Source organism: Dermacentor silvarum, chromosome 1 (assembly GCF_013339745.2).
Source record: "Dermacentor silvarum isolate Dsil-2018 chromosome 1, BIME_Dsil_1.4, whole genome shotgun sequence".
Taxonomy (NCBI): Eukaryota; Metazoa; Arthropoda; class Arachnida; order Ixodida; family Ixodidae; genus Dermacentor; species Dermacentor silvarum.
The window spans coordinates 2,751,177-2,823,265 of record NC_051154.1 but is presented as its reverse complement, the minus strand read 5'-3'; the positions used below and the strand labels follow the sequence as shown (position 1 = coordinate 2,823,265).

Below are 72,089 nucleotides of genomic sequence, written 5' to 3'. Positions count from 1 at the left end.
TTTCGACAGTTCCGCGAATTCTATCGGACCTCTCGAGTTTGACATTTTTATGTTTTGCCGTTTCCTTATTAGGACCTTTGTTCCTTGGGAGAGCTTACCTACTGGTTGCCTTGGTGCCTTACCTCCCACTTCAATTGCTGTTTCCGAGATCAACCTAGATACTGTTTTATTCATTACCTCTATGTTGTCTTCATTTTATTCATTACCTCTATGTTGCCTCTATCTTCCTGTTCTAAAGCTCCATATTTGCTTGCGAACCCCAGCCTGAATTGGTCTGCTTTTATCCTAACTGCGTCTAGGTTGGCCTGTTTCTTCATTACTAACTTTATTATTTCTCTTTTCAAACTGAGACATTGAGAGAAATCCTAGACCTCACTAACCTATAATCACTGCACTTTACCCTACCTAACACTTCTACATCCTGCACTATGCTGGTATCGACAGATAGTACGAAATCTATTTCATTCCTTGTTTTTCCATTAGCGCTTTTGCAGGTCCACTTCCTGTTTCTGCGCTTCCTGAAGAAGGTATTCATTATTCGGAGCCTATTCCTTTCCGCGAATTCTACCAACATCTCTCTTCTAGTGTTCCTAGAATCAATGCCGTAATTGCCAATTGCTTTCTCGCCAGCCTGCTTTTTTCCACTTTTGCATTGAAGTCGCCCATGACTACAGTATACTGAGTTTGCAGCTTTCTCATTGCTAATTCAACATCTTCATAAAACTGTTCTATTTATTCATCATCGTGACTGTAGGTTGGGGCGTAGGCTTGTACAACCTTCATTCTATACCTCCATTTCAGCTTTATTACGACGACTGCTACCCTCTCATTAATGCTGTAGAATTCATCAATGTTGCCCGCTATGTCCTTATGGGCTAGAAATCCTACTCCGAATTCTCTCCTATCTGGAAGACCTCTGTAGCAGGGTACGTGGCCGTTAGTCAGCACTGTATCAGCCTCTGCAGTTCTTTTAACCTCACTAAGGCCAATAATATCCGAGGCAATACCTGATAATTCTTCAAATAGCCCTGATAAACTAGCCTCGCTCGATAGGGTGCGCGTGTTCAACGTTGCCAGGTTCAGTTTCCATTGGCGGCCTGTCCGGACCCAGAGATTCTTAGCATCCTCTGCCGCGTAGCAGGTCTGACCGCCGCCTTGGCCAGGTGCTCCGCTGCCGCTGGTGACTGAGGGCCATGGGTAGATTGTAGGAGCCATGAGGGAGGTAGTGGCCGAATACTGCAACAGGGAGGCCAATTCCTGTTCTGGTGAGGGAATGACTTTGTTGAAGCTTAGTGGGCCTTCCTAATTTTGTTGCATCTTGACTAGTATAGCCCCACTAGCTCTCGGTGTTTTTTTTTTGTTTTTTTTTTGCGGGTCTCAGGCGCCACTCCATGCCTGAAAATGTAATGGACTGGAGGAGGATTCGAACTTACGACCTTCAGCTTACAATACTTTAAAAAATCTAACAGAACATTACATGTCTAGGTATACAACACCATTATCCTCTAACCTAACAGCAGGATGACCCTAAATAAATGGTCATTGAAATATCATATGCGGCACAAACGCCATGAACAGTCTGTTCGTACTCTACATCCGTTATTAACGCACGTAATAGTGCCACTGAGAGCCTCGTTGACTTCACGGATGTACTATCAGACTCGCTTTCGTTTTGCGGTCAAAACTCTTGCGTGCGACTCACGCATTCAAAAAAAAAAAACTAATCGAACAGAACACTACACGTCTATGCATACAACACCAAAATCCTCCAACTTAACTGCAGAATGACCCTAAATAATTGATAATTGAAATGTCGTATGGTCGTGCTCTACATCCGTTATTAACGCACGTAACAGTGCCACTGAGAGCCTCGTTGGCTTCACGGGTGTACTATCAACTCGCTTTCACTCGCTCTCACTTTGCGGTCAAAACTCTTGCGTGCGACTCACGCATTAAAAAAAAAACTTGCGCAAATTACTAAATGAAACTCAAAAGCTGCGGCCTTATAAATACACGTGCGAGACGCGCACAGCCTTAGACATATCCTTACGTCGAAGAGAAAAGACGTCTGTAGAGTATACCATTACTAAAAGCGGCCCGCGCAGCCCGTTTCTAAGGCGCGGTACTCTTTAGGTGCATGCGGGAAGAACAATCCGGCGATTTCTAAAATCAGCTGAAATAGACTGCAGAATAACCAACATCTAATCTGATATAGCGTTATTTTCATAACTCGCGAAATTCGAAAAGAAAGTCTTAGTTTAACGGAAACTCACGCGAACTATCTACATATCTCTGAAAAAAAAAAAGCCACTGACGCTATCCTTTCTCGAGCGTTCAGCTGTTACATTTTCCTAAAAGCCAGCATCAAATTAACTCGAAAATTTATCTGCCTCTACCACGATCAGAAGCGACCAACACTGCCCTCTGCCTAACAGAACATTCGTAAAACTCAAAGTTGTTCCAAAGTATCCTCAGAGAAATGAATAATTATGAATGCAACTTACCAAACGTGCCTGAAAAAAAAAACACTACTGTCAAACAAAACACGACTTGTCACGAAGTCACGCCGAAGCGTCGCTCATCAACTGGCGCAACTTGCGCGTGACCTTCCAAACTAAATGATACGGCACCCATTCATCGGCGTGTCGCTGTCTGGAAACTATCCCGTACCGTGAGACCACGACGTTTTTGACGCCCATTAATCGGTATGTCGCTATCTCGAAACTATGGCTGCTTTTATTTCTGTATATAAAACATACAGAAATAAAATTTAGTACTAAGGTGTGGCTATCTTAGTTGCACTTTAGAAGTGAAAAACATCAGCTACAGTGTATCATTCAATAGAGAAGAGTTCGGTTCACAAATGCACTACTGGTGCAGTCTTACTTGAACACTGCAATAGCAGAACTTGGGGCACTGTTTTGGAGGATCTGCAACATGTGCGCGGCATCAGTCACTGGAATTTGTGGAGGAGGGACAGGCAGCTTCACATGGTAATATTTTCGGATGGGTGCAGGTGCATACATATTTTGCACAAGTTTCTTTTTTGTGTCCCATGCACACGCCACGTCTGTGCAGCTAAGTGGCGGCAGGGACCCAAGGCCTGATCCGGAAGAGGTTTTTGTTGCACAAAACATAACTGAGGTACACAAGTCGTAGTCAAGTTCATCAGCGTAACATTCTAAGTCAGTAGAAAACCTGCAGTGCAGTGATGATGTGTGCGTGTTTTTCCTTGTGTATGTCCCATCTAGTGCCCAAAAACCACATTTAGAAAGATTGCCCTCAAATGTATCAATGACCATATATTGCATGTGTTAATAACCCCTTCAATTGCACCATACACTTTTACGTATGGCTTGCTTTTGCTTTCTATAGACTGTGATAACAAAAACACAACATAGCTCAGAACAAGAACTCTGCAACAGATCACTGATGCAATATGTATTACTTGGTGCATCAGTTATGTGTTACTTGGTGCATCAAGGCACCAAGTAATGCATAGCTCTGAGAGACCGTACAGTACACGATGAAAAGTTGAACAAGTTGCTCTTCACGAAGTATGTGAACACTCGTCTTTCCAAATGTAACCATGCTCCTAGCTCATCAGTGATTTCCACTCCTGTTTTCAACCATGAGTGCAGCTCTGTTCAATCACACAAACGGAATAAGCTGGGTCCAAATGTTCGTTTACCAGGCTAGAATTGTTTCGCTGGGAAGTAAGTGCCACATTCGTTTGAAAATGTGTAGGCAATGAAGAAATGATCTGATATTAGCGTCTGAAGGAAATGAGCCGTTGGGAGGCGAACATAGCCTCAAAATTCAGGATACAACAAAAGAGGAACATGCAAAATCAGTTCAGGTCAGCACTGGTTTACACAGAAACAGATTTTCCCCTTTCATTAGTTTACATAGCAGCCAATGGTGGTGGCACAAGCGTCAGGCAGTTACGATCAGGTCATGCGCCACAAGTCAAATCTGCACCTGGCTTGCATAGGTTTGTTCTTATTGAAAGCAGGTCGTTCGATTTCCTTTTCGCGCTTCTTTCCACGACAGAAACAGTGAGCAACCAACTGCTGCAACTACGCCTAAGCGAAGCAGCAGTCATCGTGCGCTTATCTTAAATTTAAGATAGAAAACACAAGTTTCCCGAACGAAAAACTAGGAAGAGAGCTTAGCCACACCCTCGCAAAGCATGTCAAACTAGGATGCATGACAAAGTGCAAAGCTCGCGTTTAGATTCCTTGCTACACCCTTAGTATGCAAGGATATCCATTTTTTTCCTGACTTTTATGTTTGAAAAAATGTGAGCTGTGTTGGTGTAATGTAACCAACTCTCTTCCTCGATTCTATTCCTAGCCCCGACAACTATTTGGAAAGAGCACCTTTGGCGTCGGTCGCGGCGAAGGAGTAGAACAGGTTGGGAATAGGAGCAGAGTCAGTTACATTATCCCGGCCCTGCTTCAAAAGCTGTGGAAGCAGCGGGCTTTCTTTTCGCTCCCATGCGCGCCGATGTAGTGACTGAGTCACGGGAGACTTACCTGTAACAGTGAATCAAAACAGCTGAGATGTGCTTGCACTTTTGCGACAATCCAGCAGTGCACGCGTACTTTGCCTCCACGATCGATGGGTCCCGGAATGCATCGGTGATTCTCACCACAATCTCGTGTGGTCCGCTGTCACGCTGGAGGTTTGCACACACAGCGCGACCACTACTACCTCACCACTCACTGTACCACTAAAATAAGGTGCTGGACGTCCACTACCCGTTCTCCCTCCACAAAAGAGCGCGAATTAACGTCGCACTGCAAGAAACTTTATATGTTCAGCGCATGCGTGGACCTCTGCAAAGCCGCCATGCTGCACAGTCTAGCCAGCCTGGGCCAGGCTTCGCAGCACCCCCTAATGTTGATTTGAGTTGCGAATAGTGCGGCTGGATATTTCTCGCGAACGGCAGCTTGCACACCATTCGTTTTACTAGCCATCGAGCTGGCACCATCATAACCTTGGCCACGAAGATTATGCATGTTAATTCCAAAATGTAGCAGAAATTTATAATGGTGTCGGCGAGAGCCGTGCCACTTTGGTCCTGAATTGGCACAATACCTAAAAACACTTGATCGATGTCGTTGGCATCCTTGTTTAGGCACCTTGCACAAACGGTAAGCTGTTACACTCCAGCAATATCTGTCGTTTCGTCAGCAACTACGGAGAAGCAGCCTGCAGCGTTTACTTTTGCAACTAGGCTTTATTCGATAATTTCACGACAAATTTCTATAATTTGTTTTTGTAAATCTGGGCTTAAATACGAGGCATTACTGCAGGGGCAACCTTCCAAATGATTATTCGTCCACAGAGAACCATACGCATACTGCTCGGCATTCGACACCGGCGAGACAAAACACTTTCCGGGGAAATTGGGATCAAAGTGAAGGTGATGCCATCAAGCGAGCGTATTGCAATCCGTCGAGTCTTCACAGTGATGGCGGCGAGCGACCATTGTTTCTTTTTCTCGTCTGCTAGCCAGAAAGCGTCCAAAACGCTGACAGGCCAAAGTCCATTCGGCCAGAGAAAAACGTACGCGCCGCAATGTCTATTCGAGCGTGAAAAAGACATTGTCGACAAAATCCAGAATGAATTCCGGCGCCCGTGGTGTCACGAAAAATGTCGGGGGGGCTATGCCCGTCGCCGTCACCTCTGCAGTTCCATCGCGACAGTGGTTGTTTTCTTCCATGTGTAAGCGGAAAATTTGCTTAGATATTGACAAGTTTTCTTTTACCTAAATACCACATAAATCCCTTAGATCTAGGCTATTTTCCCTAGGCATGGCTGCACTGGCGCTCGCCTTTGTTGCAACGAGGAAAGTGCGCACAAAATCTGAGAAGCCAGCGCCGCCGGCGCAATGTGGAAGCCCGCGAGAGCTCCAATAGAGACGGAAAGCCGACAGATCGCGAAAGAAGCCGCGACAGCTTCCATGCCCAAATTTGGAGCTTTTCCCTACGCTTTCCCTCCCAATAGGGAGCTTTAGTATAGCGGAAAACGCTTACGTTAGCGTTAGTGTGCGACGCAACGCAAACGCAAAGAAAGGCTGCATTGCGTGGCAAAAGGTAGTGTTTTAGAATAGCGGAACGTAGCAACACGCTAACGCTAACGCAAATACACTTGGGCGCCATCTCGAGGCGGACACAGCAAACATGAGCAAACCCTCTCGTTAAGCCTACTCCGCCGCTAATCGAGAACGTATATCAAAAACAACGCCCATTTGTCACCTGTACGCCGCTGTCGAAGCATCATCACACAAATCTAAAGCAAACAGGAGCATTAGTGGGGAACGAATGAGCCGAACAGTGCAGGCCGATGACTCGATAGATCCGAAGTGGACGGCTCTCGCTTCAACAGGCGCCGCCATTTTGCCCTACGTACGGAATATAGCGTTGAGCGCTATATTCCAGAAATAGCGTACGTACGTAAGAGTTCTGGCTACGTTTACGTTCTGCGCATGCGCAGTTTGCAGCACGCAACGCTAACGCTAAATCCTTGCGTTTGCTGTTTTCCGCTATACTAAAACTCCCTAATGTCACCTACACATGCGCTCACACTATATCCGAACGTGTAAAGATTTGTAACAATCAAGATTTGTAAACCCCACCCCTTATGTAATACCTCCAGTGAGGGAAATAAAAGGAAATAAAACCTTTAATAAAACCTTTAAGGAAATAAACATTTAAGGAAATAAAAGTGAAAGTGAAGTGAGCGAGTGAACGGTGGCGGCGTCGGCAGACGTCTTCTGCTCCGGGATTACTACTAGTAGCTCGTTTCAAGCGCAGTACGACATGCACTTAGGACAATGTTCATTAATAGCTGCTGCTAAAATGTCCGCCACTTCTATTTATTGACGTTACAGAATAAAATCTCAAAAAAGTTACAATCTATGAGACGATATTGCGATTTTTGTGCGTCGCGTCGATAGAACATGCAAACGATCGCAACGCGCCCGACGCGTCATCTGTCGTGCTGCGGCGAAAACTGCATTTCCTTCTCGAACGACCGTGACTTTATCGCGCCGCCCTCGCGCCCTGCCGCGCCCTAGGAGCTTCCTCTCCGTGAACCACGTAAACGCGGCCTCCCCATTACGACGACTGAAGTTCTACGCTGGAATGATGAGCGGCAACGCCTGTGGAAGAAGACGACGAACGCGTAAGAAGTGGCACAAGCGCGTTCGCGCGGTTGCGCCGAGGGGTGCCAACCCTTGGTCACCTTATCAGGCGCACACTACGTCACGCACTACGTCATACATTCACGGAGGCACATCGTTTTAGACACAGGTGGCCGTTAAACCGATCTCCGACGCGAGCGGTGATATGCGTTTGCTTTTGTTGTTGGCTCTTTCACTCTCACTTTTTCGGGGAGAGTTTTTCCGTGCGCACACCATGAATTTTCCGTGCGGTTCCATGGATTTTACAGCGAAGCTTTAAAATCTATGGAACCGCACCTTAGCCATGAAACCCTAGCCATGGAACCCTAAACATAAACAGCTTCGCTGTAAAACTTTGAACACACAAACACATCGTATTGCCACGTGTAACTTGACGGTGTGGATGGCGGTGTGGCGAGCAGCCACAGCCGTTGACCTGCGCAGGAATGACCCCCGCAAGGTAAATAAACCTGGAAGCGAAGCTTCCATAGAGCCCATGCATTCAAAACATGGCTGTTCATAGGCGGTTCATGGGCCTTAGCGCTATCTGTGTGACGAAGAACACTTCCGGTGGAAAAAAAAATAATGTGATGCCATATCTGTTAAAAACAGAAGTGACATCATTTTGCTCCCAAAGGCGCGAAATTTTTGTTTTGGTGGCCTGCCATTAGAGCTGTATTTCCAAATGCCCGGCACTTGGACTTGATGGGCGTTTCGAGCTTTAAGCGCGGGAAGCAATGCAGCAAAAGGTCAGGCGCACGGGTGTCGCACCCCAGCACAGAACATACTTTGGAGGCCGACGAAACCTTTGGGTGCAGAGTGCTGGTCCCATTGTCGGACGCGAAGCCCGTTGGTATGCGCAGCCCCACGAAAACAGCTAAAGTAAACAATTATCTGGCGCTCGTAACTCACTGCTTTTGACTGAACAGGTTAAGAATGGATGAAACGAGCCGCGCCACGAAATTCAGACAAAATTTGACAAGCAATTCATACAACGTGTGAGGAGGGCATATTGTAAGAGGTGAACTTTACGAGCGCAAATTTCTGCACACTTCAAGAGCTGCATTGCATTGCGTTTGATAGCGGTGTCAACGCCCCGTTTTATAGTGGGCGCTGAAAAAGAGGTATTTATTTATAATGATAAAGTAAAATATAGTTGTATTTTCTTTCCTCACCACGCGGATATAAAATTTGTTAGGAATTTTATTTTCATTGAATTAAAACAAAATCACCGACGATCACAGATATGTACGTGTTGTCATTTCGCGATATATTGATTGGCGCGGACAATTTGCAAACGTTGCACAGCACGTTGCAAACGGCGCGAAGTGTGGTGCGACTGCCTCGCTAATCGGGAGATCGCGAGAGGCAGCGCGTGGATGACGCGCGGGCGCGATTCACAGCTGCCGCCATAAACAGACCTCCGCTCATGCAGCGCTTTGTTTCCATATGTATATGACGCTCGCTACTCCGGCACCATCTCGTAGCCATTGTCGGCGCAGCTTGCGCGGCACTACGCTTTTCTTCTCACGCGCCCCCGGTGTTTATCACTGGGTTAATCCCGAAGGTACATTAGAGTCTTTCTCAATTATTTTTTATACGTCTTTGTGTTATTTAATGAGGTTACACACACGTTCGCCTGCGACGGAGAAAACGACGTCACTGACGGTATGCCGTTGTCGCATTGCCGCTTGCGATTGCTCAAAATGAAATTGCTTCAATATTAAAACTGTAAGACAATGAATGGCTCATACCCCCGTAAACGCGGCCTCCACATTACGACGACAGAAGAGCAGTGAAACGCTGGAATGATGAGCGGCTACGGTAGACGACGACGGCGAACGCGGGAGCAGTGGCACGAGCGCGTTCGCGCGGTTGCGCCGCAAACGAGCCAGCTGTGGAAGAAGACAACGACGTTCAAGCCATTGCTGATGATGATAGTTTCTGCATAAAGGCGACATACGGACGAATCGGCCAGCCTTTAATAGCTTCGCTTTAAAACGCAATCATGATAGCTAGGGCACCGTGTATACACTTGGTACTTATATTGCTTGATTATGGGTATGACATCATGGTGACTTAGTCTGGATCGCCAGTGCCTATGTAAGCCGCTGCATCTTCCCCTGAGGTGGCATGAAGACGGAAGTTCCGTACCCGTGATCTCATCAACCAACTTTCTGCATGGGAGTCCCCGTTGTCAGTAGAAGATTGCAACAAAGTATTCCAGGGTGTAAATGAAGTGTTTGCGGTTGACAGAAATAGTGGGCCTCCTAATGAAACATGGCTCCAGGGACCACAACGAGCTCTTTGTGGTAGGCCCGCCACAGTTCAGTTGTAATTCTAATTGGTAACTTTTGCGAGTACAACAAATCAGTTCTTTTTGTCTGTGTGTTGTGACAATGGTACAGTTTTTGCAGCAATGATTCAGGTAAAATAAGTCTTTTAAAACATTGGTTACGGGAAAGATTTATTCAACAGAACATTGTGAATCCACTTTTGCTGCCTTTCAAGCTTACTATTTAGTCTTAGCCTGTTCTCTCTCTGTGCTGTTTGCTTTATTTAAAAATCAAGTGTACTACATTTACTGATGCTCTCAAGAAAAGCGAATTGATCCATGAACCCGTTTTATAAACAATTTAATTACCATTCTAACTAAGAAACTTTTATTTTTTGTTGCGTTGATATTAATATTTCTACGTTCTTTGTAAAGAAGTTGCATTTACTAAGGACCCACTGTATTAGTCATAAGCCTGGCAACCATACTGAGTCACATTTGTATTTATAAAATAAACAGCATATTTGCTGATCCCTTAAGCATCTATGAGCCATTATGGAAGGTTGTGTCTGTGTAGAGACAGGAAACAACCTTTCTACATGCTGTTTTATCTTGCTTAATATGCAGTCTCCACACACTTCCACTCAGTTCTGCTGCCATTGGTACTGCATGCGACCGTTTAGAGTGCAGTTTACTTGAGGCGATACTGGTATTTATTGGTTGAATAGGTCGTGGAGATGGGATGTGTGGCTTTTGCAAACGAATCAAATGAACCAGTGCAACTCTACTGGCTAATAAGACGCACATGCAGTGCAATCTGCTCATGGCCTGTGGAACAAGGGAAATAGAATCGCACAGTTCTTGCAATATTTCAGACAGACATGCTTACCAAGTGCACTACTACAGTCGGCACGCATGGTATAGTATGCTAATACTGATCCACTAGTGTCACAAAACAATTACCTTTTTCGGACTCTGAAAATGTATAAGAATTTACAGGAATGGTGCTTGAACGTTGCGAATGGCTGAACAAAATGAGTGGACTGCAATGTATTATGTGCACTCAGTGTTTGCTTAGGCTGGACTGCAACACTAGCTTAAGCTCTATTTGACATTCTTAAAAATAAAGCCGCATTATGAAATGCGTAGCCGCAGACATTGTATGAAAACCGACAATGATGTTTCGTTGCCAACTTTGGTACAGATTCAAGTTGGTGAGTGCTGACGCCATTTGATCACTAGAAATGCTTATTATACTAGCACAAGCTTAGGCAGAAACTGTTGTCCTGCAGTTTAAATTGACGGTATGAGAGAAGAATATATAGAACACAAATACATTTCTGTATGAACGTCGGGATTACTATTTCGGTACTGGTGCTATGCATTGACAACAAATATTTTGCTGCACTGTATTTATTACTTCTTTAAAGCATTATTATTTTGATATTTGTGCAATATTACGGCATGAAACGAAGGGCTTGACAACAGCTCATCTGCTTGGGGGTAAACTTGGCACAAAAAAGACACTGACCACAGTCAAAGTGAAAATTGTACAACATGGTGAGTAGAGCTAACTATAGCCTCTGCGAAGCTGAAGCAAGCTTGAATGTCTACACCGCAGCTCCAGCAATGCTTCCCTAGGTGGCTATTAGCCGTAAGTGGATGGAGCATTAGTTGAGCTGGCTAGTAGAGGTTACAAATGACGGCTACTGGTTGTGGTCTTAGAAGTCGGAAGGTTGACATGGGCACCGTCACAACGATGGATGCCGCACAGTGAACTCGCTTGGAAGAGTTGCTAATGCAACGAGCTTCGACAATCGAAGACGACTGGTTGCAGCCGAACGTCGCCCACAGCACTCAGAGGCACTGGCGGTATCTGCGCTTGCTGCTGCTCCGCCCGTGGTGCAGATCTGCTTTGTCCAGCTTGACCGATGGAACACATTCAAACTGCGCACTTCTCAACAGCTAAGCGATGTCTGCCAAGGCGTCTGGATAGGAGTGATCGCGCGCTGGCAAGCGTACGTGTGGTCTGACCTTATGCTTCGCGTGGCTCGAGGCTAGTTGGGTGTTGAAAACAAATCGTCATTACCCGACGGTTAGGACACTCATGTGTGGGAAAAGTTCCTATGCGGGCGGCAGCGGCCGAGCGTGAGCTTCTTCGGGAAGTACGCAATTCTTGTCGAAATTCGAAACGCAGATACTTCGCTTACTTGAGCCTGCATGTTTAGTAAACTGAGTCAACAAATATACACAGTAACATAAGTGACACCGACAGGAGCGCCTTGAACGCTTCTCGATTGATGGCAGCTATGAGCGCAATCGCAGCGCTCTATGGCAATCTGACGTCACGGTGCCGCCCCGAAAGGCCCCGGTGCAGTGCTTGAGAAATGACAATTAGTAATGCTGTGGTTAAAAGTGACTTTTCGTGTCCGAAAATAAGCAGTTTTTTAGGACTAGTCATTACTGGCGCGGTACCCAATTTTATGCAGAAATAAATATTCCTGCTGTAAACACGTATATGCGCCTGCTGTTGATTAATCGATATTCTATATTCGATAACTACTATTCGTATTCGATTAGTATTCGCAAATGTTCGTGTTCGCTCACCTTGAGTTATAAGTTTATCATTGCTACCCAAGCTATCTTTTCCTATGATGATGATTTAGTGGCATCCCCTTTGAAACGGGGCGGTGACAAGCAGTCACCCAGACTACTTGATGTAATCAGGTGTGCCATACACGTTTTTTTTTATCTAGCATTTTGTATACACCTCTTTAATCTTCTCTTTTTCCATCAAAATCTACCTTGTACCGTTACCTGTGACTGTAACAGATCCGGTCGTGCCAATCCCTTGCCTGCATTTTTTTCCACCAATACTCTAAACGTCTCTTGCTTATTTCGACTGCTAACCAGTTGATGCTTCCTTCGACTTTAAATCCAAGCGCTTCTGGAAGGTGTACGTTAACTACGGTTCTCACTGGGTGAATCCCTTCGTATTCAATTTGGATGTGCTGAGTGGTCTCTGGATCTTTACTGCAGCATGCACATGCCTCATCTAGTTCCCAATATTTGTTCCGGTATGTTTTGGTCCTTAAACGACCGGCTCGAACTTCAAATAGCAAGGCACGGCCCTTTGTGTTATCGTACAGATTTTCCCTTCTAATTTATTTCTTATTCTTGTAAATCTTCATTGTCCTTTTTGTTTCCATTCTTTGCATCCAATTCACGGTCTCAATTTCTCTCTCTTTCTGATGGCTCCTGGTTGTTTATTTACACTTTCGATTGCCCTGTACTTGGTTGCCAATTTTCTTGACCTCTTCCTCCATTCTGTGTCCACGTTTTTCAGGTACAGATACTTGTGTACTTTAGCCGCCCATTTATTTTCATCCATGTTCCTAAGTCTTTCTTCAAAACTAACTTTTCTCTGCATTTCTCTGACTTCAAAAGAGGCCCAACCCATGTCACCTTGCACTGTCTCGTTTGTGGTCTTACCTTCGGCTACCAAAGCCAACCGGCCTACCGATCTTTGGTTAACACCCAACCCCGACAAGATCTCCGATTTTAAGCATATAATGGCATTTGCGAATGTTAGCGTTGGCCCCATTATTCTTTTCCAGATTCCACGCACCGCCTCATACTTATTGTGGCCCCACAGTGCTCTGTGTTTCATTATTGCTGCATTCCGCTTCCCCTATATTTTCAGATCATCTTGGTAGGTGCTTGAGTAAGTCTTTCCTTCGTATACGTATGCGCCGAGGTATTTATATTGCTTGACTATGGGTATGACTATGGGTATGACACCACGTAATTACTCGTCTCTTCATCAACGATTATAATTCCCGATTTCTCTGCGCTAAACTTACGGCCTAGATTTGTCGCTGCGTTGCCACATATATTCGCAAGTATCGGCAAATCTTTTTCATTGTCCGCTAGTAGCACAATGTCGTCTGCGTACATCAGTCCAGGGACCTTCTGTTGCACCATTTGTCCATTACGCATGTAGGATAAATCAAAACCTAATTCGCTGTCTTCCAGTCGTCTTTCTATGCCATTAACATAAAGTGTGAACAACAATGGAGAGAGAGGACATCCTTGCTTCAATCCTTGGTGAATTCCCACCATTTCATTACCTTTTCAACCTTTCCATACAACTTGTACTCGGTTGTATCTATATATCTCCCTCAGCATCTCCACGAAATCGTCATATATGCCTTCGTGCTGAAGAATATCCTATAACAATTCCCCTGTCTACGTTGTCATAGGCTCCTTTAATATCTAGAAATGCTATGAATAAAGGTGTATTCTAAGCTACTGAAATCTCTATGCACTGAGTTAGTACAAACATATTGTCTTCTAAGCGCCTGTCTGGCCTGAACCCATTCTGTAGTTCCCCCAGTACATCACTTTTCTCCACCCACTTCGACAGTTGTAATTTTATGGCTGGTATTGCCATTCTATGTACCACCGACGTTACTGGAACTGGCCTGTACGAGCTCGTCGTATCCTTATCACCTTTGCCTTTGTCGATGAGGCTCATCTTGCTTTCACGCCATCCAACCGTAATTTTTTTCGTTCTAATCACTAGCTCTACGGCATTAGTCAGCAGTGCCTTGCTCTTAGGACCGAGGTTTTTGATTAGCTGTATTGGGGTTTCATCGGGTCCTGCTGCCGTGTTATTAGCGACCGTTTCTTCTGCTTTTTTCCAGTAAAAGGTTTCTATGCTAAATTTTGATCTCTCAGGCTTCTCGGTTGTTGCCGGATCTCTTTTTGTCTGAACTACGCTTTCTTTCGTGCCGGTTATCCCTAATAACATATGTGATGCACCGTGGCGCATCGTCTCCTTCGTAGATGTTGCGGTCTTCATGCCGTTTGCGAGTTCTTAGTTCGAGTGCTCTTATATGGTTACAGAATCTTTTTGGGGCGCCTTTGTCTCTTTTGCAAATGTTATGCACCCTTGTGCATTTAATGTTCTCTCGCACGAGCTCACTCGCCACCATTTTTTTTTTCGCGGTATTTGTTCCATCTAAGGAGCACCTCGTGTAATTCCAACCTTTGGGCTCCTCGATGATCCATAGACGCCTGCTTACGCGCTTCTATAGCTTGTTTTATTTCTTCGCTCCACCACTTATGTGATTTCCTCTTTCCAATCTAACAACTTTATTGTCGTGTCTGTCTTATTTCCTGCTGCATAACGTCTACCAGTTCCTCATATTCTCAGACTGCTGTAGGGAAAGCCTCTATTTTCTTCTATATGTTTTTTGCGACGTCTGTTATTTGCTCTTCATTCATTATTAGAAATTCCGATGCTATTCGTTCGTGTTTTGCGTTAGTACCTCTCCCAAATTTTAATGTTAAGCGTCTATGATCGCTACCCAGGCTGTTCTTTCCATGTTGGTCTATTATCATTTGGTCTAGTTTTTGTACGCCATTTCTGAGACCAAGGCGTAGTCAACACAAGACTGCCTGTTTCCGCATTGCCAGGTTACCTGCCCACGACACTTATTCTTCCTGTTAACTACTATAAGGTTCTGTTCAACACTTAGTTTCCGGGTGTTTGTGGAAAGCGATGCCTCATGGCCAGCGCTCAAACAGTCGCGACTCACACAAAGCCCTCAAAGCAGGCACCGATCGATGCAGAGAAGAGACAGACTTCGTCCACCAAGTTATTTATTGTAAAGTAAAAGGGTCCTAAAAGGGCAGTGCATCAAACCATTATGACAGCTGCCCAGTAAAACATTCTTTCGAAGGAAATGCTGCGGAAACTTTAACGGACAAATATGTAAGGCACATCACTTGTGTTGAGATGCATTTGGACATCGCTGCACATAAAAACAAGGCCACTCGGCGATGCGCTCAAAGTGACATTTGTGCGCATTACATTGGACCAAGATCAGTGGTGAACAGTAGTCGGTGAAATACCACCACGTGTTGCCCAAATGGCCATAAATAAGCACTCTCATAAATAGATTTGGCGGGGAATGTGTTGAGGCGGCTGATCACAGGGCTCTATATGGGAGTCCGCCAGGGCGTTGAGCAAGTGTGTAGCCCGCCGTCTGTTTTTGGCACACACAGGCGGAGGTTTGTACTGCGGGGCTGCACCCGATCGAGGTCCGGTCGGTAGCCGCGCTCGGCCAGAATAGCAGCAAATGGAGCGATGGTCGCTATTCTTGGGCGCTATCACAGCGGGAGATCCTTCAGCGGCCGGGCTCCTTGGGCGGGCCTGCGAAAAAGAGCTACGAATCACTTGGGAAGATCCACTTCGTGAAACGAAAAAGAATATGCAAATTGAAAGCACGTGTTGCAAGCTTTACGAAGCGAAGCTTTATTGAAGCGGTCTTCGCCAAATCAAACGAGCTAGCTCGTTTCGTTTCGCCCATGTATCCCCTTCCTCTGACTAGTGTTCGTCGTACAATACTGAATGTCATGCAGCTAAATGCGATCCTTAGAATTGTGTTTATTTTCATGCTATGCAAATTCTGATCGCATGCAATGTTTATGATTATGCACCGCACATGTCACAACCTTATTATCATGTAATGTTTATACACTACAACATTCAGAAGGTAGCTCGAAATACAAACGCCAAATCAGGAGGGCGCGCTGTGTGAAACCTCGACGCGGCGGTGTTACGGGGTCGATGCACGGTGTATCATACAATGCGATGTGAAAGCGATATGCATGATCAATGTTTATGGTAGTTGTATGCAAAGCGAAGTACGACTCGTATTTAAATACCTTTGAGGATTCCATACCATTTATGTCATTATGCCACAAACCTAATCATCTGAAGGACTGTCCAAGAATGTGTACTGGCCCCTGGTCCATACCAACGGTCCAAAGAATGGCGTTGACCCAACATGAGGCACTTGACATCAAAGAAGCCGTTGAATATATTGCCCTAGTATAAATTATTAGGTATGTGTGCTTTAGAGGTCTCCACGAGCCGACAATATAGGTCGCAATTTTTCGCTTGATTACGCAAGCAAGAAGTGCGCTCACTAGTTTGTCAAACTGCTGTAGTAAGATGGTTTGCTTTAGCGCGTATATAACAATGGGTGTATATGAACGACGAGACGGGGAAGCGTTAGGTTTTGCCAACCATATGGAGAGAGACATTTCATTGAGCAGAGCTCCAGTGGGATGGGTGAGGAAGCCACTCGTCTCGTGCAGGAACAGCGTTGTCCCCCTTGCAGGCCATGGGCCGCGAATCACGTGCTCTGACATTTTCAACGCTGGCTAGGAAATTGTCCAACAGACAATGAAACATAGGAAAGCATAGGGCAATTTACTCGTATATTCCTTTCATTGAGACGTGGAAAAAAATGAAAAAGTACAGGGAATTCAATGTGGACGAAACAAATTACCGCAGGTAGGAACCTGACATGCATCTTCGCATTATGCATGCGATACTTTTGTCAGTCAAGCTACCGCGGCGTGATTTTTCCAACCACAATCTTGGGTTTTAGCGTATGATTACTAGACGTAACCGTGGGTGTGTATCCAGCGCCACCACTCATGGCATGCCGGTGGATGTAAAACATCCTTTTCTGCCACAGGCCTCACGTAATACGAGAACTTGGGAGAAGGCGACAATCCAATAAATCCTTATATGGTACCTGAAGACGTCAAAACTCATGTAGTCGAGGTCATCGCTATGTAATGAAGGACAAGAAGGGGTACCAATGGGCCCCATTTTTGTTAGGACAACAAAAATATAAAGCCAACAGAACATGCAAACAAGGAAAGCTTAGGACCGTTTACTGATTTTTTTTATTGTGTTAGCATTTCTATGAACACTCCAGGCGAATTTTCCTGATCTCCTCGTCTTCCTGATCGCTTCCAGAACAGGGCACATAGCGATTGAACCTTGAAATTATAGTGATATCATTCTTCGCCTCTTATTGGGTGTAAGAGCGGTGGTGTAAGAGACACAAGATGTCACAATATTAAATTAATAAAAAGGAAAGTGTCTACCAATGTAGACGCTAAAGAAGACGTACATGGTTATTGAAACGATTGGATGATTAAATATTAATCATGTGTCTCTATTCTGTCTCATGTTTAATTTTCACTTAATTAGCATCTCAATCAAATGGTTTTTCACGAACAATCACGACGATGACCATTGGGTCTCCTTGTTTGTCCTGCTTCAGAAGTCTGGGCAGCTACGCCGGGCGACTTTCTTGCGCCTCCAAACGCTGCTCCCGCGCCTCCTGGTGGGCACGCATTTGGGCGACATCTCCTCGGCGTGGCTTGAGCATGCTTCCCGCGTGTCTGATTGGCCCGTTGAACCCGCGCTGCCTCGGCGCGTTTCCTACATGTTCCTACCTACAGCATCGACCGCTGTCTTTCGACGCGGCGGCATGTTGCCGTTACAACAGAAGCTTTGTTTAGCGTGCCAGGTAGCGGCCGGCAAAGTCGGAAACGTGCCGCCGGCGACACCAGAATCTCCGTCCTCTCGTATAAGGCGCCAACTCCGCACGCTCTTTTAGGGCAACCGAACTGTAGGCCAGCATGCTAGCGGCCAGGCAAGCTAGCGCGCGTGCCATCCGGTCTTGCGGCTTCATCGGGACATGTTCTATTGCCACGCCGGTCGCGCCAAAGCACGCCGAACGCCACCGGTCGGGCAGACTGTGCCAGACGCTAGACTACATGAGCGTCAACGCCGGCGTATCCGCCGCGCGTGGCGACTCCCGCGCTACACTGAACACATAATCAGCGCCGCGCCAGGGTTTCCTCAAGGCCGGCCACTGAACAGACATCACTGAGGCCGGCGCGCCGCGTTCTCCTCCATGCGCGCTCAAGGATGACAGCATGCATGCGCACTTAAAGGGCCCCTAAACCACCTCAGATATTAAATGCCAAGCATTTCTTGCCGGCGGCTCTGTCTGTTGTCCCGCGTCCCACACCCCCACAGCACATGCGCGTCCCCTCCCCATCTCTCTCCTGTCCTACGCCCCCCCCCCTTTTTCTCCTCTAGGAATCCTGTACGGAGCGGCGCCCGCGTCCCACACCCCCACAGCGCTTGCGCATCCCCTCCCCCTCTCTCTCCTGTCCTACGCCCCCCCTTTATCTCCTCTAGGAATCCTGTACGGAGCGGCGCCCGCGTCCCACACCCCCACAGCGCTTGCGCGTCCCCTCCCCCTCTCTCCTCTCCTACGCTCCCCCCTTTCTATCCTCTAGGAATCCGGAGCGGCGCGCTCGACAGGTGGTGCGACAGCTGCATACTCCGCTGGGGGCGCCATGGTAGTTCCGCGGTATGAAAATGACGGAGCGCGCGCGCCTCATTCTCCTGTGCAGCGCCGCGATGAGCGCTCGGCCGCGAAACCATCTCCCGATCAAGCTAACCATCTCCCCGCTGCTTCGCATCCACACATGGTTCCCTTTAGCGGGAGATAGAGTAATTTTTTTATTGCGATAGCAATTATATCGACACTTCAACCGGATTTCTGCCGTCGCCGTCGTCGTCGCCGTCAGGTTCCCTATAGATAAAATCTTCGCCGCGCGCCGTATGCCCGAGCGGAAGCGTGCGGGACGCGCGCTATCACGGAGAGCGAACGCACTCAATCACCCACGCGCAAGCAAGGAAGCGGGAAGCCAGCGCCGGAGGGAGCGCGGGGGGGGGGGGGGGCACTTCTACTCTGCCAACAACCGCGCTCGTCGCTCGCCGGCACCGTCTCTAATCTCCACACGGCTCTGACCTTTATGCGCCGTGCATTCGCCGCTCAGTTTCCGTTGAAGCGTAGACCGCACGTACCTTCGCCCGCTGCGGCGTATGGGCTCGCTGCCAGCGTTTTGACAGTCGTCTGCAGTCATTCAGTGTGATCTATTCATGCTTGTTTATGCCCGCTCACACCACGCTTCTTCATCCAGTTAGTAATCGTCGGGCCACATTTTCCAACGCACGCTACACATGCAATGCTGCCCGGATCGGCAGTGCAGCACTACAGGTGTGTCCCTTCGCACGCGCTGCCCACGGGAAGCGCTTCTCATCAACACCACCATTTCACACGCGCCTTCTCGTGGTCATCGAGTCTCTCTTCATGTCGGTCTACGTACGCCGCAGCACACCTGCTTACTTAATCAGCTCATGTTTACTACAATTCATATTGCTACCAAAGCCGCTCACCTTACTTCGTATGACATTGCTGTGTTGCGATCGCATTCATTGCTTCGCCCTTAGGGCGAAACTGTGACATTTTTTTTTAAACAAGCGCATCGAGTTCAGAATGCCGTCACGATGAACGATGCCAAACGCTGCAGCGCTACGCGCCGCGGGCGCGCCACACACACACAAAAAAAATGCCGTCTTCCTCTTCTGGCCTTTCCGGTATCCCCAGCGGTCGTCACGATGTCAGCAAGGTGAATCTGGTGATGTCAGCGTCGGGGACGATGCCCATTGGTCGAACAAGAACCTACGACTTCCGGTTTGTCTGCTAGCAGCTATAAGCGCGCTCCCTGCTCTTCCTTGTGTTGCCCGCTTGTGCGCCCTTGCGAATCGGTAATTACAGCCCGCAACGCAAGTGCCAAATCGCTCGCGTTCCAACACAGTCGTGCTTAGCGGTCTGATTAGCTGCGCGAACAGAGTGCGACAGTAGAGTTTTAGTTAAACGTCTTTACGGTCCGCTCCGCTCCGAGCTGCCCCGCTAAGCCACAGCGTAGCGACGGGCGATTTACACGTTTTAGTTGTGCGTTTAACGTAGCGGAGCGGACCTTCCGTAGTTGCAGCGCCCTCTGGCCAAATTCAGCGTAGTGAAACAAAATAAAAAACCGTTTTGTCACTTTTGCAAAGTAAGACGAATATATATATATATATATATATATATATATATATATATATATATATATATAACTTATTCGTTCATGACGTATCAGACGGCAGCTTGTAATGCGTTACCGGTCCATTTTAGCTCGTGAAAAATGAAGCGTCGACTTGGTGAACGCCACGTGTTAGCCAGGGAGGTTGCATTCCGAATCCAATCCGATCCTTTCTGACGCCTTGCGCTGGCGACGTTTTTGTTAGCTGTGCTGTTCACTTTATTTCCTTAAATAACGACTTGGAGGTGTACTACACAAGTTATCCGCGGTCACACGACTAGTGCCTCGATGTAAGTTGCCTCGATGCACGCGCGAGAGAGGGCGCGTGCACCGACCACCCTCTAAAGCCCCTATATTTATAAAAGTAGCGCCATCCACTTCCCTCCTCCTCCGTTCCACTATCGCGCTCGGCGCGACCAGCGCGATCGAGGCGCGACATCGACAGTGGCGCCGCCTGCGTCGGGCCTGCCGTGGCAGACGACAGCTAACGCGCTACCAGAGGAAATCCGAGGAAAACTTCGATCGCGCCCTGCGGAGACGTTTTTGAGGCGCGATTTTGCTTCGTCAGTCAGTAACTGGTCTTAATAATGCCGTTTTGGAAGTAGCAACGCGACGATGCGAGACGGCGCAAATATCAAGTGTGCAGCAAGCGTTTGCGCACGCCGGATGGTAAACAAAAAAAGCCTTTTGCCCTCGCCTTGTCGGTTGCGGCAACTTAAGGCGCAGCAGCATGCCATCACAACGAAATTCTTGTCCCTAACACGTTTGATCCGTTTGTGCGTACAGCACTTTCGTCGCACAGGCCCGAGAATGGCAGTCGCAGCGCGCTGGAAAGAAAAAAAAAATATACAAAAGCGCGACACGAACTTCCACGTGACACGGATTGGCCAATGGGGGAGCGGAGGAGGCTGGGGCGACAGGAGGCGGCAAGGAGGAAACGCCGGGGTGAGCGCGGTGGCGGCAAGATCTAAGAATGGCGCTACTTTTTATATATAGGGGCTTTAGCAGTACGCACTACACGCGGCCTGCCTATACCAGCGCACGCAACATACTAACTGCCCATTCGGTTCTTTGCACAGGCGCGGAAATGCAGCAGGTGGATTGTTAGCAGCCACCTGTCACACCAAATGATCGATGCACGCTACGGCCATTAGCACGCCCTCGGCGCAGCCAAACCGAGCAGCTGGCTAATTATGGAGCTGGGGTAGCTGTCAAAACCGCATCACGTTCACGCTTCGCGACATCTCGAACGTTACCAATCACCATCAAATCGTTCTCGAACCACAGTCTGTCACACACCGCACAACTGAATCCGAAATGTCTGTCCAGAAAGTCCCTATGAAATTGCGTATACGCACCCTTGTGCTCGTTCAATTTAGTGGCGTGCTACCTGCGTCGCTCCGCCGCATTCACCGCTTCGCAGCACCCGTCTTCCTGTTTAGCCCGCCGCTTACGGGCAGCCTCTCGGGCATGATCTTCGCTGCTACTCGCCGCTCGTTTCCTAGGTTTCTTCTTGCTACGCCAGGTGTCAGCAAATGCCTCACTGGTTTGCTCCGCCTCCTCATAGAGGGCGACGTTATGTAGTATTGGGTGGCTTGTTAGTTTTCCTCTTGCTACTAAAGGTGTCAGCACATGCCTTACTTGTTTGCTTTGCCTCCTCATAGAGGGCGCAGGGGTTTTGTGGTACGGACATTGAAAGAACTGTACCCACAATGCGGCCACGCTGGGGTATTGAAGACATACTCTCGCCTCCAGGTTCGGTACTACTGTAGCGGTATGTACCGTTTCGTTCGTCAGTATGTACGGTCATGCCCCCTGTGCCAACGCCGCAAGACGCCACCTAAACATGCTGCCGTCCCCTTGCAGCCTTTACAATGCCCCGCTCGAGCGTTCGACCGCGTCGGCGTTGACCTATACGGTCCGCTTCCCAGCACTCCCAGCGGCAACCGCTGGGTTATTGTTGCTATCGACCACCTTCAGCCTTCAGCCAAACTTCAGCCCTGTCATTTGCCACAGCAAAAGACGTTGCTAGCTTTATCCTTCAGAACGTGATATTACGGCATGGAGCACCTCGAGAATTACTAAGCGACCGCAGTCGCGTTTTCCTCTCTGACGCCATTACAGCGTTGCTAAAGGAGTGTCGCATCATTCACCGCACTACCACGGCATACCAACCCCAAACTAATGGCATGACAGAGCGTTTTAATCGCACCCTTGGCGATATGTTGGCCATGTATGTTTCATCTGACCACTTGAATTGGGATCGGATTCTGCCTTTCGTAACATACGCATACAATACTGCAACGCAAAGCACTACTGGATTTTCACCTTTCTTCTTTACGGACACGAACCTTCATGCACAATGGACACAATTCTACCCTACCGGCCGGATGCTTCGGAGTCGACGACTGTTTCCCGAGCGGCTGCATATGCCGAAGAATGTCCCCAGCTCGCTCGCTCGTTCACATCCCAGGACCAGTGGCGCCAAAAGCATCGCCATGACGCGTCCACTACGGCTACATCCTTTGCTCCCGGCTCGCTGGTCTGGTTGTCGGTGCCGTCTACTCCACCGGGCCTTTCCTCCAAGCTGCATTCCAAGTACCACGGTCCCTATCGGGTACTGCGACAAACATCCGCAGTCAACTACCTCATCGAGCCGATGGACGCGTCTTCCGACCAGCGTCGTCGCGGCCAGGAAATTGTCCACGTCTCCCGCCTCAAGCAGTGCCACGACCCCCCTGTCTTCTCGCCAGGATGGCTCCTCTTTCGGTGGGGAGTGATTGTACTGAAGGCAGTGGGCCACGGTGCTGGTGAAGGAAGACAAGCGACGCTTGCTCGCCCGCTTCGCCATAGCTCCCTTTGACTTGCTTCGGTCGACCGTTGAAACTCTAGATCGAGTGCTGCTAGGCAAACATCCCCATTGCACAACTATGGGAGGTTAGACATATATAGCCCCGCTGCAATAATAGTAAAATGGTTCTGACGCTCAAATACACACCCTCCAGCCTTCACTAGGCACCCGTGTCGAGGTCGTTCTCTGCCGCCGAAGGTTAGGCCTGGCGTAACATTTGCGTCCGTCTCGTCCGTCTACACACGATCGGCCCGTCTGGGCTCATGAATAAACAAGTCTGACGAGGAAAAATTCACTGTATAGTTCAGCTTTGGCGTCAGTGTTATTACATGAACCACATTCAAGTAGGAATTACGATTTTAATTTCGCAAGGAAAATCTCAAAAACAAGTAAGCGGCGCGAACTGGCATTGACGCCTTGGTATACATCGGATGTAGTACTTGATATTACTGCGCCTAATTCCGCTGCTATCGAGTACACCACATCACTTATTGCTTAAAAATGTCAGTTCCTATATCTTATTAGGGCTTTTGCGCTTTATCTCATTACGAAGCAAAAGAAAGTCCACGTTAGAGCGGCGCTCGATGCCGGCGCACATACACTGATGTTATACGCGCGCAAAATTCTGAGCCCGGACGGGATTCTTTTGCTCACGCAGGTCTTCGAGACGACACGATTCGGAAATCGAAAGCGCATGCGAGGCTGCAGAAACACGCTGAACTGCGTAGCACGTGTAAAAACGTCGTTTCAGTTTGGAGAACTTAACATGGCTTGGCTAAAAAACACCCTTGACTTGTTAATGACAAAAGCTGTTAGACAGAAAACCACGAGAGGATGGTGTCTAATATTGTAAAATAATTTAACACATTGGAAAACACGAATCGCAGTAGCATCGGCGTGATATACAAAATATTACTTTTTCCCAGTTACGACCGCGCTTGTCTGTCTACCATAAAAATTGGTTGTCAGCCCCTTTAATTTGTAATCGTATTGGAACTTAGATATACTATAGCCAAATAACTTAAGTCAGTCCATAAATGACTCGTGCGCTTAATGTGAATTGGTCAGTTATAGTGAGCACATGAAGCGCTTGGTTCGTTCCCCCCCAAATTCTACTTTTAAGTTTCACGCGATTTTCTGACGAAGAGGCAAAGTAGTGCCCAGCATGTATTTCAATAGACAGTGATCAAACTTCACATTATTTACTTTTTCTGGTTTTATACAGACACCACCGTTTCCGCCGCATCACTGCACAATACACGGTGGAAAACAGCAGAATCCATAGGGAGTAACTGTTGCTGTTCATCCTCCCCCGTTGCTGTCTTTTCAACCACCGACTAAATACATACCTCGAAAAATTTGCACCCGCCACGCACACACCTGCAGTTAGTCCCTTGTGGAAGGAAGCGCCGTTATTAAGACTAACTATCCAGTTACCCTCGTTTTCCTCTGCATTTTTCTTTTATCAAAACTCATATGGGAGATGTGATAGGTGATGTACCCTAAAAGCTCCCCACCCTTGAATATTTACTCCGAACAAAGAAAAGCAGATTCATTTTCAATAAATATCCACTTACAGACTCCTCCAAGTGCTCTACTAAAAACTGCCGGAATACTCAGAATCCAAAACCAAGCCCCACTCGCACGGTTGAAATTACTGCATCAGTTAATTCATAACAAGTTAAACGTTCATACTTCCAAGTACGTTACACTGTAAACATAAATGATCCTCAATAGGGGTTTGTAGGGTGGAATCCCTTTTCAAACCGACTCGGGTTAGCGTAAGTGCCATCAAATCATCCATCAGTCTCGACTCATTAGCTCAACGAAGAAAGACAGCGCGGCTGGCACTGTTTCATAATCTGTATTACCATCGCCCTGACCTTCGAACCTCCCTTTTAGTACCACCTGTGCGAACATCACGTCGGCTTTTCAATTCCATGAGTGTGCAGCGTATATACAAATGCATTTAATAAGTCATTTTTACCCCTGGCCATAGAAGAATGGAACTCGCTTCCCGAATCAATTGTCCATGAACGTAACAATTCTAACTTCAGGCGGTTAGTGTCAGTTCACTTTTCTAAAGTGATCATCAGCAGATGTCTTCCTTTTCTTGCTGAACCAAATGCAAAACTGGAATCTCGCTTTGTAGTTGATCCTTAATCTTATTTATATATAATATTTTGTCCTCTACCTTGACATTATTTATTGTAAACTGTGCTATAAAACGCTGTGCTCTCATTTTCCTCGCTTCAATATAGTTGTATTATGTGACCACACCTTCTTGTACTTGTAATTTTGTGCTTGTAATATCCCTATATCATTGTTTTGTAAACACAAGCGGAGATGCATCACATGATGTTCTTTTTTTTGTTATGTTCTATTACAATGTACAATCTTAACATGCCTCGTTGTTTGTGATATTTTATTGTTTAATAACATGACCGCGCATATATTTTTCTTTCGATACCCTCGCCTTATGTGATGCCCAAACCCAGGGCCCTTAAGGGACAATAAATGGTGAAACTCCGGAGCCCAATATATTTACTCCATCACCATGGAGCACAAAAGTATAAAAGATTTTACCTCCTTAACCAAACGACGGAGTAAAAAAAACGGAATGACCTGATATGACTCCATTTACAAAATGGAGTTTATTAGTGTGAAAACCTCATACCGTGAAATGGACTGTATTTCCTCCGTGCACTGTAAACACTACTTATAGCCGGCATAGGTACAAAGCACAACCTTTTAAAACAACAGCGGGAACGTATTCAATATAAAAACGTGAATTCATTCTCAACACTCATAGACGTACTAAAATCGGTCGTAAACGGGAGTGTTCTCCCTCACGAGAAATCTATGCAAATGGAGTTTATAAAATAGATGCTAGTGCGGCAGTCGCGTAAACCAGCCACAGTCGGGTCCTTTGCAGCTCTGCAATTGTTTCTTCTTTCATGCACTTGAACTCTGGATAACCAGCGACTGCTTCTACAAGCCTTTTGCGTCCCTACGACACCTCGATGTCTTCCTCAGCACACGACAGAGACGTTGATGACGACACGAAGGCGCCATTTTAGGCGTTCCATCCGTCGACGCCTCCTCTAGGCATCAACGCCAGTCATGCACGCCCGATGCGGAGTCGCATCAGTCACCTCAGGTGAAACGTGGTCAAACGATTTCTCCTGCGCGATGACTATAGCTAGTGGTACCGGTATTCGGCGTTGTGGTGTTTACTTGTGCTCTTATGGACGCCTTGGTCCCAGCGTGCAAGGATAATACTGTTCGATAATGGCGGGCGATGCTACGTGAACAGGTGAACCTGAACCGTCGCGTTACATGTTACACGAAGTTGAAGGGATGTCTTAAATGTGGTGCTTTCTTTAGCAACTCGATTCAAGTTGAGAATGCCTTGAGAACACAACAAAACGGGCAGATTTTATGACGGAAAAATTGTGTGTCTGTGCTTGGGTGTGTGTGCAGGAGGAAGGAGTGGCACGTTGCTTGAGCGTCTGTGCGCGTGTGTGAGCGCGTGCGTTTTTACTCTGTGTGTACGTCGGTGCTTTTTCGTGGAAGCATGAAAGCTTTCATGTGTGTGACCATGCGCATGTGGTTTTGTTGCAGCAGCGCTTGCATGCACTTGCTTGTGGGGTTATCGGCTAGAATTCTAGCCACCCTAGCACGGGGAAGTAGCGGCGGCGAGAACAATCGTCGCCTCTCGTCACGCGTTTGGCAGCTTTTGTGGACCCCACTGGAATGCGGCGGGTTTATTGGCGCTAGCGTTCCTGCATGTTCTCCCTCAACCGGCGAGAAGGAAACCATTCAGCCATCCTAAAAGTGGTACGGCCAATGGGCGCGATACATAACCCGATTAGGCAGTCACATTTTCTGTACGTGTCACTTGAGCGTGTTCACTTGCGGACTTCTGTCGTCAATGATTTAGGAAGGCTCCAGATCCATCCAATTTTGAAATACGGGATGATCTACGGATTCTCACAATACCACATATTGAGTAAAAACCATTTGCAAAAGTTTGTAAGTCGGCTGCCATGCTATAGGCTGTTCTTTCTTAAAGGAAATCGCTGGAAAATTTATTACATTTCTTGGTTTAAATGTGATTCCCCAGAGCAATTAAATTGTTGTCAGAGTTGGCTATACATCGGTCTGTCATTCAATGCAGTCCGCGCTTCCTTTTATCAGTGCATCTGCATTGTGTTGTTTTCTTGTGAGTTTGTTTATTGAATGTGCGATATGTTGGACACTTGGCCTTGCTGATGGGTGTGTGGTATATACTTAATATTAGTGCTAATTGATATGTACAATTTAAAATAACACGCTCTTATTACACGGAAATTATCCTCGAATGCTGTGTTTTCCTCTATGCTTTGTCTCCTGTGTGATGTTGTGATGCCTATAGATAATAAAATACACTTTATACAGCTATCCGAACAACCGTCAATTTTATTTTCTTCCTCAAATCATAACGTGTGTTTTGAAATGCTAACAAGAAATACATGGGCGAGAATGTACACTTGTCAATGATTCCAATCGCTAATGGTCCAATGGTATCAAGAAAAAAATGGTCGTGCAAACATGCATCTTGTCAATGTCACATACTCTCGCGAACGTAAAAGCGCTTTTTCCAAGTTAAAGTACCAATCGTAAAATAAAATCAGTGTTGTGGCACTTGACTGCAGACGATTTCTGTTTAGTTGAGGGGCGAAAGTGCATCTACCATGTCTGTGCATGTTGACATTCAAGCACCCTCTGGCGTGGCGGGTTGCAAAGCAGTAGGATTTCGTGTTAGGCTTTTCTTTGTTGCATGCTTTATTAAATGGTAGGCAGGCCACGCGGTGTTCTCGCTCCAGAGCTGCTTTTCGTATCCAAGCACGACACTGGGTGTTTTTGCAATACATATCACATGTCTTGGCAAACTCTCTTCCTCATGTTGGGACGAAACATGGTTTAATAAAATATCGCCTGCACTAGAACAGCGATAATTGAAAACCATAAATGTTGCGGGACGAATTGCCACAAGTATAAAATGACCCTAGAATAGCATCTTGAAGACTGCACAAGATCGTATAGTTGATTCATGAATAATTCATTTGCATCCAGCGAGCGATACACACCTCTCAGAAAGTAATCTCAGAGAGAAAGTCGGAAAGAAGCTTTCATATACAGCAATTAGTTGTTAAAAGGTTAACACTGTGTGTGGTGCAGATGCAAGCTACATCATTACCGGCAAAAGCGTCACACAGCTAACGAATTACACAACTAGGCGATCTGATTTTGAGATAAAACATTATTTTGCATGCCCAGAGAAAGTGATGTGCGTTTACATGAGAAGTGGCGCATATCTAGAGCGTCTACGGCAGCAATGCGCCAGGAGAGTCCACTTATCGCATCGAGGGAGAGAACGCTACCGTCGCATTCGCGACTGCTTTACGCACCGCACACGATTCCAACGTTGCCACCCTCAAAAACACTTGGCGGTAAAACTAAAGGACTCGTTATGTTATGGAATCACTTAAAGTTTATCAGTCAAGTGACCAGTGCAGCCTTCGATTGCACTGAAAGAGATTTCACATCAAAGGTGCGTGATTTGCTATGGCCAAGTTTTATCATGATGCCAGTAGAGATTTGGGCCTTGTGTGTTATCAAAGAGCGGCACACGTAAAAATCAAGTGCGGTCTGGGTGTCAATTTGCGGGCCTCTTCTTCACCAAGAAGAAGGATGTGGTTTTCTGTCACTTGCGCCCGAATTCCATTTCGTGCTTCTCCATTAGTGTCCTCGTTTCCGTGTGGCCTATGTCCATAGCCCAGATTTTCTTGAACGTCGCAATAAATGCTAGCTGCCGCCTTCACAGAAAGTGCCGCGCCTCTGTCGTTTGGTGTTTGCGCTACATAAAACCCTTGTGAGCAGGTTGCTTTGTGACATTGAACCGAGATAGACGTCGTCCGCGGCATACTTGTTTTGCCAAAGCTACTGCAGACGCGCGAGCCACCAGGCGGCCTGGAACAACGGTGACCAGAAGCGCATTAAAGGCGAGCGCTGATTGATGGAGCGAAGGGCGCGCCGTGCGCAGAGCCGGTAGCCGGGAGGGCGAATTTGTTTCCCAGCCTTGGGACAAAAGCAGCGCGCGGTAATCTCAGTGATTTGCCACCGGGAGGGGAGCTGCTCGCTCGGATCACGAGCGGCCGGGGTCATGAGGTCGGGAAACCAGTTTGTCCGGCCCAGTGGCCAGTTTCGGCCGCCCACACCTCGGCGCCTTTCCCACGCCGGTCAGCGCCCGCGCGAACCTGCCGCCACTCCTCCTCCTCGCGCATTCCGAAAAAACATTGCAGCTCCCGCGCTTTCAGCCGCCGACCGACACACACGGGTAGCGGGATTATTCGCCAACCGAGCCATCCCAAAGGATTGCACGCCCACACTGCAGTAACGCCACCGTTTACACGCCAAGCCTTCTAAAACCTCAACAGCGGGCTCAACTTATGGCCTCATTAAGACGACAGCCATTGATCGTAGTTTAAATACCTGAATCCAACTGTGACAGGCGAGGTCTAGCAAGCAAATTTATTGCTTGCGAAATACTTGATCAATTTTCGTTCACGTCAGGAAGCATTGAATCCGTTGCCGTAGTCTGGTGCAAAGATATCTTAGCCGTGATGTACCGTCCAAGAGATGGCAGCACATTCTCTCCTATACAGAAAAGCTTTCCAGCTATACAAATGAACATTCTTTTACATTATTACTAGGTGGTGACCTTAACTTCGCCATGTTGAATTTGTCTGCCTTGCAACCAATTTTTCAATCTATGTTACTATCGCATGGTTTCCCCAAACCAATTCAAACTGCGACTCGCGTAACTACAAAGACATTAATTCATCGGTTCTTAACAAATCTGCTCGATGATAAAATTACTGCTGTTGTCCTGTCTTCTGATATAATGACCATTTTGCAATATTCTTATGCAGGATATCACCACGTTATCTAATTCAACATTTGCAAACTAAGAAATACGCAACATCATCGAAAAAACATTGCAAAGCCTTCGCGAGTGGTTAAAGGAAATAAATTGGTTGGAGGTATCTTCTGATGAGCCTTACGAGGAATATTTGATTCGAAGAAGCCTGCCTACAGATATTTCCTTTCATTGACATCAAAAAATGCCAAGATATCGTAAAAGCCTGGCATCACTAAAGAATGTTAAAATGGTCAAAAAGAAGGACAAGCTTTTTAACACATTTCTATTGAATCTCGCGATCCCAATGATTAGGAATTATTTAAAAAGCATAGAACCAAGACAAATACTATATCCTGTAATGAGAAGAGAAAATATTTGTGTAACTTCTTTGAGATTTCTAATAACTTGAAAACTGACACAATGCGGATAAAACTAAATGAATTACTGGGCCGTGGGCGATAAAGCTTACACATAACAAATATTACCATGAATATCCAAGTAATATGCGGTAATGAACTAGCTAAAAAGCGTATTATTTTTGTTAATTTAATACCTTGCTGAAGCGGCCGGTAACATAAAAAGAAACACCAATAGTTTGCAAACCTGTGAAAGTCTTAATTGCATTTATGTCGCTTAACCCCGTAAGTGCTTTGAATGAGCCCAGCTCGTCAACGATAATAATCCCATTTTCTCAGTGACTTAGTTTTTTCTTCAACCACACAGACGGCTGCAGTGGCAGCATTGGAAATCGGTGGTTATTTCGTTTTGTTTTACTATACCGGAGATGTGAGCAATTTTTGAGCGCCTCGAACGGCATTGATTCAGCCTTCGTGTTCTATAACATGGATGGCAGCCATTTCGTCAGCGCCGGCGGGGCGCGTTTATTGCGGTCTTACCAGGTGTTTAAAATTAAGCATTGGGGAATTTTTAAATATCGCCTGTAGCAGGCAGCATAATTCTTATCGTTAAGCTAGGTTATTCGAAGAGGCGGACATTAGTAGCACGAGAACTCGAAACATATATTAAACTAACCAACAAAAACTTACTTATTAACATAGTTATTACTTTACGACACATATTGCAATTTACGAATTGTAGCCGGTGAGCTTGTCAGGCGTATCCGCTTGGATGAATTTCCAGGATGACACCAGTTTCGAGATATTTCCCAAAGTGTGGGACGAGATACATATGCATTCCAGTCACTTGTGTGCTTCAATGTATAAAACAGCATTTTGGTAAAAAAGTAAGTGGAACAATAGTGCATTTTTAGGCGAGTTCGATGGCGCATATCTCCAAACTGGTGATATTCTGGAAATTCATTCCAAGTGGATACGCCTGTCACTTGGAATGGATACGCCTGACAAGCGTATCCACTTGGATACGCTTGCAGTCAGCACGAGCTGCCAGTAAACCCAGCACACTGAAACTATCAAAACGTCAGAGCGCGGCCGGCGCCCAGTGCAAACCCGCACAGCAGTCGTCAAGGGCCGCGCGTTCTCCTTTTCGAGAAGTGAACAAGTATCATTTTGTTCACGGTAAAAAGGAATGTAATGAAATCAGTTTTTATTATGCCTGGTTGGCTGCCAGTGACGAAATTACAACGAGAAAATGTGACGTCATCGGGCTAGAAGGTCCCTGTCGAGTCGCAAATCGTGTTCTACACTGGCCTCATTTTCTGGCTAAGTAAAGCTCCGTTTGCTCAGTAATACTCGCGCTTGGGCCGTTTTCGAGCGTTAATCTATCACTTTCGCTTGACTAAAATTGGCCATGACTATGGTCATCCAAGTATTCTCAGTTTACCATTGTAACTGCGAGTAGGTGGGGTAGTATAGTTACACACATAAGACTCTTGAGTTGAATGCACATTTCAAACCGAAATTTCAATTTACAAATTTTAACCCCACATTGAAATCGCTGCCTCTAAGCCCCTGAGTGTGACCACCATTCTGGCACTGTTTTACGTCACAAAACATTCCGAAACTGCGTTTGCGCCCTCCTCGCTCTGGAATCAAACGATGTTGTTGCACTGTGCACGCGATTCTTTCGCCCAACAGCACAAACGCCTGCAGAAATAATCTCGACGCGGAACCGCGCAGTGCGCGAAACGCGCTTTCCTTCGCCACCACTGCAGACTGCCGTATATGATTCAACTGCGACATGAAAACAAACGTCCCCGGATCCCACTTTTGCAGCTTGCCGCGCGGGACAGGTACGATTTAACATGAAACGTACAATTCAAGGTAAAGTACTAGTGGTGTGGCCCCTTCATTATTTGCCGTTAGTAGCCCATTAAAGTGTTGCCATGCACACCACGCCAACTGATTCCGGCCGACGTCTAGGGGGGAGGTAGACGGTGAAAGTCTCACCCCGATCACCCTCTGACGGGTGCAGATTCTCTCTCTCCCAAATTGCATCAACTTGATGTCAAGTAAACATCTCTCGGGACATTACGAAAGAGCGAAAAATGGCCTAACAACGCTTTCGCGCGCTTGATCAAAGGGTTTTTTGCGAAGGCTGTAATTCATGCACACAAACAATTAAATTTGCGTGCGCATTGACTATAATTTTTCGTCTATTGGCAACAAATTTGACCTTGATAGCTGTCATAGTTTTTTCAGGACGGTGGGCTAAATTATGCGCCGTTGGTAAACACACTTATACGGCCGCGGACTGCTCGCATGCGTACCTTACTGCAAACGCCGCAATTGACGCACAAATTTTGAACTGTGCCTACTAATTACCCATAAGCGGTCCCTTATTTGCAGAAAATACAAACCACGTGCCTCTTCTAGTTCACCGAAGACGTCAATGCAACCTACTACGTGACTCGTGAGACCCATGACAAACAGGCAGAACACGCGAGCATTCTGCAACGATCATAATTAAGGCAGGAACGTTTCCTTACACATCATCCCTAAAATGACCGAAATTTCGAATGAATGTGGACTTGGTGTAAAGTGCAGCTATCCCCTGGGAAACATAACGGATGACTGGCCACTCACGCTTTCAAGCACTTCTCAGCGAAGGAATTCTTTACAAAAGCTCTCACTCATGCACACACGAAATATGGCCAATGGAGCTTGATCTCCATTGGCCATATTGCTATTTGCCAAAGTGGGTGAGCCATAACTAAACCACGCAATTTGAACTATGCCTGCAAATTACCCATCAAGTGACCCTTATTTTCAACAAATATACAAACCCAGTTTTGTTGGCCGGGTAGGTCGGAAAAAGGCCTTGCATTCAGTAATTGTTTGTGACCTTTTCGGCGAAGGTAAACTCTCGGGACACGCCCGCTTCAGAGCACTTTTTCAAAGGGTTTGGTATTTTCCTCTATTCACTCTCTCTTGCGTTTAATGAAAGCTCTATACCTTTAAACCTTAGAGAAAATAGTCTCATAGATCCGTTAATAATTTCATATGATGGATTTTGTACAGCCAGTTTCATTTCCGTGGGAGCATACTGTGACGTCACGAGACGGTATGTTGGAGCAGGACATTGAGACGTTTCGACGCTCGCTCGCCTCGTTGCGAGGGCAAAGCGGACGACCGAGCGAGTCTCAAAACGTAGCAACGTCTCACATACTGTGTCGTGACGCCAGAGTATCCTCCTGGTAATGAAACCAAAACTGGATGTACAAAAGATCATTAACGGTGCTGTGAGGCCTGCCACTATTTTTTGTGGGGTTTACAAATCTATCGAATTTGCCGCAAGAAATGAACCGTTGAAAGTATCGTGTCAGCGCAACACTGGCGGTCTCTGGCTCCCTTGCGCCACCTAATTCATAAGTACCCCTTTAAGCAATGTTTCCAAAGGCCGTAATTACCTCTCGGAGCGCGCGTATAACGCTCTTCTATAGCTCTGCCACGCAAACACTTTGCAGTTTGTATGTTTCTGGCCACTTAATGCAAAGTTGGGACGCTTGGTGCTACTTGCCATCAAATGAAAGTACGAACGGGCCTGTATAACTTTTGTACGCTAAGCAACTATGCCCACCTGCTGTCCTTCGTAACTACCTGATAATGAAATTATGCCATCCTCCAGAGTCCGACGTCGTCGACTATCGCCAATAAACAGAGTGACCACTGCGGTGCACTGTCCAGGTGCCGCAAGCACGTCTTGAGTGCTTCGCTTCCGGGTAAAAGTGACACCTTTTGCTCTAAAATGCCAGCTTTCATGATACTGCGAAAAGATACTTGTAGAGCTCCGGGATGCTTGCAATTTTCTATAAAGGCTGTAATTAAGCAAGAAAGCGTCACGCACACCATGGTGCTCATTACCATTTTTGGTTTGGCAGCGGGAAAACTTTATGAAAACGTTTCATATAGCAGGCAAACATCGACGGCTTAACAGTTTTTATGTAAACCCCAATTAACCTACAAATGTTCCTGCGCATCACCCATCATGTGAATTACCCATTCCTGCAGAAAACTGTGAAAACACGCATACAATGCACTCGAATGCTTCTACAGCCGCAATAACAGTTTCGCTGCAAGCTGTGCACTTGATTCAGTCCCGAGCACACGTTGTAGTTACGAAGAGGAGCAGTGGGACGGTAATCTCTGCTTAGCAAAATTAATAAGTGCCACATTTATTGATTGTTTATAAACCAAGTCCGAGCAGGGAGGGGACGTGTTAGAAAAAACGGACTATAATCATAACACCACTTGTAAAGTATTAGGATATCATTTGCCGGACAAAAAGCGTTGATGCGCGCTCTCAAGGGACAAAGCCTGGTGGAGCCTTGCTATCCAATCAAAAATACGGGATTTTTTCCGGAACTTTTAAAAATTTCCTGTCGCAGATAACATAGCTGGATTATTTAGAGAGGCGGACATTACTTGCGCGACAAATCGAAACATATTTTCAACTAGCGAAAAAAATTTCACTAATCTTCTTAGGTATTTAATTTATGGCACATATTGCAACTTACGAATTGTAGCCGGTGAGCTTGCAAGGCGTATCCAGCTGGAATCAAGTTCCAGGATGACACTAGTTTGGAGATATGCGCCATCAAAGTTGCGTAAAAATGCAATGCTGTCCGGCCTACTTTTTTGAACAAAACGCTCTATCGTGCATTGAAGCACACAAATAAATGGAACGCCCATGTATTTCGTCCCACACTTTGGGAAATATTATCTCGAAAGGGGTGTCATTCTTTTATCGTGCTTGATTCATTTCGAGCAAACTCACCGGCTACAATTCGTAAATTGCAATATGTGACGTAAATATTTAACAAGTGAATTAGTGAATATTTGTTAATTCGTAAATTATGCGTTTCGATTTCTCATGTTAGTAACGTCCGCCTCTTCGAGTAATCCAGATCAAGCTCAAGAATTATGCTATCTGCCACAGGCGATGTTTAAAAAAAATTAAATTATGGGGTTTTACGTGCCAAAACCAGTTCTGATTATGAGGCACGCCGTAGTGGGGGACTCCGGAAATTTAGACCACCTGGGGTTCTTTAACGTGCACCTAAATCTAAGTACACGGGTGTTTTCGCATTTCGCCCCCATCGAAATGCGGCCGCCGTGGCCGGGATTCGATCCCGCAACCTCGTGCTCAGCAGCCCAACACCATAGCCACTGAGCAACCACGGCGGGTAGGCGATGTTTAAAAATTCCGGAAAACTTAAAAATGATCACTCGATCCGCATAATGAGAATGGACATCGAAGAAAGTCTCGTCTTTTTTGTAACTATAGGTCTCGCCCGTTACTTGGTGGGAGAGTCCGTGGCTGGCCCTTTGCTGCAGATGAACCCTAGTGCCTTTAATAGGATTATTTCGACCTCTTTTAATGTTATTTTTTATTCGAGTTCCAAGGATATTCCACTTTGGGCCTAATTAAAGAAAAATAGGTAAGAAGAAGCGCGTGATGTAGAGAGCAGAGCCAACGAAAAGATCACTTATAACCCCCGTCTTCTCAGCTGGATTTCTAGTTTTCTTTCCGATCGATCTCAATTTGTGTCTTTTAACAAAGCTAATTCCAGGGTGTCAGAGGTGCCCTCAGGAGTGCCACAAGGTTCCGTGCTGGGTCCGTTACTTTTCTTGGTCTTTATAAATGATTTGCCTCATCACATAACCTCAAATATACGTTTGTATGCTGATGACTGTGTACTATATCATAAAATTTCCTGCTTTCAGGACCATTTACAGCTTCAAAAATCATTTTCTAATTTTAGCTCTTGGTGCGCTACCTGGCAAATGACCATTAACATCCGTAAAACGGTTGTTATGACTTTCACTAATAAAACGACGCCTTCCGTTTTCACTTACAAAGTTATTAATACTCCAATTCAGAGCGTTAGTGAATATAAATACCTTGGTCTTGTTTTCACACCAAGTATGTCTTGGTCGAAGCACATAGATTTAATATCCTCAAAGGCATTGAAAAAGTTAGGCTATCTGCGCCGCACATTGACCACAGCCCCAAGGGACACTAAACTACTCATGTATAAATCGCTAATCCGGCCTATACTAGAGTATGCTTCTCCTGTCTGGAATCCACACAAACAATGCCACATTAACCAGATTGAGGCCATCCAAAAGAAAGCGATCCGCTTCATATGCCGTAGGTACGACAGGGATTTTTCACCCTCTACAGCGCTTTTATCCCTAGGCTTACAACCACTCTCAGACCGCCGACGCACGGAATCACTGAAGTTTTTGCATTGCATTATTAACTCCTCTTGCCGTATATCTTCAGATAATTATCTACCTCCTGCAAAACCATCTCGTACTAGAAGTTACCATCACCTAAACATCGCGCCTTATTTTGCCCGTACGGACACTTTTAAATACAGTTTATTTCCTCGTGTAATTGAATACTGGAATTGTTTGCCTGGTCCTACTCGTTCTCTTCCTTTAAACTTATTCTTAGCAGCCATTGAATAGTTTTGATTTGTTTTGTTCGTATTGCCTTTATTGTTTATTTTTTGTCATTCCTCTGCTTTTCACACCCACTCCTGCCATAGCCCGATAGGGCTGCAGTATGTACAAATAAATAAATAAAATAAATTGTTGCTTAGGATACGCAACTGGTTCTTGTTACGCATAAATACCTAATACGCTTTTCACCACGCTCCTGTGGGCGCCGCCATGTTTGATCCCATGGTGACGCCTTCATTGCTTGCCTCCATTGCTGTTTCCGGTGGCAGCGCAGCAAGTGACGACAGTAAGTGAACGACACAAAACTTGAGCGAGCACGTCGCGCCCTTCCCTAGCCTATCATAACTCCTCGCCCAAATGGTACCAAAATCGCTGTACGGCGCGTGCACTTGTATTCCAGGACACAGTGGTGCATACTTTCGAGCCTGGGCTCTTTATTTTTACCACTGCCTTGGAAGGCCGTCATGCCTTTTTGGAAAACGGTCTTCCAAGTGGACCACACTATCCCAAACATGGAAAGGGATTGCCTGTCACAAGTGCACGTGGCGCCACCCGATGCAGCCAAATTGTGCCGACCAATTAGGCTCCACCGTTGGTACGGCTGTTTAGTGTGAAATTCACCAGCGAATAAAACTGTCAGTTGAAATTATAAATGGTGTTCCGTTCACCAGGGGGGCATTTGCGTCTTTTCCCTAAATACGCCTAAGGTGGAAAACAGTAAACTGATGGCATAGTCTACTCCGGTCGTCTATTTTGGAGAGAGCCGTCCGACTATTTCGGGAGAGCGCCGCTGCTAATCTTGGCTGCGAGGCTGCTCGAAAAGCTGTGGACTCCAGACGAGGAGCAGCAAGAGTGACGGTTAGCAAAGCGTGGTGCCTCATTATCGAGACAACCTCCATCATTTCGGCATGTGAAATATCGGGAGAGTCAATCACGGCAATAACTTTGGTGAAAAACACCCAACCATTGCTCCGCTTAGCGGCGGCTACACGTACGGTTGTGCGGATGTTCCACAAAGGAAACGGCAATTTCGCAGTTGCGGAAACTCTCATCTGCCCGGTGGCACAAGCGTCCTATCTGTGCCCCAAAAAGGTGCGCTCAGCAAAACTGAGCTTCAGGCTCGCGAAACAACACCGCCAGAAAGCATGCGCTCAAAGGTATTCGCAGTCGACGTACGGACGAAGCGACGCCGGTTTGATGGACAGTCGAGATGATGCGCATCAATGGGCATTACAAGGCGCGAGGAATTCCGTCTCACGTGTCGGCGTGTCTTTGAGCGGTTTGACGCATTCGTTTGTTTGTGCGCGTGTCAATCGTTTCAAGATCCTGTCAATGGGAGAGTGTGCTGCCGTATGCTGCCTCAAGCCGTGCCAATCCAAGCCACACGATGACATCGGGACACCCTTCGATATCGAGCATGAGGCAGAACTTTGCTACGGATACCAGGTGGGTACAACAACTTGCCATTTACGGTGAAAACAGGGCAAGAATGAAGAGGTCAAGCTGGCCGCCGCCATGTAGGACTACTGTGGAGTTTCCGTTTCGTAATGACACCTTGCGTAGTTGATTATCTAGTAGGTGTCACCGGCGCCCATCGAGAGGCCCACGAATGCCCACCCAAGCTCTTTCCAGACTCCACTTTGATGCGACACACGCCTACAGAATATCTGATAATACATTTTCGATGGGATACTTTAGGGGAGCACTCCTTCAAGGTACGCTTTGCTAAGCTTTTTTTTTTTTTTCGAAACAGCATAGCGCACCTCCTGTCCTCAATTAAGAGCAAAGTAGAGGAATTTCCAGTAAAAGCCCAGTTTTAGTCGGCGCTTCCTGTCGTGCCTCGTTCGAACCACCACCGTTCGCTACTGTCCTTCGCAATCCTTCTATTCCATTGTAGCAGGATTAGTACGAGCAAGTTGTCCATCACGTGACACCAGGCGGATACAGTGTGAAGAGAATAAAAAGAACACAGACCGATCATGTGGCGATCGCATAAATATTGTCAAACGCCTTCTCCGCCGATAAATTGCAATTCCAGTATCTTCTCTGCATAAAACTGCCGCTAGGGAAAACGCGACGAAGAGAACTAGGCAGGATAATGTTTGGCTGATAAGAAAGGCCCCCTTTGTCTTGATTCAAGCTCGCCGTTCTTGAACAACGAGGACGCATTCGCAACGCTCGCTGGTCTTGCGACCAAGTGTGGATCATTGAATTGAATTGGAATTTATTCGGCGACAAAGATAAGAGGATTACCAGGCGAAAAAGCTGCAGCTTGGGGGTCACCTGGCCACCTCATACATTTGGCAGCCTCGTAGCGTTTGACCGAAAGCACGCGTTTTACATAACACTTCAAACAAGCAGAAAAATAAAACTTTATACAGAAATACACAAGAACCACGATTAACTTGCATAAACAAAGGATCGTGGAAAGATTTCATACAGCTTTTTTGAAACAGGCACTCATTTCAGCTCACCAGTCCTCACCAAGGCCTCATTGGCTCGCAATGCCATCCGCAGCTACGGCGTTTGTCCAAATTGTAATGGCGCTGCAGACAACTCGAGGGAAGCCTGTCTCGCATCGCTGGGCACTCGTCAACGAGTGGCGTACATGGCTGCACTGCAGCCGATTCTGTGGCGGCGACGCCTGGGCAACGTCGCAAGGACGGTTGCGTGCAGTGATGCGATTTGGTTGGTGGTCGGCCTCGAACACTCGCGAGGTACAACCGCTTTTGTGTCGTCGGCGTGCCACCTCTGGGCGTCTTGAGGTGTTGCCGTCGCCGTGTGCAGACCACAGGTACGCCGTTCCTGCAGCGCCTCGCGAGAGGTTTCCATCCGCAAGAGACGCACACTCGCTCCCACTCATGCAGACGCCTCGGCGGACATCATTTCGTACTTGATAGGATTGCAAGCTGGCGCAAGTACATCTCTTACAGCACCACTTCTAGACACGGACAAGCGAAGCACATGTCCTTCGTTTTATCGCTTGTCCGTGGCTAGAAGATGGTTTCGTGCTTTGTTGTGGGCAGTGCTTCAGAGTGCTTAAATAAACGTAAATGGTTTATTTCAAGAGTTGTTAAATAACCGCCCAAAGATGAAGCCTCACTAAGAATTGACTGTACCCACACTGGGTACACGCGAGGCAGCGCGAGACCGCGCACGAGCCCCACCGCCGGGCAGCATCGCTGAATTGGAGAAATTCCCGTTGTGCAGAGGAACAAGGGCCAGTCGACAGGAAGGCTTCAAGAATGGTGATGAGATTCATGGAAGCGGCGTCAGGCTCGCCAATCGTCTTACTTTGAGCGGCGATTAACAGTGACCAGCAACGACGGGGCCTGGCCAATCGTCCTCTTCATTGGCTGCCAACGTCCTCATTGGACACGCTGGGGCCAGCTTATGAAGCCTACAGGCACAGCAAGATCGGGAATACAGCTTTTGCGCCACTTTCGTGATTCTACCAGTGTTCTTGCGGGAGTGCGGCGCCAATGTGGTAACAACCTCCTCCAGTAAAGACATCACCCGTGGCGCACAACAACGCAGATCCTTACGTCTCGTCGCATGTCTGCATAACAAGGTTCGCGAATGATAGGATGCGCAAAACATTCAATTTTCCGACGTTTCGGCCGAGCCTTGATCAGTGAATGCAGGTAACCAGAAATGGGCGTCTCTTCAGTACACAGGGGGCAGCGAGCACGTGCTGTTTCGCTATCAGTTGGCATGCAAATGTGGTGACAAGTGCGTTGCAATTCGCTTCCTTGCACACTAACAATCCCGTAGTATCAACATGAAAAGCGTAACAGGAACATACGTCTAGAAGGTCACAACAAATCATGTTAAGAAAAATAATACTTATGAAAAGTCATACGTCCGGGATGCAAATGCAAGAATTAAAAGAGAGGTGAGCGTAAAAGCTCTAAAAAACAAAATTTTATGCAAGAAATATATATATAACACAAAAGCGTAAACATAACTGATGTAAACATAACTAGTAAGTAATGTCTTAAGAGTGCTTCAGTCACTACATTATTTGTGTGTTAAAACAATGAGCACACGAAAGAGTGAGAAAAAAATTTAAATACGGCAAAGAGACAAACTAGAGCCGCAAAAGAATGTAACAACAATGTCTGACCAAAAAAGGCGTGCAAACAGGCACACGGAGGTGGAAATGCCAAACTATTAGCGCGTCTACAAAAAACGTTAGCATGCCTGGATGGTTTTTCGCTCTACCGCACGAATGTGGAAACTGTGAGGACATTCCTCGCAAGTTACACAGCATCGTTGTCAACGCTTCTCTGTTGTACATATGCACATTTTGACATCCATTTTTTTGCGCACAGAGCGGTGGTCCCTGTGCATGTATTTCGGAGGCTGAACCAGCAATACACGAGGACGGGCACCGCATAGAAATTGTTGTGTTGGCGTAGAATTATTGCGCCGTGAAAACAGCAGAACAAAGGAGGCGTATACACGAAAACGGCGAGCCTCAAACATGGCGCACGTGCGTATATAGTATGCGACAAGAAGAACTTGTTCACGGAAAACAACCCTCGACGGCGTCAATGCCAACGACGACTTGGGACGAGAGGGCACGGGACACGACTCCAATGCGACTTGTGGCTGAAATTCATGGCATGCGCCGACACAAGAAGTATTCACTGTCGTTTCTTCCGGTTTAGCCAACTACGGATTACGTTCAATATTTGCCGATGGTTTTGTTTGATAAGCTTTCGCGTTTTTCCTTTTTTAAACCTGTGTATGTGCCTTTTTTTTTTTACTTGTTCCTTGCTGTATCTCGCAAGGAACAAGTAAAATTTGAATACTCGCCCACCTCTCATGTAAAACCCCTCCAGCAGAATTATTTGAGGTAATGTAAACAAATAAATCTCAATACGCACATATATATGGAACACTCCTTTGCGGTTATAGCCAGCGAGCCCGCTTTTTCGATGCGCTTCGAGACTGCCTCCGAGGGCGGTGATGGTGAGCAGTGGCGAGCCGCTCAAGTGATCAACAAGCATGCGGCGGCTCTTCCACATAGACTTCGGGCAGCGTGAGTGTGCTTTTGTTACAGTCTCGGCGCCTTTCTTCACGTATCTCTGTGATGCTTGTAGAGGACTGTATTACTAACCTCACAACTAAAAATCATGCCAGGACGGAATTGCTTTATTTTATCGCTCCTTCTCAAGGTTGCAAAACGTACTACAGCATCCCTCCAGAATTCACCCAGAAAACAAAACTTGACTGAATGTTTTTCTCACAAAAATTTGAGAAAGGAAATGTTTCATGTATACAAAATGTTTATATTGTTTTTATGCGCTTTGCCGGAAGTCAGAGACGCCTGGCGATGGCGCCTCGGATGGCGGCGGCGAATTCTTTTTCTGGCCGAGCCAGGTCGGCGCCGGGCGAAGTTGGCAGCTTTGCTCCAAGTAAGCCTTCATGCTAGCCCGACGGCAAGACGTCACTCATGGGCGTGACAGCTTGGCAGTATTGAAATTGGCCAGAATTCATTACGTCATGAAAATTAGCAGCAGAGTATCGCCAGAAAAGAACAAACCGGGTGTCGATGGCTATTGTTAACGATATATATTATGAGATAAGGAGTCCAGCTTGGTTTTGTGAAATAATGATTAGCTTCCCCACAAAAAAAAAAGTAGATCACTGGAAGTGAAAAGGTGTTTTATGAAATTAGGGAAGTTGGAAGGCTACAAAAAGGAGCTCAAACACTGCACCGATAATAGTTATTGTAGTACTTGAACATCACTTATCCTATATCTCAACTTCTTGTGGCGCAAATAGAATAAGAAAACAATTCGCAATCTTGGCTCTAGAGCTGCTTAATTAGGCCACATATATGCAAACGCAAAAGTCGAAATTGGGGATTTCTCCCGAACTGAAAAGTTAATAAAAGTAGCCTCAAGAGTTTGTAAATGAATGTCTAATGAGGGCACGGATTTTATAGTTGCGAAATTTGGGGTTGTTGGAGTACCATCTTAGAAAAATCGTTTCCGACATTCATTAAAATTTTCTGAAATGCCCGTTTAGTGCTGGTAACAATAACTGCGAATTATGTTCCATGATTTTAAAGTCAAAGCACTAAACTGTGTATGCATTTCTGAACCTCTGTATTCTTCCTCATGTGGTTCCTCAAATATTGCAAATGACCATTCAAAAAAAAAATATTTTCAGGCATCTAATATTTGGTTGCAGTATAGATGCAAAGCGTATATTTTTTTATTGCTATAGCAATTATATGGACACTCGAGGCGCATTTCGTTAATTTAGTTAGTAAGCGAATATCTATATACTGCCGATAAAACTAATATCCTTACTCCGTATAGTTATCCCGCAGTTTGCTTTCGCAATTGATTTTGCGCCTGTCGGACGAAACTACAAGAATTTTTTGGTTGGCATTCGGATAATTAGCAGCCAGTGCATTACCTTATTGTTCCACCGCATGTTTCTCTCAAGAAGCGCCGCGTGTGTAAGGAAGGCTAATCTAACGGGAGTAAGGAGCAGAGAAAGTTCTCAGACACAGACACGAAAAGTCATCATCTTATTTTTTTTTTTTCCTTTCCTGTCTCCGTCTCACAACAAGCACCAACTACGCCAACAAGTTCTTGTAACACAAGTTGTATTGTATGATATAAAAGCAAGGCCAAGTTTTGTTGAGAGCGCAGGGTGACCACATGCAACACGTTAACTTGGATGCATCTGCAAGAAAACTATCGTCTACAAGTACAGAAAACTTTCACTCACTAATTATCTACTCTTTCAGTTCTAACATTCCTTGCACTATTTTAGTTTTCAAGAAACCACCTGGCAAAAAGTTTAAATTATGCCAACTTGGCAAGCATTTAACTCTTTAGCGGGAGCCAAAATACAAGGGATAAGAAAAATACACTGTGGTTTAAGGCTCATTCCCTTTTAAGTTGAAAAACAATTGTCGGCACATCCATCATTTGGAGATGAATGCGAATTTGCGATAGTTCTTATGCTGTGTGTGGGATTGACGAAACGAATGATGACGATTATTGCCTCCTCAAATCATATCGCCATGCCATCAGTGGATCACGAAACCTTATGGGCAAATGAGCAGACACACCAAGAGGCAATCTCGTTGCCAAACACAATGCCGAATGATACCACGAAGCAGTAGGCAGTTTTAGTGTAGCGGAAAACAGCAAACGCAAGGATTTAGCGTTAGCGTTGCGTGCTGCAAACTGCGCATGCGCAGAACGTAAACGTAGCCATAACTCTTACGTACGTACGCTATTTCCGAAATATAGCGTTCAACGCTAACGCACGCAAGGGATTCCGTACGTAGGGCAAGATGGCGGCGCCTGTTGAAGCGAGAGCCGTCCACTTCGGATCTATCGAGTCGTCGGCCTGCACTGTTAGGCTCATTCGTTCCCCACTAATGCTCCTGTTTGCTTTAGATTTGTGTGATGATGCTTCGACAGCGGCGTACAGGTGACAAATGGGCGTTGTTTTCGATATACGTTCTCGATTAGCGGCGGAGTAGGCTTAACGAGAGGGTTTGCTCATGTTTGCTGTATCCGCCTCGAGATGGCGCCCAAGTGTATTTGCGTTAGCGTTTTGCTCCGTTCCGCTATTCTAAAACACTACCTTGTACCGCGCAGTGCAGCCTTTCTTTGCGTTAGCGTTGCGTCGCACGCTAACACTAACGTAAGCTTTTTCCGCTTTACTAAAACTCCCTAGTATATAGCTTGCTGTAATCGCTGCAGCCCAGTTGAGACCCGTAGCATCCCCCGCTATCCCTCGCATCCTGGCCCTGTAACTTTGTTGCAATGGCTATACATGAAGCGGCCGCGCTGTACGCGAAGGTGTCTGTTATCGACGGGGCTTTATCATACTTAAGGCTGCATACTGACACCTTATCACATCGATTCTGGGTAGCACGCATCAAATACGCAGTGTCGGGCACACGCCCAGTTTTCTGCTCAGCAAGATAGCAGCCAGGCCCAAGCTTGTGTACAATTTGACCCACTGGGTTTGTGAAGGATGTTAATATACCGCAAAACTATAGGGTAAAGTTCCCAAACAATGCTGACCGCCCTAAAATTCTATAGCAGCGATGGCCCCGAGAAACTACATAGTGCTTCGGCGTATAAAAATTTCGGCTACAAACCTTCGCCAAAATGTCTCCACAAACATTAAAGATTACTGTGCGAAACATACTTTATGGCGCAGAGACGCACAGTGACCGTGCGCCCATCACAACGGCTGGATCTGCAACTCGGTCTCCATGCCTGTGCTTGAAGCTGCAACGAGCGCGGAATGCCTGGCGCTTCCGTAGAGTCCATTATCAAAATTAAACAGCATCTTGTCGCCAAACATTTACCGTCTTTTGATTAATTGGTGCCAATTACGTAGTACTTACACAGGCTTGTCCTCCGTGGGCGCGGTGCGAGAGCCTGTTTGAAAGGGGGCCTGATTTATCCAAGTCGAGAAATGCGTCTCAAGTAAGAAGAGGCTATTTCAAAATGTGCTTGAATGCATTCACCCGAAGCGGAGTTATTGGCAATTAAAGGTCGCGTATGATCCCGTTCCTTCAATGCCTTGCACTACGAAGGCTACGGCGTAGCGGGGCGTGCCGCTCCGCCTGCTGAACATCACCGTGGCGCGCAGTTGAAATTACATTGTTCACGTAGATACTTCCGAATGAGGCGTCCTCAGCGAGCGCGCTCAGCCAGCGGCCGCGGTGTCTACGCTACATAGGAGCTACATGCAACTGTATAGTGCGCATGCGCAGCGTTTGCGCACGACAGGGCTGGAGTGCGCACTCATATGCTCCAGTGCCTTTGTCCTGCTCCAGTCGGATAGTAGCCACATGCGCATTTTGAAGCGCAATAGCTCAATACGAAGCGAAGTCTGCCAAGCCAGGAGCGGCCAGGAATGAGCGAGCGCTGGCGAGCGTGCGTGTGGTCTGACCTTAAGTTGTGCGTGAGGCTATTTGAGTGTTCAAAACTAGTGGAAACTAGCGAGACGACGGCAACGACAAGCAAGGTGGCCAATGTTTAATTCCTACACGGGCGGCCGCGGCCGAACGTGAGAAGACGATAGTCGGCTTATTCCGGAAGTACGTAATCATTATCCAAAGTCGCAAGCAGATTTTCGCTTACTTCAGCCTGTTGATTAAAAGGCATCAATAAATGTACACAGTAACAGATGGAACAAGCACACTGAACCAAAAACCCTTCTTGATTGATGCCCGCTATTGGCCAACACCATCCGCGTATGGGAATCTGCTAAATTACGAAATAAGGCGTCCGGAAAAGAGTGACGAGCCGGCTTCTGATGTAAGGACTGCAAAATTGGGCTACGATGTTCACAGCAAGCGTAAGCTATCCGCGTACTGTGTTTTTTCACCATGCCCGAGGGGTGCTTCAGGACCCCTTTATTACAAGATTAATACGTATTTGCAAGTTGAATAATTTGTAGAGCGCCTTCTTGGAAAAAATATCATTACGTGCGGCACTAGTCTATCGAACAAGACAGCCAAAAACTTGACAACATTCGTTAGATCATTGACGCCAACATAAGGCCGACTATTATTTAACAATTTTCCCTGCATTAAAGTTTAAATGTTTGCAGGGGGCACGTGGTGATTGCAGTCAACCAGTACTGCAGGTAGAAACTGCTAGAGCCATTTTAAATAAATACTGAGTGAAATGCATTGCTGTCCGAGCTTTCTATACTAAACTACCACAGTGCAGGCCCTGCACACTTGTAGCGCACTTTACGAGAAATCAAAGAGCTTCACTCAAAGACTAAAGTTCAAGGGGGAATAAAGATCTGTTGGCACTCCCAAGTCATTGCCGCTAGCTTAACCTTATTTTCGAAGCGTATACGATTATTGCATGCACTTACATATTGAATGTGAATCATAGTAAAAAAATCTTTAACAGAAACTAAGAACGGAGCGATGGAATGAACAATGATTAGTCGGGAAGACAGCTGTGTGGATGAGACAGCAAACTTGTGTAACTGCTATCCAAGTACAAATCAACAGGAATACCATTGGTCAGGTGATGCGTAGAGCACAAAAACGGCTATAGAGCAACCGCCTCAATAAAGGGAAATGCAATCCATGGGGGCAAAGTCAGTGTATGGTACTGGACATAAAATAATTATGACGATACATAACGATAACACGCAATTCTAGTCACTCATCAAATAAGAAAAGATGACGTTTTTATAAAATTCACCCACACAAGACGGTCAAGGCAGCGATGTTACTTAAAATACATTTCGTAGTTAGAAGAAGGGCACTGTCTTCCGGCCCTTTTCGTCAGCATCATCGCCATCATCAGCCTATTTTTATGTCCACTTCAGGACGAAGGCCTCTCCCTGCGATCTCCAATTACCCCTGTCTTGCGCCAGCTGCTTCCAACCTGCGCCTGCGAATTTCCTAACCTCATCATCCCACCTGACTTTCTGCCGTCCTCGACTGCGCTTCCCTTCTCTTGGTGTCCATTCTGTAACTATGATGGTCCACTGGTTATCCATCCTACGCATTACATGGCCTGCCCAGTTCCAGTTTTTTCTCTTAATTTCAATTAAAATGTCGGCTATCCCCGCTTGCTCTCTGATCCACACCACTCTGTTCCCGTCTCTTATTCTTAGGCCTAACGTGTTTCGTTCCATCGCTCTTTGTGCGGTCCTTAACTTGTTCTCGAGCTTCTTTCTTAACCTCCAAGTTTCTTGCCTATATGTGAGCACCTGTAAATTGCAATGATCGTACACTTCCCTTTCAACGACAGTGGTAAGCTTCCGTCGGGATTTGGTAATTCCAGCCGTATGTGCTTCAAAGCATTTTTATTCTTCTGTAAATTACCTCCACATGATCAGGATCCCCTCTGAGTAAATGACCTAGATAAACATACTTTTCCACAGAAATTAAGAGGCTGAATGGAGACTACGAATTCTTTTCTTGCCAGTCCATTGAACAATACCTTTGTCTTCTGCAAATTAACCTTCAGCCGTATACTCTTCCACTGTATCGGTTAAGGCCCTCAAGCATTTGTCGCATTTCATTTCCAGTGTTGCTGAACAGGACAATGTCACCTGCAACCTTAAAGTTGTCGAGTATTCGTCGTTGATCACCACTCCCAAGCCTTCCCAGTCTAAAAGTTTCAATATTTCTTATAAGCATGCAATGCAAAGCATTGGAGAGATTGTGTCTCCTTGCCTGACCCTTTTCTTGATAGGTATTGTTCAACCTTTTTGGTGGAAAGTTAAGATAACTGCGGAGTCTTTGCAGATATTTCCCAAGGTATTCAAGTATGACTCCTATACTTCTTGATTACGCGATGCCTCCATGACTGCTGATATAACTGCTGAATCAAATGGTTTTTCGTAATCTATGAAAGCCATATAGACAGGTTGATTGTACTCCGCAGATTTCTCTATTACCTGGTTGATGACATGGATATGACCCATCGTAGAATATCCCTTCCTGAAGCCAGCCTGTTCTCTTGGTTTGATGAAGTCAAGTGTTGCCCTGATTCTATTTGAAATTACCTTGGTGAATATTTTATACAATACTGAGAGCAAGCTAATGGGTCTATAATTCTTCAATTCTTTAACGTCTCCCTTCTTATGGATGAGTAAAATGTTGGCGTTATTCCAGATTTCTGGTACATTTGAAGTCGTGAGGCATTGCGTATAAAGGGCTGAAAGCTTTTCAAGAATGATATCTCCTCCCTCTTTGATAAATCGACTGGTATTCCATCTTCTCCAGCAGCTCTTCCCCTGGTCATGTCTTTCAAGTCCCTTCTAACTTCATCACCAGTTATAGAAGGAGCCTTTGTATCCTGTTCATCACTACTTCTGATGAAAGTTGCTTGGCTGCTTTGGGGACTGTACAGGTCAGTATAGAATTCTTCCACTGCTTTTGCTATCTCATCGAAATTGCTGATGATACTGCCCTGCTTATCTTTCAGTGAATACATTTTGCCTTGTCCTATGCCAAGTTTTCTTCTCACTGATTTCATGCTGCGTCCATATTTTACTGCTTCCTCAATCTTTTCCACGTTATATTTTCGAATATCCCTTGCTTTCTTCTTGTTGATCAGTTTCGACAGTTCAGCGAATTGTATCTGATCTCTTGAGTTGGACACTTTCATGTTTTGTCGTTTCTTTATTAGGTCCTTTGTTTCTTGGGAGAGCTTACCTACTGGTTGCCTTGGTGCCTTACCTCCAACTTAAATTGCTGCTTCTGAGATCAACCTGGTTACGGTTTCATTCATTACCTCTATGTTGTCTTCATCTTCATGTTCTAAAGCTGCATATTTGTTTGCAAGCCTCATCCTGAATTGGTCCACTTTTACGCTTACTGCGTCTAGGTTGGCCTGTTTCTTCTAGACTAATTTTAATTTTTCTCTCTTGAAACTGAGAGAAATCCTAGACCCTCACTAACCTATGGTCACTGCACTTTATCCTACTTAACACTTCTACATCCTGCACTATGCTGGGATCGGCAGACAGTATGAATTCTATTTCATTCCTTGTTTCTCCATTAGGCCTTTTTCAGGTCCACTTCCTGTTGCTGAGCTTCCTAAAGAAGGTATTCATTTTTCGGAGCCTATTCCTTTGCGCGAATTCAACAAACATCTCTCCTCTGGTGTTCCTAGAATCGATGCCGCCAATTGCTTCTTCGCAATCCTGCTTTTTTCCCCTCTTTTGAAATGAAGTTGCTCATGACTACAGTATACTGAGTTTGACCCTTCCTCATTGCTAATTCATCATGTTAGCTCTATTTCTTCATTATCACGACTGGAGGTTGGAGCGTATATTACCTTTAACGTATAACAACTATTTAGGTTTTATCAGCTGTCAATTAAAAGGATTGAGCTTGTTGGCAAAACGTGGCTGATAATACACAGCACAACAAAAGCCGAGCACACAAACAGAGCTGACAAACAACTGCTCTGGGCAACAGAAGAACAATAGCCTTGCGCGAAACATGATAATATCAAAACATACAGCTCTGTTTTGTTACAGTCATGACAGCTGAAGGCTCCTTGTATTATTTAAACATATAATTCTGTTTTTCTATTATCTCGCGTTTGAAACAACATGTGTGTCTTGAAATGATGCTACGCTCAGCGAACTTGTCTGGAGCGCTCAAACGCCGTGCACAGTGATTCACTGGTGCCGCTTAGTTTTGTGCATCCACAGGAGTGGACAGAAATCCATCCATCTCATGCGCTGTTTACATCTTACTTTCAGTCTTTCATCTACGCGTCGGCCTGTCTGGTCATTGACATATTTACCACAGGACAGACTACGTGTTTTGCCCACTCTCAATTTATTTTGGTGTTTTATAAGGCACTGGATACTAAGGCGGTCATTTTGCACAGATTGCCAACTTTTTTTTCCTGGGCTGCACAAACTCTGACCTTAACACGCGGAGCAAACTTGATCAAATTATGCTCAATTCTGTGCATATGCGCAGTGACGGCAGTTTATCCCTCCATGGTTCCATTACGACTTGCAGCCACAACAAACAAACTGCGTATCAGGCCTTCGCTTAGGAACTTGTACAAGGGTAGGGTAGCCTGCAGCAGATTGTACCGTTCAGATTGCTCTCCGAAGATGGCAATCTCTTGTGTTCGCAGGAATTTTCTCAAGCATTAGCGAACAATGCCATATTTTACAAATTCAGATTGCGCAGAAATCAACGCAAGTGGTTTATTGCCACATCGGTTGTACATCCAGCAAGTACGAATTTCATGCGAAAATGCTTGATTTAGGTTCAGCATATGGCTGTTTCACTTGTTCGTGAAGTGCATATACAGCATTGCTTTGTGAAAGGCAATTCAATTGTTGGAAGTTCCGCGCTCTCTTCTGTGTCCTGTGTTGTTGCGGCGCTACCAAAATTATAATTGTTGCGATCATAGACACGTGGTCTAAGCGTAATCCCGTTGTCAGCAGTTGCGTTTTCCTGACCTATCCTTCATTTCACGTTGGTGTCCATTCAGTCGTCTAGCCAACTTTCGTTTTTCAACGATTTAAACTCCACAAATGAGCCGCTGACGGTCTTTTCTACAAAATCCGTAAAGCGGAAAACCAGAAACAATACGTAAATACCGTAGGTTGAAATCGAAGCGCAGATTACCGCCCACATTATATAACAGGGTTTCAAAGAGGCGGACAGGTCCAAAAAGAAACAAACCAGAAGGGGCGCTACTGTTTATTAACCCACCTATGTGTGCACTATTTGGTGCGTTGCGCCCCGTAACATCCTTGCGTCCCTGCTGGATAAAACCGCGACAGGAAAATGGAGCATGTCAACGAGCGGCATTCATGAAACTCGGAAGAGTGCAGGATGCAGATAGAGGCGTGTTCTTTTTGCCAGCCGGGACTTGTCTCCCGAAATGATGCAGTAACGCACTATTTCTTGTTCACATTTCGAGCATGCTCCGTGTATGGCCGATGTAAACTTTCTCACAGTTTTACGAAGGGAGTCCCGTGCCCCGTTTGCGAGGAGATCTGTTGAGGCTTCTTTGGCGAAATCCTCTGTAAGTGCGGCCTCTCCGGCAAGCGCTTCGTTCCCTAGCTCTTTGCGAGAGATACTCGGCCACAGCAACGACGACTCGCAGTAGCTGCGGCAGATTAAGAAATAAACACCCAGTTCGTTGAAATCTCTACAAGTCTGGAAAAGAATGTCAATTGACTCGGAAATAGCAGGATTTTAATGCATCTTGCGACTGAAAAATTCCTGTTCTAGGAAGTACTGTTCGCGAAGGGTGGAGCAGCATAACGTGAGCCAGTTTCCTTTTTTTTATAAATCGAAGATGCTTACGATTAAAGACGCGTCAGGAATTGATGCCAAGTCACTGAGTCTATCAAGCCCAATCTAAGTGTTATCGTTGGACGTCTTCTGTCCCGTGCCACAAGATAACCGTTATATCGCACTTAAGATATACGCAGGGGTTAAAGAAATGCGTCCAGACGGCGCGACAATGATCGGTGGATTCTCCTCCGATCAATCCTTCGTCTTTCTCAAGTGAGGAGCGCCTGCTATGTTGCGGAGACCCACGATCGTCCTCGCTGCATGCGTCAAAGAAGCAGTGCCAAAATGTTGCCACATAAGATGAAGGTTGAATATCGCCACATTTTGGGGGCGTGTCTCTCTAATGTATCCCGACGCTGAGCACAGTGGCGCTCAGGGCTGAACGAATTTAGCTGCTGCCCAAAATGAACAAAGGTGGTGCTACCTAAAATATACCTCGCTTCACGACGACAGGTATGTTTCACTTTAGTTGCTCAATGCTTTTAGAAATCCTACAATTACAAATCACCAAGCCTTTCATACGTTAGTGCTGTTTTCCATTCGGCAACACCACTGTCTGCCTTGGGCTCGTACGAACACTTTTAGCTTAAGCGTTTTTTTTTTTTGTTTTTTTTTGTTTTTTTTTTGCGAATACGAGCCTGTTGTATTGGTGCCGTGCATATGCTGTGCTCAAGCACGCTGTCTTTGAGGAAAATGTGTGCGATAGTTTTTGGCACGGTTTTGCGAATGGCCAAGAACGTCAGTTTTTTTTTTCTTTTTTTTTACGAGTCTTTTTTGGCCAAAGTATTTTTCAGAAGGAACAGCACTCCTATGCAGCCGCATTCACCATGTATTTACGGCTTTTAAGTGCGTGTCACAGGTACCTCGCAAGAAAACACGAGTGGAAACAGTGAAAGCAACATTCAAAACATGAAGAAGGGTAAAAAAGAAGGACACCGACCACTGAATAAAACGACGTTTCGGTTCCCGTCAGGGGAGGCGAAACGTCTTTTCATTTAGTGGTCGGTGTCCTTTTTTTTTACCCTTCTTCATGATGCCTCCCGACTAGACGGGCTTCCGTCAAAACCTCGACTTCAACATTCAAAACACTAACCAAAATGGCGCACAAGTCTTCGTTTTGCTACAAATACTTGCTATGCGAACTATCATTTCGCCACTCGCATGCTTCCCGTTGCGCAGCTTTATTGGCCACAATTTCCTAACGCTCGGAAAACGGTGCCGGTCTATCATCACCGTTATTCCCCGACTTTTGCACTGCGGCACAATGAATATGCGGCTATTTATCGCCTATAGATCATTTGCCTTGAAGAATTTTCTGTGGGCCTAGTTGGTGCATACTTGCCAATTTTTTTAAAGGCGGAAAAAAGGCCCATTTGTCGCCATTCATAAAATCACCGAGAACTACGGAAGCCGGGAAGCCATCACCGCTCTACGACTTGGGAGAAAATCCGCGCTCAGCGTATCTCAAAGGTCATTTGAGGAGATTATTTGAGGCTCGAGCTGGTTGCCTAGGAACAAAAACATACTGGAGAAAATATTCGCAATGTGCCAGCTGCAGCAAAAATGGCGAGAAAACTCGGCACATGCGAAGCTGTATTCGCGATAGCCGTTGAAAACTTGACTCTGTCAGCAGTCGAAATAAGCAAGAGACGTAAGAGTATCGGCGGAAAAAATAAGATTGATGGGACCGGATCCGTTACAGGCATATGTAACAGTACAGTAAATATACACGTTTTAAGGAAGAGAAAAAAAGATTAAGGAGATGTAGACAAAAGGCTTGACTGATAAGTGTGTAATGTGCAATAACATACCTGATTAGCTCAAGCAGGTTAGGACAACCTTTAGTACAGCCCCGTATCAAAGGAGAATGCCAATACGTCATCAACATCATCAAGATATCATCATCATCATCATCGGTGCGAATTGAAGAGAATGGCGACTGTGATTTCCAGAATTTTACTGGGTGGACGATTTCGTAAAACCTAGGTAGAATTTTACCCCAGTGTCACCTTTATTGTTCCAGACGAGCAACCTTTCATGACGCGGATTTATCGGTCCATTCGCGACTCTGATATTTTGCAAGACACCTTTAGCTGAAAATGGAACAGCGTTGCAGCATTCTTTTAGCGGCAGACAGGTTTTAAAGATTTTATAGATGTGGATATATATATATATATATGTATTTTTTTGTTCTTGTACAAAGCAGGGTGTTCTTACATTTCCTGGAATACTCACTTACACTGAGTACAATGGTTAGAATACGTACAGAGCTGTCCATCATATACGCATATCTATTGCCGTTATGATATGTGCTAGGTGTGATTCCGTACAAACATCACAATTTACGCAAATCTCGAAAAGCAACCGCTAGATTCGTTTCCCAATTCCGCCACGCCGCCCTGACGGCGGAAGGCTGTTTAATCAAAATATAGATGATCAAATCGTTTAACCTAAAATGTGTGGTTGCTGTGGCAGTGTTTTTATAACTAATACAGTAATAAAATAGCAAAATTTTATTGCCTGAAAGAGGCGTTTTCCCCAACCTTGTCGGTTAGCCGCGCATGCGCGTTGTCCTCGGGGACCATCCTCGGGGACCATGCTCGGGCGAGCAGCGTGATACAAAGGCGAGAAACTCAGCAGTGACTATCGACTGAGGTTGTGTTGAAATATAAGGAGTGATCGTTTTCAAGTTTTACAGAATTTTTTTAGGTCGCGCGTGGCAGATAGCTTCGATTGCAGTCCTTGAGCTGGATTATTCAAAGAGGCAGATATTGCTTGCACGAGAAATCGAAACACATAACGAATTGTTCGACAAAAATTCACTAATTAACTTCCTAATGAATTACTTTACGGCACATATTCCAATTTACGAATTGTAGCCCGTGAGATTGCAACGCATATGTACTTATAACGAACTTTGAAGATGGCATGTGTTTCAAGATATGCGCCATCAAACTAGCGGTAAAAATGCGCGTTGTTCCAGTTTACTTTTCAAGAAATAGCTATTTTGATGCATTCAAGCCCAAAACTAACTGGGACGCTGATGTATTTCATCGTATACTATGGCAACGAATATCTCGAAAGTGGCGTCATCCTGAAAAAAGTCGCTGTTTCGCCCGAAAGGCGAAGCATCGATTCCGATAGCAAATTAGTGGACAGCAATACGAAGTAAGGATAGAAGTTTCATCGGCCGCATAAAGTTGTAAACATTCTTCGCTTACTAACTTAAAGAACACGCACGGTGTCACGCGCGTACAGATAAACATGAACACATCTCGCTCGATGGCCGCGGAAACTCGCTGTCGAAACGCTGGAGTGAGTGTTTGGACTTATATAATAGTGTTCATATAATTGCTATCGCAATAAAATAATTCTAAGCGGATCCACCTTGCAAGCTCACCGGCTACACTTGGTAACTTGCAATACGTGCCGCAATGTAATTAATTATGAAGGTAATTAGCAATTTTATTGCGATATATAGACACTCCAGGCGCATTTCTGCCGTCGCCGTGAGGTTCCCTATAAAGTCCACGGGCAATAGCATCGTCGGCCGTATGCTGTGCGTGCGGTGAAAGCTTGCGAGGGTGAGCCGACGATGGCGGCTCAATCCCGCACGTGGAGGAAATCGGGGAGGAAGCGCGCCGTATTCTGTCGCGCGCAAGGCTCCGGGGGGAGGGAGGGGCACGTTCTACTTCGGCGCCGGCCGCCCTATCTTGAAAGCCATATGCGACGGGGACAGAGCCCACCGTGCGCTGTGTTTCCGCAGCTTAGTTCGCGTTGATGCGAGAGGCAGCACGAAGTCCAATTCGCTCGCAGCCGCGCTTCCTCACTCTAGCGTTTCGACAGCGAGTTTCCGCCGTCATCGAGTGAGATGTGTTCGCATTTGCTTGTGCGCACGTGACACCATGATTGTTAATTGAGCTAGTATGCCTATGTTTACAAGTTTATACGGCCGATAAAACTATCCTTACATCGTATAGCTGTCTACTAATTTGCTATCGCAATCGCTGCTTCACCTTTCGGGCGAAACAGACATTTTTGTTAATTACGTGTTTCGACTTCTTGTGCAAGTAATGTCCGCTTCTTTGAATAATCCAGCTCAAGGACTGCAATTACCTATCTGCCCATAGGAAATTTTTTTAAATTCAGTGAAGCCTAAAAATTACCACGAATTGTCAAGCGGAATAAGGGCGGAAAGAAACGATGTGGACAGGACAGACGCTCCACATCGTTTATTCCTGCCCTTATTCCGCACAACGGCGCTACACGATGCACCAACTGGCCCACCAGTCAAAGCTACTGAAATTACCACCCAGTATATACTCTGAACAAACATGTGCAGCCGTGGGCCAGTGGGTAGGACACCCGACTCGGTTGCGGGAGGTGCGTGGTTAAAGCCCCAGCACCGGACACCCACCGGTTTATAAGACGGATACAAGCAACCCCCCGGCGTGGCGTCCGGCTTTCGGGGGTTTCCGTGCTTGCTTGGCTTTGGAGAGACCGGAATGCTTGCTGTGAGAGGACCAAGAAAAACAAAACTTGAAGCAACTAAAGAGCACCCCATAGCGGTGGGGTGTCACCAAAGCCGTGGCGGGAAAACGTGTTCCCAGAGGCCTTCGCAAGCCTCTACGGGCCCCCTTTAAAAGCAAGGTCCAGTTTCTAACACAGGGAGGCCCTGGGTTCGAAACCCATTACACTGGAATTCGAACCCAGGACCTCCCGCATACGAGGCCGACGCTCTATCATTTCTCCGCCGCTTTTCTTTATTGCTGGTCTTGGACATTTTGCAGAGCACACACGGCCGCGTTCTACTCCAGGCGGCATCGTGAAAGCCATCAGCGTCGGGGACACAGTCCACCGCGCGCTGTGTTCTTGCGGCCGCCAGGAATAGAACGCGCCTCCACCTCTCCCTCCCCCCGGAGCGTTGCGCGCTACGGAAGACGGCGCATTTCCTGTCAGCTTTGCTCCCTTGCGCACGCGAGTCGGGTCACCCTCGCACGGTTTCACTCGCACATACGGCATGCGGCGACGGTGTTATCGCCCTTGGAATTGATACGGAACAGCCGACAGCAAAAAAGCACCTCAAGTGTCCATATAAATGCTATCACCATAAAAAACTTAGTTCATATTCAGCGATGTCTTCGTCGTCATTGCCTCTGGATCGTCATATTTTCGCGCTGCTCGCTTCAAGAACGACTGAGGCCGACGAACTCGGATCAGACGACGAGATGGCTATGTCGGGGTATCAGGGGCGTCCGGGTACGTGAGGGAGAGCGAAAGGTGAGGAGCACTTCTGTTCTGGTGGTACTCCTACGCCGTCCATCGCCAGGGGAGACACTGATTGTAGTCCTGACGTCACGAGATTTGACCCGGTCATTACCGAGCTTCCCTACCCTGACCTCCGTACCGATGGAAATCCCGAACCAGCGCGGTTGAGGGTTCGCTATTCGAACTAAAGAAGCGTCTAGAAATTGCGTCGATGAGAGCAGAATGTGCGTGGACCTTCAAAACGCAGACAATCACGTAGCAGAACAGTTTTCAGGTAGTGGTTAATATTACAAGCAAGCTTCGCGTTGCGGTATCTGACTGCTTCGCTGTGCTACTGGGTTTGAAACCTTTTCTGCTTTTTTTCTTGCGTGTGCGTTGTTTTTTCTTATCTGCGGCAGTTTCTCTGCAGTGCCAAAAAGCTTTTCCCCGATAAGATCTCGCAATTACAAGTGAAATCACGCAGTGTGTCACACCTATCGGACCATCCGCTCATGCGGTTAGGCACGTTTATTCCGATTTCTTAATACGTTTATTGCGCTGTTCTTAGATTTGCTAGTCTCTAGCACATGTAAAAACAGCGCAATAAACCTACTCAAACGCGTGACCCAACAGCCTGATGGATGTGGCTGTCCGGCAGCAGTGACGGCGCACTGCTAGCAATCACGTCAGTGGCGAAAAAGGGTGCGCCCTACTGGCGCAGACACGAAACATTTTAAGGTCGAACACGGGTATTTAGCGCAGCACTCGGAGATGCTACCCCAAAGCTGAAAACGTTTTTTTGTTTCTTTTTTCTCATTTCTAACATGTTATGAACATTAGTGACACACAGTTGCTAATTTAAACACGAAGAGTTATGGCACTCAGCCACACTATGGCTGGCCTAGTCATTTTAGGTCCAATTAATTTAGGTCTCTCAGGGCCTCCACCGGAAAGTTAACAACGGCCGATGTGCAATCGATTCTATAATGTCATATTAACTCTTGACTGCTAAATGTCCAGGTTTCTGCCCCACGATCGTTGTTGGTTTCTTGGTGTCCAAACGCCAATGCGTGATCACCTCCCCCCTCTCCACCAAGCGTTCTTAACCTTTTATACAGGGTGCCCCAACTATCATGCACCAAGATTTAAAAATATGCAAATGCCACGTAGCGGGACAGAATCAAAGTAAGGTTGTTTGCATATTATTTCTTGCATTCCGCCTAATTACACAATTAGCCTTACATATTTGATCAACTTCTCAAATATTATAATTAGATGAAAAGTGTCAATGAGAAAGTTGTAGAGCAAGATCAAAAACTCCCCGATACAGCTTTCTGTAGCTAAATACGTGCTACATAAAAGTGTTTTTCCGAGCGTGAAAGAAGCCCGCGAATACACGCAAAATTGCGGCGCGACTGGCTGCTCGAGGCCCTTGCGTGGATTCGCGGGCTTCTTTCACGCTCGGAAAAACACTTTTTTTTTGAGTGGGTGAGAAAAATAATCTGAGGATCTCCAAGCGAAGGCAAACAACATTACCCTGGTTCTGCCCAGCTACGAGGTATTTGCATATCTTTAACTCTTTGTGCATGATAGTTGGGACGCCCTGTATGTGTCCAGAGGCTGTCGAATTTCACTGTATAATTACCATTTATCCTAGATATGTTGTAGAAAATGATCTTCAGGAATGTCAACAGTTGGGTGACCAATAATTTTGGCAGCGGTTGCCTTGTGCGGTCTTTGTGCTTTCTTGTGTTGAATTTTTGTTTGTCCTTCATGCGTTACGAAGAAAACGACACTGTAGAACGTGGAGAGCCATTGTAGAATACCATTACAACACTGCCTTGAATTCTGTTCTATCGGCATGTGTCCCTTCTGACGTTGTCTGTCCATTTTATTAAGCTGTTCCAACGTAAGAGCACACGTTTCCTGGCAGAAGCAAAAAAGAAAAAGGTACAGATTTCATATATTGAAGAAATGGGGGCTGGGCGATACATACCGAGAGTTGGAACTGCTGTGTCGGCTATTTGTGTGCTTTGAAATAAATACGTGCTCTCTCTTTATGCATTTTACAAGGCACTTAGTTGGTTTTCCTGGTTTTGTGATTCACGGTGTCTATATTTAGTTCAAGTAGGAATTGACGAGCGGTAATTGTTAAGCTGTGTGGGTTCATTGCAGCCTTTGTAGAAAGTTACTTATTGAAGCGGGCCAAGGTGTCATACTGTTAATAATTCAAAATGTTTCCCAGACTCCTAAAACAATGGCACGAGGTACGAACTTGAAATTCCGTGGAAATCGGGGTAATTTTTAGTGCAATGCGCTGTGAAACTTTCACGTACTTGTTTTAAATGTAACGTCGTAAATAATTACTGAACCCTTGTTTTTTCCCCTATATTTTTCGTCATTAGAGGCTGTTTCTCCGGTGTATTCGGCGAACTAAACAAGGCACCTTGTTCATGTTTGGGGAAAATTAGGGGCCCGGTATGCGTAATGTGCAGGTAACGTTCCAAAAAGGTGAGTTAAATGCGCCTTTTTACAATACATTACGTATGCAAGTGGACCGTTTAATGTGTATTTAACGAGCGGCGTAAAACATATGTACTACTGCTGCCCTGGCATAATTACAACCGACGACAAACATATGGGAAACGCTACCCCAAGTTTGTGTGCGATGTTAAATGAGTGGTGATGAAATATAGCTTTTGCAAAAAAATATGAAAAAAAGTCTTAAGCAAGCGTTCCAAAGTGTCACGCTGCCGTTATTAGCTACGTTTCCCAAATTCCTAGGAGTACTCTGCATTTCACAAGCTTAATACTTAGAAGGAATTGGCGCAGCTTAAGTGGAATGTGTCGCAAAATTTTAACGTGTCTGGCTTACTTCGAATAATTATTGAACACTCGTATTCTGATTTAAGCGAGTCAGCTTCTTTATGTTTGGTGAACGAGGTAATGGCTGATGTGTAGGCAAAGTTTAAAGTCAGTGAGTAATTCAGGCTGCGCTAATAAATTACGTATGTAAGTGCTCTAGTGTTATCTAACGAACGGGACGGAATTTGACCCGTTGCCCTGGCATCGAGACCAAATTTATCAAAAATGGTTGGAACACTATTTCTGGGCTAAGTTGAATGAGTTCGATCAAGCACAGCTTCAGTAAAAAAAAAATGTCTTAAACAAGCGTAAGAACTTGTGATATGGCGGCTGTCGGCTATATGTTTATATTTCGTGGAATTGGCAGGGTTGGTCACCGTAAGTGCCATGTCTGACAAAAGTTTTACGCTCCTGGTCCAGTTAAAATCTTTGCACATAATTAACGCACCCTCATTTTTTCCCTATTTTCATGCGTCATAAGGCGTTTGTAGTTGGTTTCTGCGAGGACCTCGGTGAACTAATCAAGGCGGTTATATTTGGCGAAAATAAGCGGCACCTGGTGGTGTTCAAGGGGACACAATTGCCGTCGGCTGCAAGAGCTTTGTGTTTTACGACCACAGCAGAAGTTATCTCGCTGCCCTGGGAGATCTGGGAACGAAACCGAGATAAATTGATGGCGGGGGGATGCCATCAGCTGTGCTCGGGCGAAGGAAAATGTTTGGTGATGAATTACTGGTTTTCAAAAATTCCTAACAAGAAGTGCTGGAAAGCGTTACATGCAGACAAGGTTTGAAACAGAACCGAGCAACATGTTAAGGTGCCATTACAGGAAACTACTTGAGCAGCTCGAAATCAACAGCTTCGCTTGAAATTAGTGTGTAATCCTGCAAACATCTGCCCCCCTCCTCGAGAAACACCTGGCACGCTACAGAAGACACCGGCGACGCTCTGGCTGTCGCACGAGGGCGCGGCGTGTGCAGGAGCAACTCGCCGGCCTGAAGGTAGAACACGGATGGTTGCTCCTTTCTCGTTACAATTTTTTTTTTTAAAGAGTGTCATATGAAAGAACCTTCAGTGATTTAAGTAGACGAAGTAGCCTTGAAGTGCAAGTGTACAAGTTAAACTGTGGCCGCGTCCGTACAAGTGTGTAGGGACGCGGACGAGTATATGCTTTTAAGCGTATACGCAGCAGTATGTCGTCTCATACGACGCAGTAACACACGGTACCAATTCCCAAGTTTTTGATAGTGGTCTGCAAAGCTGTATGATTATAGCACCGTCTCCCAAAGAAGCGTCAAGAAAGAACTACTTCTGAGCGCCAAAGCAAACGTTAGGACAAGAGTCACTCGCGCCTGTTGGCGAACAAAAGCTGAAGGTGACTTCAAGAGCGGTCAGCGAAGCTAATTGTTCGGAAGAGTTGCGCTTCTGTTACTTTGCGGATTGCGTGTCGTTGTAACTGTGAAATGCTGCCACATGGATGCACTGGCAGTGTGTGGCAGCAGTGATGATCTGCGAGCTCACGCTTCACCGCAACACTTCCAAAATAAACGCCAGAGCGCTGTTCCGTGCCCGGCGTATCTCAACCAACAAAATACGTCTGCCACAAAGACACTGCTGGGTAATACACTGCATATAGCTGGTAAAAAAACATAGGTCGGCGGTAGCTTTGTCTACAGCCTATTTGTTGTGGCACAAGTACTGCTCTGTATAGGCGACACTAGTTGGCCGCGTGCTTCGCGACGACGGCCGCTGTTGCTGTCTCTCCCGCAAAGCGCTTATTTACAGAGGATTTCGCCAAAGAAGCCTGCAGACAGACGTCCCTCTCAACAGATCTCCTCGTAGAAAGCAAACGGGGCACCCGACTTCCTTCGTGAAACGCTCCATGTCATGTGGGGAAGTTTACATCGACCATACACGGAGCATGCTTTAAATGTGAACAAGAAATAGTGCGTTACAGCATCATTTCGGGAGACAGGTCCGGGCTGGCAAAAAGAGCACGCCTCTGCCTCCTGCACTCTTCCGGGTTTCATGACTGCCGCTCTTTGACATGCTCCAGTTTCATGTCGCGGTTTCATCCAGCAGTGTTATTGCGCACCAAATAGTGCATATATCGGTGGCTGAATCAACAGTAGCACCCCTCCTGGTTTTTGTGCCTGCCCGCCACTTTAGCACTAAGCTACCGTAGTTACCTTATCTCGTTTTGCAAATGTCACTGCACTGCCCCCTCACTGTGCCCTCAATATTGTAACCATTGAAACGCATAGTGTGCTGCTTAAGCGCTGTCCTTCACATCTTATTTTGGAATTTTTTACGAGACTTCCGTAGTCACGAACAGAATGTGAAATACTGTTTTGACTGCTACAACACACCTGAAAGAGCTTCAATTAGATTTTATAAGAAATTACGAGTTTGGTGTACAGGTGCCACACTTCTCCGGCAAAGGTGACGAACTGGTCAGAAAGTTGTACGACATCGCATAGGCAACTGAACTGTGGATGGTAGACTGGCTCTTGTGTCTCCCGGTTACGCGCAATGAACCGGCAAGCTACATTTACGCATGTCTCTGATGTAGCAAGCATAACCCAAATTTGTGACGGGCACCTGGGAATGCAGCACACAAACAGCACAAGGAGCGCTCTCGCTATTCCAAGATGGCGCCCCGCTCAAAAGCCAACCTTGATCGACCCTCGAGGGATCGCAGCAGTAATAAAGTTGTCTCTTTCGGGCGGGTAAAGACTGCAGACGACATGAAAGAAACTGATATCTCTCTTGTATCAGGTGCACTCTTGATCGCAGGTGTAGTTGGAGCTAGCTGTCATATATACGAAGATTTGTATAGAGGTGCTGGCACCGACCCTTAAGGGGGTAAAAGAGTGCTATAGACCTGCGGACGCGCAAGACGGCTTTCGCAGACATGATCCGCAAATAAATATAAAGAGAGGGGCAAACCTGCGTCATCGTCGATGCTGGATCCGCTCGAGTCAGGCGGCTCGTAGCGCGCATGCGTGCGCATGTGGCGCGTGATCATGTCCCGGCGGCAGGCGGCGTACGGGCACAGCGGGCACTTGTACGGCTTCTCGCCGGTGTGGGTGCGCTGGTGCGTGCTCAGGTGGTCGCTGCGGCTAAACACCTGGCCACACACGCGGCACGTGTACGGCTTGAGCCCGGTGTGCAGCCGCATGTGTCGGGTGAGCATGTCGCTGCGGGCGAAGCACCGGCCGCACACGTCGCAGCCGTAGGCGCGCCCGTCGCCCGGCGGCCGGCCGTGGCGCGAAGCCACGTGCTTGGCGAGCCGGTCGCGCTGGGCGAACCCCTGGCCGCACGAAGAGCACACGTGCGCCGGCAGCGACAGGTCGAGCGGCCCGTCGGGCCACTCGGCCGCGCACTGGCCGCACGACGAGTCCGACGAGCTGGCCGGCGGCGAGAAGACGTCGTCGCGGCGCTCGGCCAGTTTGTCGAGCACGGCGCTGAGGCGGCGCCGCTTGCGGGCCTCGCCGCTCGTCATGCTGCTGTCCGGCTCGGCCATGCGGCCCCCCGCAGCAGCCCAGGCAGCCGCTGCCCAGGCCGCCCGCCGGCCATCCACGCTGCGAGAAGCGATAGTGAGCGTCGGTGGGAGCTCGTGGCCCCGGCACGAGCGCCCACCGAAGCACCTCACCTGACGCCCGTCGTGGTCGCTGCGCAGCTTCACGCGCCGCCACCTCGCGCGCTTCTGCGGCGGCGGCGGTGGCGGCGGCGGGGCGGCGGCCTCCCCCGCCCCCGCGCGGCCGCGCAGCCAATGGGCGTCAGGCGCCGCCCCCCGCCGTCAGGATATTGTCCTCGCCTACCTGCGCCGTCCTTGGAAGAATCCGGAGGGATGCACGCTTTGCGAAAGGTCAGCAATATTTCGGACGCTGCCAAACGGTCTCTCGGATTAATCAACTGTTGGGGTGCCGTAATAGTGCAACTAGCGCTGCACGTTTATTTCCGAGCTCAGCGCTCGCCGTTGGCACCGTTGTGACCGTGTTCTATCGTCGCCACTATCTGTCTTGGCGCTTATCGCCGTGATTCTAGAATTAGTTTGCTTTCAAGCACACAAACCTCTACCGACGTCAGTCTGCTTCTGTTGCGGCTATACTTGCGCCCATTCGGGGATGGTTGCTTTCCTCGAAACAACTATTCAGAGAAGGCTAACAATGTGCACTGCTGTCAGATAGGAAATAACGTTTTCTTTTGGGGAATGAGCCCTTTCCCAGGGTTACTTGGCGATCGAACCACCGTCGGCGTTGCGGAGAGCTCCACAAAACGGCCGCTGCTGCACTCCAGATCCTATTGCGCTATTCAAAAAATTCATTTTCCCTTCCGTTACAGAAAGGATGGGGCAGCCGCTAAAAAGTACCTTTACAATGAGCTTGACGAGGCGACGGTTAGCAACAACGTACAGCATATCACGGAACAAAGGTATGTTCACCGTTCACTTCAAGAGGAATAAAGGCTGCTTTCGAAGCATAATTAAATTGTGCTTACCAGCCAGCTGCATTGGAATACGCACTCCCTCAACCACGTGTTGCAGAAAGTGCAGTCAAATCCAAAAGTTTCGAGCGGCACTTCTAACGCTAATGGAAGCCAGAAAACAACTGAGCGGTTAAATATACGGCACGTGCTACACATGCACAGCGTAGATTAAGAATAGTTGGAAAGGGGACGCTGCTACGTTTACGGCATCTCCGCTTGCCGCTAACATTTGCTGCTTATTTTATTTATCATACATGCCAAAACAGGAGTTTAATGTTGAATAGCTTGAAATGACCACTGTGTATTAGCCAACGAATATCTGAAAAAAAAAAATAACTATAACGCTGAAAGTCAGGGTGTGACGCAATCCCGTGTGCTCGGGAAGAGCCAGGATGAAAAAAGAGAACGCCCCCCCCCCCCCTCCCCCCCCAAAAAAAGTATTTCTTGAAAAATTTAAAGCCGTATCGGGCACCCACACCTTGCTCACAAATCTGTGAACAAAAAGGTGAACAACGCTCGCATGTGGGACCTCTTTTCATTTTCCACTAGATACATTGTTCGGGGCTCTTTTTACATCAAGCTATTATTCTGCATCCTCCGGTGTACAGTCTCCTTCCTCCTAAAGTGTGACATCTCGACGATATACGAGCTGAAAGTAAATCCAAAGGCCCTGCTCTGAATTCTCTAACACTTGGTGACATTCCGCTGTGATACATGGCTGCCACACGGGACTTGCCCACTCCAGCATCACAGCTGTTTTGTAGGCCAGCAGTTTTACCTTCTAGTTGCATCACTTAGATTCCGTCATAGTATCCACGATTTATTTCGTGAGATGTCACAAATATAATCGACATGTCGTGTCCAGTTTAGTTGTCGGTAACTTGGAAGCCAAGATATATTGGGATACCGTGTTTAGGGGTTCAGCGTGTATGTCCTCTAACACAATGGAAGTGGCTGCTTTTTCTGTGTCGCTTGAAAACTTTTTTAGTGGTGTTTAAATCCATTTGCCAATTTCGGCACCAACAGCCTATCAGGTTTAAGTGTCGATTTCTCGTCCTCCATAGACTCTATTCTTGAACATACAAAAGTGTCCTCCGCATAATGCTTAATGAGAACTTTTGACGAAAAGCCATCATCCATGTCACTATTGTAGAGACCAACAGATCCCTGGAGAAAACCTGAACGCATGGTCTGTCGTGTACTTGTTGCACCGCGTGGCAGGCGACAACCTGCTTTCTTTGTGACAAGTAAGCTGCAATCCAATTTATTAGTAAATTATTCTATAAAACAACGCTTACTTTATGCAGTAATTCTGAGTGAGAAATTTTGTCGAATGCCAGTCTAAAATCGAGAAAAATAACGCCCATTTGCCCCCTCGCGTCTACACATTCGCTAATGTAATGTGTAACAAGAATCACCCTTGTACATGTTACAGAAAAGAAATAACCGATTACAATTACAATTACTTCACTCGAAAATGTAATTAATTACAGTTGGTAATTACTGCCCCACGAAAGCAACTGAGGAATTACTAAAAAGTAATCGGTTATTTTTACGTTGCTTTCCTCCGAACATTTATTAGCATTACATAGATACCGTATAGAGAACGAGCTGGCCTGGCACATTCAATGCCTCATCTGCAGCCCATTGCTCATCTTCACTAACGTTTGCTCTTGAAAAAAAGTCGCAGTTTTGCCCGAAAGGCGAAGCATCGCTTGCGATAGCAAATTAGTAGACAGCCACACCAAGTAAGGATAGTAGTTTTGTCGTCCGCATAAACTCGTAAACATTCGCTTACTAACTAAATTAACAAGCATGGTGCCACGCGCGCAGAGGCAAACAGAAACACTCTATGAGCGCTGACATTCGCTGTCAAAACGCTGGCGTGAGCTTCTGCAACAGCGAGCGAATTGACCTTCGTTTTCGCTTTCAAGATGGGCTCCAACCGCGCAGCGTGCCGGCTGACCCTGCAACATACGATGTCTTCGCACTTCATACAGAACATCACGGCGACCACGGGAGTGTCCAAACGCAATGAAAACTTGCCTCGTTTTCCTCGTGAGCACTGAAAACTCGCTCGATGTTGTAACGTACTCCTCAGGGTTCAATTGACGATTGGGCGCGCATCCTGGCATCTTACACAAAGGGCCCTTGCTACGAGCACAGTGCGCCGGCTGGTGGAAACGAACACTGAGCCCGCCTGAAAATCCGCGACGCTGCTATCACCATCTCACACCGAATGCAGGTTCTCAACGCTGCCCCGTCGATAAAGTAACTGGTTACATGTAATTGGCTACTGAAAAAAAATTACACTGAGCGTTACCGACTAAACAAATTAACCGTTAAATTACCAGAAAATTTATTCGATTACGAGTAATTACAAGTAATTCGTTACGTATACAACAATGGTTACTGTCAAGGAACCTCGCCTAAAGCCGTGCTGATGATTGCCGAGTGTTCCATTTACTTCAAATAATTCTAGTAAATGCTTATTTAGTGCACGTTCAAGTCTCTTACAACAAGTACTTGTCACAGACATATAGATCATATTCAGAGCCTTTTTGCATATCGGTATTATTTTATCACATTTCCAGTCATTCGCAACTTCCGACCTTTTCAAAAAAGCATTTGGTGTCGTATTAAGGCCGGTTGGCATTCTGTCATTCAGTTCCAGTAGCAATTTTAGGTTACCCTCTTGGATATCCGCAATATCAGCCGTATAGGCCCGGTAAGGCTACGAACTTTATATTCTGGTGTTATGCCATCATCATCTGTATGTACTTATTCAAAGTAATCGTTTAATGTACAAGCTATCTAAAATGATTAGTAATAGTCTGTTTGTAATTTGCCATATATATATGACGCACTGTTTGTGAATTTTTATACCTCCAAAATGTTTCTGGCGGTGTATTATTAAAGCTAGTTTGGGAGTCATACATGTATCTCTGCCTAGCATTAGCCACTTGAGTTTTGAAAGCCAAGGAGAGTTGCTTCACGCCATCACGTTTAATGTTAGTGGTTAAAGTGGCACGCTTCGCTCACACGCGCTTCAAATGACGCTTCAAATGAAGAAGTTTTCGGGAAGCCCATGGATTCCTTCTGTGTACTTTTGTTGCTTTCGCTTTGGAACGAATGTTTACATCACGGTTTGCACAATTTCTTTAAAGCTTTCCCATGCGTCGCCAGGCGTACAGATGATGAGTCAGACCTTATACAATGTCTAAATTTACCATAATTTTTGTGGAGGCAATCAAGAATGGAAACGTCATCAGCTCTGTGAAACTTCGGTACGAGAACCGATTTCTCTGGAAGTGGAAGAACGCACGTGTTTAAAAATGAATTTTCACCGTTGAATTATCTGAAATTTCTTCTAATACATCACAACTGAATTTGTGTTGTGCGATAGGTGCACTCAAAAAGATTGAGTTATCTGCATTAAGTGACAAAACCACGTCCAATAGAGCGCGGCACATCGACGTGACTTTGTCGAATCTATGTGGGGCAGATTAAAGTCACTACAATTTTTTGGTTTAACTGTGCAAAATAAGCAACCAAGATGTCGTGTAAAGGCTGCGTGTATTCTTCAAATGAGTCACCGCATAAATGTGAAGATACTGTTTCCTAGTCTGATGTTGCCCCCTCGATTTCTAAAAATGAAGGTACACACAACAGAGTTGATGGCACCACAACCTACGACAAGCTGCGTAGTAAGCCCAGCCAGTTCATTCGGGAGAGGCGCGCGTCTTGAGTTTCTGTCGGACCGACGAAGCGTGCTTCCGTGCCGCGCTGGCCCGCAAATGACGCACAAACACCTCTCCGGCAACGCCTGTTCCATTCAGCTTTGAGCTGTTCCGCAAAATCTCTCCTTTGACCGTCGAAAAATTACTAGTCTGTTGCTTGCTCGTTTCTTTCCGAGACGATCTATGCATTCGCTGATCACTGGAAAAAGTTTCTGGCCTACAGCTTCCACATATCATCCGGCGTTTCATTCGGCTCTTCCGGTAAGCAATAAATGATGATATTAATCCGTCGCTAGGATTGTCCAGATAACCGACCTTATCTGAAAGATTTGAGAACTGATTTGCTAACTCAGAAATACAATTTTGTGTTTCTGCGACTTAACAAATTCAAGTTTAGTTAGTCTTCCTTCAAACTTCTGGATGGCATTTCCGTTTTACTTCACGTCCTTCTGAAGCGCACGCTGGTCACGTTTAATTTTAGAGACTGTCGTTGTATGCTCCTTTAGCGTTTTTAGAATTTGTTCCGTATTTTCTTCGAGTAAATTCCAAGATTTAGCTCAACGTCTCCAGTCTTGATCAGCAGCATAGGCCAGCCGTAACAAACAAGTAAAGACAATGCGTTGGGGCACGGCTCAACAATAACGAACAGTCCGTTGCTTCGAAAGGATGCACAGCTCTGCCTTTCCTGCAAAAAGGCAAGCGTATTTGAAGGCATGCTTTGGTGCGTGCCATGTATATCGATGACGGACAACAAACATTTCCCGCTCTTTTCATCACGAAAACGTGGCGTTTATAATTTTTTTCCTTCTTTTTGACAGAGAAGGAAGGAGTGTATTGAATTGCCGGTCATGGAAACTTTATATTAGGCTACATTTATTCTCAATGGAATGTTAAGTTTTTGTATCATCTCTGACCCCCTAACCTCTCTCGATGACAGCTTAAGAATGCAACAGCGCAACTGAAAGTTTCCATAAATACGCCTCGCGCTCGCTCGTTTCGGTGATGATGTCATGGAAATTATTTCCAAGTGCGGGGGCACACATGGTCTTTTCAAAATGTTGCTTCTCGGAGTCTGCGACGTGCGCGATGTTCGATCGAGCAAACTTGGGTGCTGCATTCATTCTCTTTGATTCTACTCGTTGTATACGTGCAGCACGACCACTCTTTTGAGAAAGAGAGTATTTCGCAGTCCGAGCAAATTCGCTCTGTAGTGAAGCCACTGGAAAAGCGGTTGGTGCTTGCCGAGCAAAGGAAAACCACACATCCATTTGTCCTCAATTGGCTTCCAAGGGATGCCGCAATAAGCACACAGTTCCTTCTGCTTCGCCAGGAAGGAAAATAGACTGCATTTTCCTCTCACTTTCTGAATTGGTTTATTCCATGCATGTTTTTGGAGGACTCGTCGAAAGAAAACATTGGCGCTTTTGGCAATCGGTGAAAAAATGCTTACGCAAATTTGATGCATATGTATAACGCCAACGAGGAAAATTGGATGTTTGTGTAGCACGATGACATTTCGATTGAGGTGCGACGTCTGTTTCAACGCAACGTGCACAAATACGCCCTCTATGCTTGCGCACATCAACGCCCACCGCAGCCGGCCGCATGGCGACGCTGGTAAAATGAATGCACCGCCAAGCGAGCTGTTACAACTACCAAAAACGAGTGACAGCTAAAGATGTGTCAGTCGCCAGATGTCTACGGTCTTGCCACGCCCAGCGCGCGCACTTATTAACAAAGCGAAGAGCGAGAAACGATTACATTCAAATGATACGTTACATTGCTTCCTTATGCTGCATCATTCCATGCCAAATGTCGCAGACCATATAAAGATTTTCTTGCAAAATAAATCCTGGTCATTTACCAGCTTGCTCAGTCTTTCCCACCAAATTTCTGCTGAAAGAAATTATGCTGTCACGTGAGGCGCTTCCAAAATTTGCTCAAGAGCAGGAAACATTGTTCTGCGACAAAATTATTACAAACGTTATTTTGGGGTGTATAACGTACTGCACAAATTCGCCTTCTGAACCTAGGGCTCTATTCTGGACACGCATGGCAGCTGCACGGCCGCCATTATCCGCCATCTTGGCTGTCTCATTGGCTGTCCAGAGGTCACGTGTTTTGAAATTTGTGGTGGGAAACGGAAGTTTTCAAAATGCAATTTTGCGTTTTCGTCAGAATGACGAAACGTGACGTTGAGCTGCAAGTTTTATCGGCTAATACTTTTTTGTGGTCCTTGGCACCTATATTGCGACTTTAGCGCTTTCAAAAGAAAGTGGACGGTAGCGTGCACTTTTTGGAGAAGCCCGTGCAATGCATCTGCAATTTCGCGAATATGTGGTGGCGTTCCAAGATAGCCGGCATGTCAGCTTGTTCATTGGCTGAAGGAATATCCCGTGAGGAGCGTCACAGGAAGGGCCGTTTCGTAAACGTCAATTTAACGTTGCGTGACGTTGCTACGGTGGCTAGATGGGTAGGTGTGCCGACCGGCACGTCTGGAGCTTAGTTCACCGCTTCTCCGCGTCATGACGCAAAATTGGCGCTGCGGTCAGTAGAACGGTTCCGCAGCGCGCGTCGTCTGCTACAGGGGGCTGGCGGCGAGCAAAAAAAAAAAAATTTTTTTTTAAATAAAGCCCGTATTGGAATAGTTGTATGTCGTCTGTTCGTGTCAGTTTCAAAGGTGAAGAGCTCCGCGTCTCTCGTACGGTTTGCAAGTTCCTAAGCGATGTGGAATGTTTCAGGTCAGAAATATGACCAGCGAGATTAGCGGTGGCATTGCTCCGGCCACCAAAGAAGACCACCAAGGAGACTTACTGCTTCCCTCCGAACTGCAAGTCGGGTTCTAAATTTGTGAGAAAGACCGCGGAAATGTTCGCCCCGCGCTGCTCAGTAGCTTGCTCAGTATCGGCGACGTTAATGAGCAAGCCGTACACCGAAAAGCGTACGTCGATGAGCTCCTCGACATCGGAAATTTGCAAGCCGCACATGAGGTGCTCAGCGCCTGCGACATCGAGCACCGCTGCGCTGCTACAGGGAAAAGAAAAGTGACTCTAGGCTTATATTCTATATAGCCTAGAGTCACTTAGAGATGTAGCAAGGAAGTTCCTGCAAAGAACCAAGCGCTCCGATTGCTCAGGGACATTACTGAATTCAACAGAATGAGTAAGAAGGGCTGTTGCTCCCTTCTGAAGCACTAAAAAAACTGGTAGCATCGCTCGAAGACGCCTTCAAGCTGTGCTTCAGTTTAAATGAGTTACGAAGGAACAGTATCGCCAACTTTGCATCCTTTCTGCAGCTGAATCCTCCGAATTTGATCGGCTGTGAGCGGCACAAGAAAGAGCTCACAAACGATGTTGTAAAGTTGTATTCAATTACACACCTTTACTTTCTTGTCAAGTGCAAGAACATGGTGCGCGAAAGCAACAGGGAGAAGAGGAATCACCTGAAGCGGAGGCGTGTGCTGTGAATAATGTTATGATGTGGTGGACCAACGTAGCGACCTTGCTGGCGCTAGGCTATTTATGTTGGTGCGTCTGCTGACTGAAGTTATGAGAGCATTTCTTGTATTTTAAATATATTCATGAATCTAGCCCAAGACGAATTGCTTTATTTTATTCCAACCAAACAGTGAACCATATGCACTTACCAACACAATTCGTCTCGTAACAATTTAAATACCGTAACAGAGGCAGCAATAAACACAATAGCTGGATTTCTCGAAATTGAAACATTAGAACTCACTAAATATCACATAAACACGTTTCCATATACCATATAAAACCACTGCAGTATTGTTTTATGCATGGAAAAAAATGTCACAGTTTCGCCCTAAGGGCGAAGCAATGAATGCGATAGCAACACAGCAATGTCATACGAAGTAAGGTGAGCGGCTTTGGTAGCAATATGAATTGTAGTAAACATGAGCTGATTAAGTAAGC

At 46.3% G+C, this 72,089-nt stretch overlaps 1 protein-coding gene across 1 annotated transcript; it reads right to left on the bottom strand.

Moving 5' to 3' along the window:
- Positions 1-15,117: 15,117 nt before the first annotated feature.
- LOC119456144 (zinc finger and SCAN domain-containing protein 10) lies at positions 15,118-63,632 on the bottom strand. Its single transcript, XM_049664652.1, has 2 exons — positions 62,870-63,632; positions 15,118-15,687 (listed from the first exon to the last, which is right to left on the bottom strand). The coding sequence occupies exons 1-2, from the start codon at positions 63,444-63,446 to the stop codon at positions 15,662-15,664; spliced, it is 603 nt and encodes a 200-aa protein (XP_049520609.1). The 5' UTR covers positions 63,447-63,632; the 3' UTR covers positions 15,118-15,661.
- Positions 63,633-72,089: the final 8,457 nt, after the last annotated feature.

What these genes read in the sequence shown, in the direction of transcription:
- LOC119456144 (XM_049664652.1), bottom strand. Translation starts at nt 63,446, where the DNA reads ATGGCCGAGCCGGACAGCAGCATGACGAGCGGCGAGGCCCGCAAGCGG. An exon ending in CAGCATCGACGATGACGCAG is followed by an intron (nt 15,688 to 62,869) that starts GTTTGCCCCTCT and finishes TCTTTTTCGCAG; the next exon opens with GCCCGCCCAAGGAGCCCGGC.